Here is a 66,173-nt window from a genome sequence, read left to right as displayed (position 1 = left end):
AGAAGCAGCTACACCGCAACGTGGAGGCGTACGTGGACGACGTGGTCGTAAAGACCAGAAATCCCGATGACTTGATCGCGGATCCAGAAGAAACTTTCACAAGTTTGCGAGAGTTCCAGTGGAAGCTCAAACTGACAAAGTGCATCTTCAGTGTGCCCTCCGGGAAACTACTCGGGTTCATCATTAGTCACCGAGGCATTGAAGCTAACCCCGTGAAAATTTCCGCCATCACCAATATGCATGCCCCATCAGGCTTCAAGGATGTCCAAAAACTGTCTGGATGCATGGCGGCTCTCAACAGATTTATCTCAAGGCTTGGAAAATGGGGCCTACCTTTCTTCAAACTACTCAAGCGGCAAGAGAAGTTTTAGTGGACCGAGGAGGTAGATCAATCCCTACAACAATTAAAGGACTTCCTATCAAAGCCACCGATCCTCATGGCGCCAAACCCCAATGAAGACTTGCTGCTTTACATCGCCTCGACTACTAACATCGTCATCACAGTGATCGTGGTTGAAAGATCAGAACTAGACCATGTATACAAAGTACGGAGGCCTGCTTACTTTGTCAGCGAGGTATTGTCAGATTCCAAGGCCAGATACTCGCCAGTCCAGAAATTGCTATTCACAATACTTCTCACCTCGCAAAAGCTACGACACTACTTCTAGGAGCACATATCCGTCATCATAGATTTCCCTCTTGGAGAAATTCTCCACAATCAGGATGCAACAAAAAATATCTAAGTGGATGGTAGAACTCGGAGCATTGTCCCTGGAATTCAAGTCGAGGACTACAATCAAGTCCTAGGACCTAGTCAATTTCATAGCAGAATGGCAGGAGAATCAACTACCAACAACAGCAAAGCGTCTAGAGCATTGGGTCATGTATTTTGACGGATCACTCAAGCTCAAGGGCACTAGTGCAGGAGTACTCTTGATATATCCTAAAGGCGAACAACTCAAATACGTCCTACAAATCTTCTGGAAAGTATCGAACAATGAAGCTGAATATGAAGCACTTTTGCATGGGCTCCGCCTAGCAGTCTCGCTAGGAATCAAGTGATTGTTGGTCTACGGCGACTGGTGATCAATCAACTCAATGACGAGTGGGATTGGCACAAGGAGAACATGGATGCATATTTCCTAGAAGTATAGAAGCTAGAGAACAAGTTCTCTGGTCTAGAGTTCCACCATGTAGTTTGTGACAACAATGTTGCCGCAGACGCCCTATCCAAGCTTGGATCTACTCATGCTCAAGTTCCAATAGGGGTTTTCATCCATGAGCTACACAAAACATCCATATCGGATCTAGCACCCTAAACAACCACTGATCGAGGTCCTACTGCACCATATCGGGAGGTTATGATGATCGATGTAGACTGGAGAGCTCCCTTCGTTGACTGCGTCCAAGAGCACAAGTTACCTTCAGACAAAATAGAGGCCGAGCAAGTCTTACAACGCAACAAGAACTATGTTCTAGTTGGAGACAAGCTTTATAGAAGAGGTGCAACGTTAGGAGTAATCATGAAGTGCATCATACGGCAAGATAGCAAGGACATCTGGAGGAGATCCATAAAGGTGTCTACGGCAATCATGCGTCTTCATGCACGATTGTGGGCAAAGCTTTCCGAGCAAAGTTCTATTGGCCTACAGCTCTCGCTGACGCTGAGGAACTAGTCTGTCGATGCCAAGGATGCCAATCTTCACCAAGCAACAACATGTCCCTGCCTACAACCTGATCACCATATCACTTTCTTGGCCCTACGCATGCTGGGGGCTCGATATGATTAGCCCACTGCTCATGATGCCTGGAGGATTCAACTGAGTACTGGTGGAAATTGACAAGTTTACCAGGTGGATCGAGGTGAAGCCAGTAACATGCCCTAAGGTAGATAGAGTACTCAACTTCCCCGACAAAATTGTCCACTACTACGACTTCCCCAATTGCATTATTACAGACCTGGGCTCCAACTTCAACAATCATGAGTTCTGGGAATATTTTGAGAATAGCGGGATCGACATTCGGTATGTGTCTGTCACTCATCCGCAGGCCAATGGCCAGGTTGAGCGCGCTAATGGGATGGTACTGGAAGCTCTCAAGAAAAGGTTGCATGGTATCGGAAACACGAAATGAGGCAAGTGGCTCAAAGAACTATCCAATGTCCTCTGGGGGCTCCGTACCTAGCCATGCAAGCCTACAGGGCAATTGCCCTATTTTTTGGTCTATGGATCTGAAGCTGTCCTACCTACTGATGTCATGTGGAAATCCCCAACAGTCGAGCAGTACGAGGAAGGTGCAGCAGAAGAAACAATGTGTCTAGAATTAGACAGCCTTGAAGAAGCTCGCTGTGCAACACTCGTCCAGTCTGCAAGGTACCTTGGAGGAATCCACTGCTATCATGATCGAATGTTAAAGAACATTTGTTCAATATAGGCGATATGGTCCTCAAGCGTATCCAAGACACCAAGGGGTTGCACAAGCTAAACTCGCCAAGGGAAGGACCATTCATCATCTCCAAGGTCACAGGACCTTGGTCGTATAGGCTCCAAACATCTCTCTGGCGAAGACATCTACAACTCATGGAACATCGTGCAACTCTGTCAATTTTATCCCTAAATTTTGATTTACATATTCATGTGAATCGGCCATCAGTCCTAGTTGTAGAATTACAATTCAATAAAATAGCCATATTTTTTGTCGTAATTCGACTACTTATTTCTGCCTAATCGCGGCTTGTAGAAGCAAGTTTGCAGAGCTATTCAGCTCCCTGGGCAAAAATTACCCAATTGTGGCTTGAGTCTATGCAACTACAGCAAGCTATTCAGCTCTCTTGGCAAACTTGCCCAAGTGCGTCTTGTAATAACAAGTCTGCAAAATTTTAATGAGTTATTCAACTCACTGGACAAAATTGTCCAATCACGGCTTACAAAGCAAGTCTGCAGTAAACTTCATGAGTTAATTAACTCATTGGACAAATCTGCCCCTTAGCGGCTTGCAAAAAAAGAAGCCATCAGTACCTCAGGAGTTAATTAAACTACTTGAGTAACTATTTACTAGACAAGTTGGTCTAGTCGCAGCTTGTAATAACAAGTCTGCAGTTCCAGACTTTCCAGAGCATAACATCAATAGAACTTAGAGAAGTTGTAAAGATAGGCTCTACTCATTGAAATCCTAAAGAGACCTCTATTAAAGAAGTCTATCGCCCAGGCAACTTGAGTACTCATGCATCGCAAACAAAGGAACACACAACAAGAGTACTCACAACTAGCCCCTGATGAGGCTCATCAAAGAAGCCTTGTGTGCAGACACTCACATCTACTGTGCGAGCAAATATCAGGGAAGATTGTGAGATGCACTAAAAACAACAAGTTGAAAGCAACAAAGATTGCAACAAGACTTAGAAATATTTACATTTCAAAGCATTCATATTATGTTTACAATATAGAACTAGTGTTTGCTTTGGTATTGAACTACTCAAGGTCTAGATGCTTGGCTACTTCTTCTGCAATGGGGGTCCATCTCTTGCTAGTACTCCTAAAAAAGTTCGTCAGAGCAGTCCTCCGCTATACCCTCCAAAACAGGAGTTAGATCAGCTTGAGGATAGAAAGATTTGACAAAACTCAGTAGTTTCTTGGAGAGAGACTTCACCATCTTTTGAATGTAGCTAGCGAATTTCCCTAGCACGTCCTTGAGTACTTCAGATACCGGACGGGGCTCTGTACACTCGACTGGAGGCTCCACCATATCCGATATTGGTTGGTCCGCTTCAGATATATCCTTCAGAGCGAGTTTAGCAGCTACCAGCTCAGCTTCGCGCATTTTCCTCTCTTTCTCCAGGTGATGCTCTAGATTTTCATATTTCAGTACTAGCTTATCATACTGATCAGCTACGCGGTAATGCACGTTCTTCCAATCTGTGACTTGTCCTTGGATATCTTTCTTTGACTTTCCAAGCGCTACACCAATAATACACAAGAGGATCAATATTACAAACAGAATCAGTACTCAGAATCCAATGACGAGAGCAATTACCTTTGATTTTTTGGTTCAAGGATTTGTTGTGCCCCTTGAGACGTTCTTTCTCCTCCTCAAGTTGCTGGATGCGGTTACGGTACTTAGCGGCAGTGCCATCTTACTTTATAAGCAGTCGGGAGGAGTACTCCATCTCCTTGACAAGTTGTTTTTCAAAGTCCTCAGCACGGAGTACTATGTCCCCATAGCCTTCGAGCATCTGAGACTTGCGGTAAGAGCGTTTGATGAAATCCTGCGCCACAAAATAAGTACTCAAATCAAGACATGGGTACTAATTTCAAGTAATGTGTCAATGGAAGAAGCCGGATAAAGCATGCCTCTGCATAAGCACCGATACGACGGTGCATCTCCATCATTCCAGCGACCACATCCACGTCCAGCAGAGGGTCGTATCAGTTGGATATCTTCAAGAAAATTTTTTCCAGCTGATAGAGGATCCGCACGAGCTTCGAAATCAGTTGTGCTGAGTGGAACCACGACAAGATTGGTCAATGGACCTAGCTTGGAAGACGCGTTGGCAGCTATGACTTCCAAAACTGTCACTTCAATCTCGCCTCTGGATTAGGGGCTACGAGAGTGGCCACGATACCAGAGATAGTTGCCACCACTTCTTTGGGTGCTTGTCGCTCGGGGGCTAGCACTACAACGTTAGTCAAAGATGTTATGACATCTTGCATCAACAATGCTACAAAAGACACAGCACCTGGACCACTTGTCATCGCAGGCTGATTCTCCGGCTGTGGACTTGCTTGGGTTGGGGCAACATCCTGGACTGAGAGGCTACCGCTATCAGTCATGGGCCTTAAGCTAGGCCCTCCAAGATCCATATTAGAGGATTTCCTGCATAAGACAAAGCTTTAAATATGCAACAAGTCGATCATGAGCTACAATTAGTACTCAAAGGAGCAGCAAGACATACCTTGTAGATCTCGTCAACTTCAAAGAGGTCTCTCCTGTAAGGCGCATCAGTTTGATGGTGGGAGACGATCCCTTTGGCGTGACTTGAATGGTTGCAGCATGATCATTGCCAGCTTTAGCCACTACCTCTACTGTTTGAGATATTCTTGCACCGGCAGGGTCCACAAAAACAACAGGAGGCTTCGGGTCATCTTCAATATTGATCACCTCCTTGATGGCCGGCAACTTGTCTTCCACAGCCAGAGCAGCCACCTTTTTAGCATCCGTCACCGGCTCTAGTACCTGCAAACCACCAATGTCATCTTGAGTAGACACGGTGGTGATAATGGAATCTCCTACTGGGAGTACACGATCATCAGGATCTTATCCTTCCTCATAAGTAATTACCATGGGAGGCACATCTTCTATGGTGATAGACTTCTTCACGGCTCATTTCACAGCAACGTTCCATTTCTCCTTTGGTGGTGGAGGAATTGAAGCTTCAAGCTCATCATCAGCTGTGCACTTCCTCGATCCAGAGGACGACCCAGGCTTAGTAGATGGCTAGGCCTTGACTTCAAAGTCCTCCACAGTATTAGAACTAGTGCTACTAGAGGCCTCGAGTACTTCCTCTTCCTTTTCATCACTCTTGGCGCTCTCCATCGTATACATGCGAGGAGCAGTTCACAAACATCTTCTGATTCGGGAGGAGGCGGAGCAGAGAAGTACAAGCTGACATCTTCCTGCAAAGAAAGACAAGTTAACAAACCCAACAACTTCAAATAAGTACTCGCGGGCTACGGCCACGGGTACTTATAGGCTTTGGCGGGTTGGTGACGCTGAATTCCTGCACAATAGTGGGGATCTCTCCCACATTTTTGAACATCCTCTTTAGTCTCCCTATAATTTCATCTGTGCTGAGTTCATCAAGAGACAGTCTGGACAGATCATTGATACCAGTATACTCATAGCCCTAGTGGCATCGATGCTGCAAGGGCTAGATTTGTCACTTCATAAAACTGAAGGCTACTCCAACTCCAGTGAGCCCTTCTTGCTTCAGCTTGGCTATTCTATCAATGAGCTCGGGTAATTGGAGGCAATCCCTATGTGTTGGCTCATCAAGCCACCAGTTGTTCCAGGAGGGGTGATGTCCAGTCAGCTTGGGTAGTTTTGGATCATGGTTGCCAATGTAGCACCACTTTTCTTTCCACCCGACATTGGAATCTATCAACACATACGCCAGATATTGGCTGCCGAGTTTCTCCTACATCTGGATACCAGTTCCTTTGACTACTTGAGTGTGATCCCTCATCGGCTGCGGCTTTACACGGAATTTTTTTTGGAATAACTAGAAGTGGGGCCTGATTCCCAAAAAAGCTTCGCAGAGGTGAACAGAAATGGGAGTGTGGAGAATTCCGTTGGGGTACAGATGAACTAGCTCCAATTTATAGTAATCCAGAAGACCCCAGAAAAAGTCAGAACCAGGCAGCGCAAGACAGCGCTCAATGAAGTGAGCGACAATTACTGTTTCATTGGAGTGTTCCTTCAATGGCCACGGATTGCAGTAGGCAGATCTCCAACTAATGATGTCTTGATTTTGGAGCAGCTTTGCAGCCACAAGTTTCTTGATCTCCTCCTCTTTCAAGGATGACCGCTTCCAAGCGCAAGCAGGAGTTGGCGGTGCACTCTGATTTGTTTTCCCGTACTTGGGTGCTAGCAACTGGAGATCTTTTTCCTTGCCAGATCCTTTCTTCTTCTTCTCCCCCTCGGCAGGCTTGACAGCAGCAGCCTTCCCCCCCATCCTTGATATCACAAGATTCTTCTGTCACATACGCTCGGGGGCTGAGTGGTGGGGGGTGGTGGTGCTAGTGCTCGAAGATTGTCCAGCGACGGTGCTAGGGCTATAGTGTGGAGATTGGAAAGGCAACTGGCAAAGTTGAAATAGAAGGGATAACTTCCTCCGTTATTTATCTTCGCAGTATAGTAACAACAGCGCAAATAAAGGGATTTCAGGTTTAACGGATTTGCGAATTTCAGGCACGTGATTGGCAGTTACCTTTCTTTTCGGAAGAGATAAGATTTCCTTTCAGAGATGATCACATTGACCAAAGGTTGACCCTTATACCCACCAAACTAGTCGGCTAAAGGCTTGGGGGCTGTGTGCCATGTGTCCATCAACAAAAAAGTTTTTTCTTCGAGTTTTAAGGGGAAAATGATGCAAATTATAGATTGACCCTCAGCCTGATTCTTCGATTCAACCTAAGGCTCGGGGGCTAATCCATATAGAGTGCAACTTTCATCGCACTTCCACATAAAATTCAAGATTGAATGACAAGAGACTGAGTCAAATGAGGCTTGAGTACATTTTAGCCGCATGGCAATTTTTGGGTACCTTTGAAGATTTAGCTAGATGAAGTACTCGAAGAGCACCAAGGACTTGTCGGTGAAGTCTACAAAAGAACTTAAAACTGCTGCATTTGACTAAAAAGTACTCAAGGGCTTGTCATACACACATCTATGGGTCTACTAGAAGGTTTGGACAATCTTAAATATGGGGCTGGACACCGAGACGTATCGAACATGGAGACTATAGTGCAGGACGGTGTAGTCTACGTGGAAAGACATGAACTTGTTAAGGATTAGGAAAAGTACTCATAATAATACAAGTAGAACTCCTTTAGTCGAATCCGACTAGTATTCTTGTAAACCAACCGACCTGTAAACCCTACCCTCGGTAATATAAGGTGAGGCAGGGACTCCCTCCAAAGCAATTCAATCCACTCAACACACAGGATGTAGGGTATTATGCTATTTAGTTGCCGAACTTGTCTAAATTGTGTGTCTGCATTTACCTTCGAGTTCCTGATCTCGATGAGCCCCACTAACTGAAACACTACCTCGGGCACCTCTGTTGGTAGGTTGCCGGGTTTAAACACCGACACCAGCAGTGAGGACAATGTTGATTTTGGAAATACAAGGTGGGAGTTTGGAGGAGCACTGCGGTAGCCATGTTTTTATTATTTGGGGGGAGACGAGGGAATATAGAATTTGAAAATCCCACTTTTAAGTTCCTGGGCGTGAAATGAAAATTTGGTAAGTTGCACTTGTTGCAGGGTCACTGACAAGATTGTGCGCTCTTATTGGACCCATTTGCCAGCGAAGCTAGTTGCGTTTCATCTTGCATACAACATAGGCAGGAGATGAATATCTTGAAGAGGCCCATGCTTTAGTGAACTTGGGTGTGTTTCTAGTCGCTGACCACAAAGGGGAACAACTGCTTTCTCCAACTATAATGCCTACGCGTCTGTTTTTTTAACTCATGTGGATGTCAGGATTTTCCTTCCTTTTATCCTGACCAAAACGCACTCGTGTACCCACCGAGTATTTTGCATGCCTACCTGTGAACGAAAGCCTGCATATTCCACCCTATACTTGTGGCAGGATTCCTGATCAGTATAGGCCTGCGTATTCCGAGCATCCCACGTATTTTCATGGCTACTGTAATCCTGTGAGGCGTGAGCTGGGAGAAGGTGCACTGCGTTGTTAATCGCTCATGGTGCTTCAATAAATAGGTGTGCTCCCAAGGCCTTTGTTCATCGGCTCTTCATCTTACACGCATTGTTTAGAGGAAATTTGAACAGGACGGACCAAAATATTCGATCCTTTGTTGGAAAAATGGTTTGAATTTTGGCAAGGTGAGCAAGAATTTTCTTGGTTTTTAGAGAGAGCCAAATAGGATTACATTATTTGTTAATGTCCGTCTTATATTAATTTTCAATTTTCAAAAAAACCGATGCACTATTCCAACCACAATCACATTAAACGAAACATAAAATTCGATCCATCTTGGCCTCTCAAGCTATGTGAGTAGGAGAACAACATAGGAAACATAAATGATCTAATTAATCTCCTTAGGAAAAGCTTGGAACTCTTGGAAACAGCAAAATAAAATCATGCAATTCGATTGGCAAAGTGACAATACATCATCAGCACAATGATCAGAAATAGAGATTCTTGGTGAGATACAGACGTATGATCCGTTGTCGGAAAAGTAAATAGGATGGACTAAACTTTTCGTCACATATTGATTTTCAACCACTCAAAAAACCAATGAGGGAAGATAGTCATTTGTTTCTAAATACACAAGACAAGATAGCCGTTGTTGCTAGTACACAGTACAAGAGAGTCCGTTCATGAACATTCAACGGGAAACATTGACTTTTTTGCTGCAATGTGGTGCGGTGGGATAAGAATAAAAAAAATCACATGATAAGACATGGCATGACAGGCTATGGCAGATCATCATGACTATGGAAAACCAAAGCACCAAGGAAGATGAACAGATTCTTGATGATGTCCCATCATAGAGCAAACAGAGGAAAACAGGGGATTGATCTTCGGACTAGAAAATGGGGGATTTCCGTACTAGATTCATAGTGTAGGAAAATAGGGTATTGATCTTTCCATTCAAAAGAACAACTATGTACATGCAAAATAATACCCCAAATTGGAGTAATCTATGACAACCCCTCCGAGGAGTTTCGCTATGACTCAGGCGCGAGACCGACAATGGTGGGAGCAACAGGATCGGCATTGGAGGGACTAGTGTCGACATCGAAGTCCACCCGCCTCCTATTCTTGGCCATCTTCGAGTCCACCTCCTCCTCCTCCTTCTCTTCTTGGCAACCTGCTTCTTGGCCCTCTCCTCCTCCCTTCTCTTCTTGGCAGCCCGCTTCTTGGCCCTCTCCTCCACCACAACCTCTGCCAATGCCGCTTCCACTGCCCGCACTGCAGCCGCCTCTACCTGCTTCCTCTTCTTGGCCTCCCATTCCACGTGGAAGTCCGCCACCATCGCTTCCTCCTCCGTCGCCTTTGCCGCCGCTTGCTCGTCCTCCTTGTCCGAGTTCTCCTCAACGTAAGTCTCATCGTCGTTGTCCTCCTCCTCCTTCTTGTACTCGATCTCCTCATCGTAGGAGTACCTGGGAGACTCAGGTACATTGGAGGGCTTGTATGAGGGGTCAGACTCATCATACAGTGACCCACGATCCTTGATAGGGTCACCATCCTCATCGGAGGAGTAGTTGGAAGGAAGAGAAGAAGTAATCGGAGAAGAAGCCATGCTACTTTTCTAGAGGAAGAGAGTGGAGGCAAGGCAATGGAGGGGTTGGTTAGCACAGGAGGAGGATACTGGTATATTAGTGGCTCTCAGTTGCCAAGGGAAAGCTGAAGGGTCGCATTGGGAGTCGGGGGATAGAAAATGGCAAGAGGCGTGTCAATCTCTAATAATGTAACGGTCTTGTGCAAGTGAAGAACATTGAAATCTCAGTTAATTTTGGTAGAGAAATAAAGAACTAAACTTAATTTGCAAGTACTGAAACATGCAAAGATAAATGATCGACAACATTGCAAAGATAAACAATCTACATTATCTCTCTAGGATTTCATAGGGACTCCTAGTCGCCCTCGAAGATGTTGAAGCGACTGAGCTGGTGGAAGATGACAACCTCTTTCCACCACTGCCAGGTGTGACTATGAAGGCGGTCAACATCCTGGGAGGATGGAAGCATGACAAAGACAAGCTTGGAGGAGGTGTCATGCACCATCTTGAAGTTGTGATGGCCTAGCGAAGCGCCGATGCAGACGACGTGGTGAGCCAAGGAGCCTGGTGGTGCTGCTCGGTGACATAAGCCGCCACTACCCGGTCGGCAACACCGTTCCAAAAACCAAGGTGGAGCAGCATGGCCTGGGTGATGGTGTGCTTATTATCTGATTATTCGAAACCATGCGATAGGGTAATTTTTGAGTGTTCAAAACCATGCGATAGCAAAATTTTTGCTTGCTTATTATGTGCGGGATCCACCATTACACGTGGCAATGAAAATTATTTGCTCTCCCCACCTATCAAGGATTGCCATGCCAAGTCTTGGCAAACAAGGCTAGTGGGCAAGATTGGCAAGACAACCAAGCAGACCTAGAGTTTGATCCATGGTTTCATTTTTATCTGTTGATGTGGCACTCTTGGAAACAACAAAATGAAAATCATGCAATGAGATTGGTAAGATTGACAGTACATCATCGGCACAATGTTCAGAAACATAAGGCAACATAACCAAAGTGACACTTGCTATTCTTGGCAAGGTGTACAGACGTATGATCCGTTGTCAGAAATGTAAATAGGACAGACTAAAATTTTTGATCCTTTGTCGGAAAGGGTGAGGGAGAGGAAACAGAGTAGGAAAAATAGGGATTGAACTTTCATCCAAAAGGAAACAGACCAAAATGTTTGATCCTTTGTGGGAAAATGGTATGAATTTTGGTAAGATGAGTAAGGATTTCCTTGGTTTTGAGAGAGAGCCAAATATAATTGCATTATTTGTTAATATTCATCCCATACTGATTTTCAACCTCTGAAAAACCGATGCACTGTTCCAAATATAATCACATTAAATGAAACATAAAATAGAGCAGGAAAATAGGGGATTGATCTTCCATCCAAAGGAAATGTTCCATTGATCTTACAAACAAAAGATAACAGTATAGCAAAGATGGCTAGGGTTCCAATGAAATATAAAATTACTAATTAACAACATAGCAAACATAAACATAAGGCAACATAACCAAAGTGATACTTGCTATTCTTGGCGAGGTGTATATAGGATTATGGAGCCGATGATCCTGCAGGAGGAACGTTGATGCTCACCATCCAATACGGTTCGTCAATGATCATGGGCATCGCCGGCCCGTCGAGCAGGAACGAATCCAACAGGACCCCTTCGCTCATTGGGACAGTCGATGCGGCCAGCCCGACCTCTAGGGCACTCCACCCATTGCACGCCAGCTTCAGGTGGCAATGGCACTGGTGGGAGATGGGGGTCGTGATATTCTGGTGGTGGCATCAAGGCTTCTCCCACTGCTCCTCGTCTGACTAGCGATGACCCCTATAGGTGCTGTAGAGCGTGCGGGGCCCTATCGGGCTGGTCCTCCACTGCAATGCCTTTGTCACGTCGCCGTCATTGCATCTCCCCACTATCATGGTGGCCGGTGGGGATGGTGGGAGGGGGAGCGTCAAGGATGGCCATTGTGTCGCTTCAGTTCGGATGGGAGGGACGTGAGGAACGGCACCGCTGTCCATTGGGGGAGATGTTGGCGGAGGCAACGAACAGGCACGGGAGCTGCGTGACAGTAAAAAAGGAATAGTGAGGTTTAGAAGGCGATTAAATATGGAGTTCCTCACCTTCCATGGGAAGTTGCGCCGGCTTCCTTGGGAAGCTAGGCAACCAGCTCCTCTCGATCTGAATGCAATTGGTTATGATTCTTGGTGAAGCTAGACATAAATTCTGTTGTCAAAAAAGTAAATAGACCAGACTAAAATGTTATGTGGAGTTGGTTGAAAACATTTGAGTAGCGTAGTGGTGGATAGCAACTGCTACATAGCAAGGATTACCTTGCCAAGTCTTGGCAAGCAATGCTATTGGGCAAGCTTGGGCAAGACAACCAAGTAGACCTAGAGTTCCATCCATGGTTTTATTTTTATTTGTTGGTGTCACATTCTTGGAAAAAAATGAAATCATGTAATAAGAATGGCAAAAGTGAAAGTACATCATCGGCACAATGTTCAGAAACATAAGGCACATAACCAAAGTGACACTTACAGAATACATCATTGGGAAAATGTTCAGAAACATAAGGCAATTCTATGGTAGTTTCGCTCTAAGTACCATTAGCTACCAAAATATAAGAGTATCATCCCACCTTTGAACCATCTACTTAATTAGCCTTGCCACCAAGCATCAATCCTGTGACAACAACAAATAAAGCAAGCAGCACGTGCTCGAGTTTGACATTGTGCCTATAATACCCAATTGACTTTAGCTCGGTAGTAGCCTTCTAAAGTTGTTGCTGCACCGTCTTGAGTTCATTCCTAATCTCTCTAAGCTCATAGTTAGCTTTTCCCAATTCTTCCTCCCACTTGTTTGCATCCTCTTCAGCTTGCACCTTCTTCTTCATGAGCTTCACCAGAACACCAAAGGTCCTATCATCCCATTCTGGATCAACCCGGATCATGTAACCGCATTGTTTTTTTCTTCCTACAAATTAAATGCCCCTTTACAAATCGCTGTTGACAACAATAACATGAAACCACAAAACGAAAATATCTGTGAAGCAGGAAGCCATTACCTTTGGGCAGCAAGCAAACCAACGGCAAAGGTTGAGAAAGGTCCAAGAATACTTCACCGCAGCTCTCAACCTATGATCACACTTTTTTTCATCATGCCAATGGGTAGTGTCGCATGAAGATGTCTCCGAGCAGTAGCTACCAACAAAAGAAGATGATGGAATACTCGGATGCTTCATAAAAGTCATTGTAACTTGAAATCAATGTTTAGTTTTGTAGTTCATAAACTATAGCCTATCAATTTCTAACACCAATCGGAATGCAAACCTAAGGGTAGGATGAAATCAAAATCTATTGCCTTCAACCGAAATCCCCAATTCCAGAAATCCCCTTCCCTCTGACGAAAAGGGAAAGTAGCGACACGAATCCCCTTCCCTTCATTGCTAGCATGTGCCATTCCCGCCGCCCATTGCAGATCTGCGCACCAATGCCTCTAGGCTCAAGTCTTTGCCACAGCCAACAGGAGAGTGCCGGCGAGCCCCTTGCAATGTACGCCCTTGCAACTATGAAGTGGGCTATACTTATTAGAACTGTAATATAAAGAAGTTGCCTTGTTCAAAAACCATAAACTGCATTATGTTTTAGTGGTAGTGCTGACTCTTCAGAATCAAGAGGTTGTCGCAGGCTCGATCCCAGCTGTGGACACTATTACCTTTTTATTTTTCTTCCTTTTTTTTTATCTCGGACCGAATTGTGGTACCCTACCAAATTTTATTATCTCAGCCACCCATTGTATTATCATACAATGCATTTGTATATATACTACCAATATCTATATTTTAGTGTTCGTCAAGTATGCAGTGTATTTGAATTCTGAATGGTAAATATGCTAGAATCAAATTAAAAGTAGATTAAACCAAAGTGGAATAATCAGATTGTATGTCATAGCCATTCATCACTATTAAGTTTATAATCATCGTTCTCGCTTATCCTAATTTTCCAGATAGTACATCACAGCAGCAGTGATTGCTTGACCTTCTTGACCACATTGGTGTCCTGTTCCAGGTGTCCCTTCACCTTTTGCAGCTCAGCGACAGTCGCTTCAAGCTTCATGACTTTGTGCATTCTTCCTTCCATGACTTTGCTTCCTCTTCAGCTTTTGCCTTCCTCTTCATCAGCTTCATCAGAATACCTTTAGTCCTAGCATCCCATTCAGGATAAACCCACATAAACGCCATGCATTTCAGCCCTTCACGCTACAGACACCAATTACGTTCATACAATTCTTCATTTACAACACCAAGAGTACAAGCAAGGTTCATTAGAATTGAAACAAGTTATTGTTTACCTCGCTGCAGGATGCATACCGACACTCAGGGTTGTCAAATGTCCAATTATACCTCACAAGGAGAGCATACCCATGCTTGCACTTATTTATAAGATCCACAATGATAAGATCATTGTTAGGAGGCCCCGATCTGCCGCTACCAATGACTTCAAGAACCTCTAGAAGCTAGTAATATACAAGAACCTATCAATCCATAATATGATCCAGATTAAAAACTAATTGCATCACGAAAGTCATTGTAACTTGAAATCAATATTTAGTTTTGCACTTCATAAACTATAGTCTATCAACTTCTAACACCAATCGAAATGCAAATCTAAGGGTACAATGAAATTAGAATCTAGTATGTTCAAACCAGATCCCCAAATCCAGAAATCCCCCTCCCTAGGATGATAGGGGAAAGTAGCGGTTCAAACCAGGGGACTGACCTCATCGTGGCTCCTCATCCTCCCATCGCCACTAGGTTGCTCAATCATTCTCCCGTCAGTGCTAGGATGTGCTATTCCTGCCACGGGCTATTGCAGATATACGCACCAGAAGTCTTTGCAAACCTAGCGAAGCATGGTGCTGGCCATTCGATTGGTAAAGACTCACCTGAAACTTACATGTGGGATCCGGTCACGGTAAAGACTTCCTATTCGATCGATAACAGGTTCGACCCATGGAAGGAGCACATCTTCCGATTTATCAGCTTAAACTTACATGTGGAACCCTGGTTGGTTTATGACATTTTTGTGAAGCTTATATCATCACAAAAACACCATGTAATAGTGAGTGATGATTTCTTTTTGGTTACAGTGGCAAGTTTGATGACGTTCTGTAACTTTGTCACTAAATTTGCTCGGATGTGAAACTATGATGTTTTCAGCAATAAAGTCATAGATCAACACATTTCTTGTAGTACATGTCCAAATTCCTCACGGATAATTCTTAGGAAACATACCTCTAGTCCTGACCAACAAACTCCTCAAAAGTTCCTTGGGACTCATCTTTGAATATCGTCGGATCGCAAGGGCCATGCCGATCAAGATAGACAAAATCGAGGTTCACCTAGACTTCCAAATCTATCCCATCCTCGATTTTGATTATCTCATAGGCTACCCATTGGAAAAACTCCACCTAGAAGATTCATCCCAAGGAAGCCTCAAGGAGGAGCTTGGGAAAACGGCTTTCACCACTCCTATCTCTTGCCTGGAAGTTTCAAGGGAAAAGCCTGATCCCATGCATAACCCATTCGAGAAGGTGATCAAGCGACCTTCATCACCCTCGATCAAGCCTAATCCGTGTCCCTCTGGCCCTCGGAATGTTGTTCTTGGTAGTGGTCGGGAAACAACCCCAATGTTGCACGATGAATCTACTGAGAAAGAGAATCTTTGCGCCATGGACATTTTTGGTATATCAACTCTAGAGGATGAGACAAAGGATTATAAAAAACAAGCATGGATGCTTCTCGTTCAAAATCCCCCGAGATTCATGCTCACATTAGGAACCTTCAGAGTCTGCTTCGCTTAGTGCCGCGTGCTTGTACGAGGACCACAACCACTTTATAGTCCTCATTTCTAAGACGTTTAGAAGGATGGTTGTGGATGCTTTTGTTTATCGTAAGCATTGCAAATTTCGTGGATGCACTGTGGCACTAACCTTGCAGCTTAAACATCAATGGCACAATCAACGAATGGAGGAGAAGGTGGGAACTACATCGCCAATGGTAGCTGCAATGTGAAGATTTCCCATGGTTGAACTTGTGACCATAAACAAAGCACTGTTGGGAGATAGCTCGAATTACCATTAAAAAAATAATGCAAAACTTTCTTTTAAATAATAAAAGCAAGAACGTGTTTTTAGGATAGTGTGTACCTTCAGGTATTTTTGGTCGCTAACCATTTCAGGTTGATATTAAAAATAGCAAGGGTCATGCGATACCCAAAAATATGGGAGCTACATCAACTATACACTTAGTACTATTTGGTGATGGAACACACTCTGAAGGAGACTCTGACACTTCACACTTGACTCTTGATGTCCTGAGACACAAAAGTCCAAGTGGGGTGGTGGGGGGGGGGAGTTAGTGAGCATCTCGTTGCATGTTCTACTCATACCAAGATGTATCCTAGTTTAATGGTGCTAGTTCTGCCTTGCTAAGAAAAGAAAAAAGGAAAAAAAAGAGAGAGACAAAAAAGGAGAAGAGAGATGAAAAAAGAGAAAAGAAAAAAAATAAGAAAGATGAAAAAAAAGAGAGGAAGAAGGAGAGAGTGAGAGAGAACCGACAAGCTCCACATGAGAATGACTTCAAGCTGGGCCATTGCACCTTGACAGATACAACTTCGCCACTCGGCTCCACCCATCCTTGCTCTCGCGCATGCATGCAAGCCACCTTAGTCTTCATCTGGTCCCAGCTCAGCATAGCTTCGCTCTAGCAAGTCCTGCACGCATACAAGGAAGAGGAATGCTCCTCTTCTTTTCCAAGCCTTTGCTGCTCCACTCCGCTTGGCACTTGCTCGCATGCATGAGAGGAGACGTACTTTGCACCTCCAATCCTATAGCATTGCGCCAATGGATCATGCCACCAAGGCCCATGGTTCCTACACACTAGGCTCATGTGAGACCTAGCCTTGTTGCTGACCCAAGATGGCATGGTCAAGTGCTCTCCTTCACTAAAATGGAGGAGTCATCGACAACCATGAGAGACCATGACGCTGCTGCAGCAATTCCAAAGCATCCATCCTCACATGCTACTGGTAAGCTCACTCATGTACGTGCAAGGTAACCTAAAGTTCACCAATCATTCCCTCATTTTTATCTCCATATGAGTATAACTTGTATGCTCTAGGTTGGATATCTCTTAGCTAGCTAGATGCATCCATATGCTTTTTAAATTAAGCATGGTGTTTAGGTTAAATAGCCTTCTTTAATCAAATTAGACATGGTGTTGAGTTTGATTAATGAACCATCAGAGTTAATACTTTCATAGGCATTGGATGTATATCTTTTGTGGACTAACCCCTGCAGGAAAGACCTTAAATAGATGGGTAAGCCCTCAAGTTCAACTCATATAGGAGATAAACCAAGGTCCGGGACACACTTCAACAAAAATTGCACGACATGCAAAGGAGGCACATATCACCTTTCAAGGTGCACTGTGAGTATGCTGCCAAATGCCCCTTAGCTTTGTTCTTGTTCTTGCAATTTGATCTAATTCTTGTTTGACTTATACTGAAAAGACAAAAAAAAATTGGTGAACAATAAAGTTAAAAAAACCTTTTTGAAAAAAGTCTCTCGAAAAATGGATGAAATAAAGTGATGGCAAGCATTTTGGGATTCATGCTACTTGAATTTTGAATGTGCTTTTCCTTAAGCATGGATGTGAGCAACTAACCTTGGGGGCAACAATAAAATCCTTTCAAAACTCTTCAGCGACCTCAAGTATTTGTTGTCCACTAACATTTTGCAGGAAATAAAATGATAACCAAGGAGCAGTATACAATAACCCCAACACTTCCGCAAATGCTTCTTGCACTTTCGCAAATGCTCCTTGGTCCAACAGGAAGAAAGATGAACGAGGAACCAAGCAAAACAAATGCAAAGTTTTGTTCGTAAAAGCTTAACTCTTGCATTTTGTTCTAAGCTCTTCAATGATAGGATAAATTCCTACCAAAGCCATATGTTGATCTCCTTGAAAACCCTATACATATGCTGCTTGTCTTTGCATTGAGCTTTGTCAAAATTGTTTGTGACCCTTGTGAGATTCATTTCATGCTTTCATGATCAAGAGCACGTACACACCACTTCTATATGCTAAACTCCTACACTAGGAGTTGACAACATTTCATCCATCCATCCATCCATTCCACAAAATAAATGCTCCATTACATATGTTGATCTCTCTCTCCAGTTATCGTTACAAAAAGAGACATGGGCTATCGAAAAAAAATATAGAGGCACAAAGGTCCAAATATATATATATATATATATATATATATAGAGAGAGAGAGAGAGAGAGAGAGAGAAGAGTTGGACACATGAAGGTCCAAGTACATGAAAAAGAAATATAGCCATGTTCTCCAAATATTTCAAAAGGGAGAGAGATCATATAAAAAGAGTTCCCATACACCTTCCATCCACCATCCACATATTCACACACATACACATCTTGATCAGATTGTATGATTTGTTTCTCATTAGATCAGGTTTTTAAATTTGCAAAATATGTAATACAAGTATCCACATATTTACACACATCCATGGATTCCTTGGAGCATATCCACTCTCCTAAGGCTCCCTCTCCACTATAAATAGGACTCTCTCTCCTCCATTCAGCACACAACACACAAGAGAAGAGAAGAGGTCCACTCCAAGGCAAAGCCTTACCTCCTAGTGCTTAGAAAATAGGGAGAGAGGGTAGTTCGGGGAAGTGTCAGCCTGTCGGCACTCTTCCTCATGCTTATACCTTGACGGATGCTTCCTTAGCTAAGTAAGTGTTCATGATTCCATAAGGTGGTGAGTCTCTTGGTAAGGTAAATTCTATTCTTTATCTGCTTGCTGGTTCATTATTCGTCCTTGCGTGATGGATGCTCTAGTTAAGGACTTTAGTCTAAGATGGAGTCTGGCCAAAGCTAGAGTAGTAATTGATAGCATAGACGTGGTGTCTAGGCTAGAGGTTACCTTTGTTTTCTACCTTTCTTCATGGTCTGAGAGGTAGGCGGCAGGTGGTGACAGCCCTGTCTATCCCTAGTATCCCTCCACGTTCGAGTTCAACGTAGAGCTAATAGTCAGAGATACTTGGCAGACCAGGTGTAGACTGGTGCCCAAAGTAAGTAGTAGAGGTTGAGTTTATCTTATTCTAAGACCCTAAAACCATAGGAATCCTCTCTATCCTCGCGTACCTTACTCTTGTTGTCCTTGGACGAACCAGCTAGAAGACCTGTACACATCTATTCCCTAAGAAAATACGATACCCTAAATACTCTCTGGGTGAAGTGCTATAAAGGTGTATTTGTGCGCTTGTGAATTTATTCATAAATGTTAAGAAATACCAACACTTTCCTTGGCAGTGCACGTTAACAATCAACAAAATATAATTCCATGGCGGTCTTTAAAAGCAGCTAAGGAAATGCACGCTTTCCTTGGCTGTTTTGATGAGCTGACGAGAGGAAAGTGTGCATTTCCTTGGCTATGTTGTTAAGATGCCAAAGGAAGTGTGCATTTCCTTGGTTGTTTTGTGTGAACCGCCAAGGAAAGCATTCATTTGCTTGGCAGTTTTGCTGAGCTGCCAAGTAAATTTGCTTATGACCAGCTGGATAGAGGTTATCTCTCTTTTTAATCCATAACTAAAACTTGTAACTAGTATTTCTCACTCATAAGAACTCCAAATTTGATGGATCTTTTTTTCTATTTTTTTTCTAAAATCACGTTCTTTCATTTAATGACATTTATTTGTATGTTATAATTGCCATATGTTGCAACTTTTCATATGACTTGTTTTCTTCCATCCAAGTAGAAAATAGAAAAATATTCTTTGCATAATGTTTGGTATTTTAACTTCATATTTTCTAATATTAAGGTAAACATAAGGTTGTGTCCAATTTTGAGGTGAATACAAGTTCAAAAATGTTCTAAGGTATGCAAACTTCAATGCTTGACATATATTATATGAAACTATGTGAGAGATGTATCCATTTGTAAGCAATGTATTGTCCCACTTTATTAAAATCATTTGAATTGTGGCTGACATGATTTCTCTATGCAAAATGGACTTGTAATGAGCAAATGAATGTTGGATATATGATCTGTATATTGTTGTTGCTAAATGGAATTGAATTGTGGCTGTCCAAACATTATCTTGTTTATATTCTATTGGTTCTGTGCAACCATTTTCTTAGCTAATTAACTTGGCTGCGTAAGCTGCCAAGAAAACTAGAATTATCTTGGCGAACATATACTGTTTTCCTTGGCTGATGATGTCCTTGGTTGATGAAGGTTGCAAAGGAAATCTATTAACTTGAGTATTCTGGACTGTCAAGGAAACGAGCTTGTTTGGCAGTCAAAGGCAGCCAAGGAAACGAGCTTGCTCGGCTGTTGACCGCAGCCAAGAAAAGAAGTTTCCTTGGCAGTCGACGGCAGCCATGGAAAGAAGCTTACATGGCAGTTGAATTACTTGGCAGTCAAAGCAGCCAAGGAAAGTAGCTTACTTGGCAGCCGACGGCAGCAAGAGAAAAGAAGTTTACTTGGCAGGTCCTTAGCGCATTGAAAATTTTTAACATTGTCCTTACCTTGGCGGCCAAACCGCTAAAAAAATAATTCTTGGCAGTCAGCTATCAAGTATGTCAATTTTCCTTAGCTCTCTACACTTAGCGGCCTTTGCTTGGCAGTCAGCTATAAAGAACAATTACCTTGGCGATAATCCTATATTCCTTGGTGGTTTTAGACTGCCAAGGTAATTCGTTCTGGTAGTGTGGAGAGGATATATTCAATATGGCTGCAATTTGAATATTGAACTCAATCACATTTACATGTTGCGATAAAACTTTCTCCGTGCCACGTTGTGATCAAACTTGTTTATATATAAAAAATGTGAAATACATGCACCCATGCATTTCAATTTTTGGAATCCATATTGTATATATTTCAGAATTAATATTCACTTGTATGCATAGATTTTGAACATGCACATATACGAATTCCAAAGCTAGACCTGTTTGTAGTGCACATGTATGAGCGAAAACTCGGGAAAATCTATGAGCCTGGGGGAAAGCACAAGTCATCAAGTCAAACAAGGAACGCCATCAAACAGTAGGCCTGTGAAAGACATACTTTAATTGCAGTGAACCATCACATGAGCTCCAGTGTAGTCTGAGATAGCTAGCTGCGCTGCAGCGCCGGATGCAACAAGATGATGCATGGCTCATTGTAGCTTGGTAGGATAGACATGGATGACAGGTAAAATCACACAGCGCACTCGCACAATGCATGACTATCCTGCTCACCCAAACACATGGAGGTTGCAGTACGTAGTATAGTCCTCACGAGCAGTTCAGTAGAATTCTTTCATACATGTAGATGAAGCTGAAATATGTGTATCGGCAAACAGTTTTTGCAAAAATGTAATAATATATATAGCTAGGTGTGTACAATAATAATAGAAAATGGATAAGGTTTATCGTATTTGCAAAATAAACCATATCTCTTGAGGGACATATTTATTATAAACACTTTCAGCACAGAGACAAATATTTAAACACAATTAAACCTATGAACTTCATAGATTTATATGCAGATATTAACAAAACTTATATAATTTGTTTAAGTTTTAAACTTGTTAATGTCTATTGAAACATAGTAAAAATAATGTTAATTTTAACAATTTATATGCAGAAATTAACAAAACTTGGAATTTATTTGTATAGACATCATAATAGATGCATGCACGAGCAATACACAACCATTCACCCAGCCTACAAGCGTAAAGCAGGTAAGATGCTGAGCAGAATTCCTCACCAAAACCGAGGGTTTTGTCAATTCTCGTCGTGGCTCTGGTACAGCCAACGCAGGCGTGCATTCAGCTATAAAGTGGAGATGCCTGATCTAGCAGACGCACAATCTCTCTGACCATGCCAGCTTTTTTACATCCCCTGAAAAGATATCCACAAAGAAGATGCACTAGTGATCTTTTATATTTTCTTGATTAATTGTACACATGGAAAATGAAATGAAGTTTCTGGTATCTTGCTACTAGAAGTTAAAAAGAAATGCCCACTTGGACTAAAAGTACATTTTGTTTTATCTACAATAGCAATACTTTGTATTATTGACATACAACCTTTTGTCCCCTAGATTTTGTATGCACCTTTTTGTGCCGCCACTAAATCTATGCTTGGGTTCCTCTAGAAAAGCTTTATGTTTGGTTGGTGGATAGGTTTCATTGGCATGGCATCGACTGCTATATCTTCCACTTGGCAACCATTGGGCATAAACCTACATTATATTCATGAAACCTATGCCTCCAAAAATATTTGATGAATGGAAATGTGTACTAATGACGTACTAATAAACTTGATTGCTTGGGTGGAAGATGAAGTTTTGGTTTTGGTGGTCTAGAAAGAAACAATAGGCCAAGGAATAAAACTTTAATTTCTTGTGAAATATTATTACCGATATATGCTAGCACAATATGATTTCCACCTTAATTATTTTGTTAGATCCAAACCACAACTGCATGTAGCTCCATCTCAACAAGCTATACACAGGACCTTTTTTCCTTATCAGTGCAAGCAATTGCATGAAGTAATGACCACTCATCGCTACCAGCAGCCCGCTACAGCAACAAAATGGCGAAAGCACCTAGAAGAAGCCAGGTGAAGGAAATGGACGAATCCTCCCTCTTGCCCAGCCCGGCCAGTTGAGTATTTCGTTCCGACTAGTTGTTACTTAAATCATTGGGTCTCACTCCCCCAGCACAAAAAACAGGCATCCCATCTACCTCACCCAGCCCTTCGTGTCTCCCCCACCACCTTCCCCCCGGCCTTATAAAAACCAGGCTACTCCTCCCTCCCTCGCTCCTCATAGGCCACACTCATTCCCTGTCCTCTCCCTCGTACGTCTGCTGGCCCGTGCCATCTTTTCTCCCCGTCTGTTTCTTCTTGTTGTTGCCTATAGGTGTGTGTCATCTCGTGCCTGAGCTTGTGGCTGTCTTCGTTGGAAATGGCATTACTGGATGCCGTGGTGTATCCCCAACCCCAAGGCCAATTCGGCTACGGGCACAGGGACGCGTCCTACGGGCTCCCTTGGTCGACGTCAGACGCGACCGGCTTCGGCGAATGGGACCCCTTCCTGCTCGCCACCCTCGTGCAGAATGCCGAGGAGTGGGGGGAGGAGGTGGGCTCCAAGGCCTCGCCGGAGCACGACGCGGCGCCGTCGTCGGCCGCTGGGCCGTCGCCGGCCACGACTCCGAAGAGGAAGAGGAGGCGGGCCAAGGTCATCAAGAACGAGGAGGAGATCGAGAGCCAGCGGATGACCCACATTGCCGTCGAGCGGAACCGCCGCCGGCAGATGAACGAGTACCTCGCCGTGCTGCGCTCCCTCATGCCACCTTCCTATGCGCAAAGGGTATTGGTTTTGTTTCACAATATTGTACTACATTATTTCCTTTTGTTCATTCCAAAGATCTGCACTTATAATTTTTACGCATTATTTGCTAACATTCCAAATATATAACACATACATCATATTTAGCTTCTTCATTCATACTTTGATCTTGATTTTTCTCCCTTTTTTTCTAGGGCGATCAAGCATCTATTGTTGGGGGAGCAATCAACTACGTGAGGGAGCTTGAGCAACTGCTTCAATCCCTCGAGGTGCAAAGGAGCCTAAAAGAGCACAACAGCAACTCATCCAATCCCTTCGCTAGTTTCTTTAGCTTTCCACAGTACTTCGCTACATCTGCCACCCACTGCGACGCCGGCAACCACACAATCGAGGAGGATACGTCCGCCAGGAGAACCCCGTCGTCGTCGGTCACCGCCGACATTGAAGTGAGCATGGTGGAGGGGCATGCCAGTGTCAAGGTTCAGGCGCCGCGGCGGCCAAGGCAGCTGCTGAGGCTGGCGGCCGGCCTCCAGCAGCTCGGGCTCACGATCTTGCATCTCAACGTCAGCACGGCCGGCGCCGTGGTCATGTACTCCTTAAGTCTCAAGGTCAGTGACGGTTAATATTATATACAGAGTGCCTAATCATTCTACTAGCTACTTGTCAAATTCTTTATGCACTTTACAAAGGAATCAATTGGTGGCTGAGATTTAGGATTTGACTAACCTGTGGTTTGGATTTGATTTGATTGCAGGTGGAGGATGAATGCAAGCTCAGCTCTGTGGAGGAGATTGCAGCTGCAGTGCATGAGATTCTGGGGAGGGTACAGGAGGAGGCAGGCTTTAGTTGATACCAAAACTGTCTTATGAATTTGTACTGCTTGCCTCATTGTCTGCTCAATAGTCACTTGTGTCCTTGGATTCTTGCATGCGCAAGAGTTGTGTTCGATGGCCAAGAAAATATAAATATTTGAGCAGCAATTACTCTCTTTTATTTTTTCACGTGATGGGAGGTTAAATATACTCCCTCCGTTCCAAATTACTATTTGTTTTGACTTATCTAGATATAAAATTTTTGATATGGATCTAGATACATGTATATAAAAACTATGTACCTAGAAAAGTCAAAATAGATAGTTATTTGGAACGGAGGGAGTAGGGCCCAAAGAGTTTTAATATAGATTATATTGTTTCACATGCGATTTTGATCTAACATATTCTAAGACAGCATACGAGTAGTACTAGCCACAAGGCGCATCGACCGACTACTGCTTCTGCCTCACACTAGCCAAGTTTCACTTTCACCCCTAGCCAGGTTTTGAGCATGTTTGTTTCAGCTTGCAATTACATACTAGGTTGTAACTGCAAATTAATCTGAAGCCCAAACAAACACATATTGCACTAGATTACGACAGTCTGGCTCCCTAAGTAACAACAGTCTGGGGCTCTCCCAAAATAACATTCTAGCAGTCTTTAAGTTTTACCAGCTTTTAAAATTCACAATCTACAAAGTGTGTTTCATGATGTGTGCAGCTAAAACAAACAGAAACCCTCAAGCTTATCGTCCACCCTCCTAATCGCACCCATAACTATTACTCCCTTGAAAAATGTAGCGTGTCATTTTATTTGGTGCAATCTTCAATGCTTCAATACTCAATATCTTATATACATGGTTTTGAAAATGAACCTAGCAGTACTAAACTTGTACCCCATAATCTATAAAATTTTAGGTGATGGTCTGATGGACTAACAAAGGTCGAATCATCGGTTGCATACGTGCTTATATTTAAAAAAAGAAAACGAAGGGAGTATTTGTCTAAAGTAGACATGATAGACCATGTATTTCTTTTACACGTCACTGTGAATAAATTATTTGGAAATTTCATACGGAAACCGCATTAACCCTTATATCCCATCATCAAGACATTCACCTTGTCTTGTCCCCAGCACTTGTTAGGCTGTTACCACCAATAGCATACACTTGTCCACTAAGCAGGTGTTACCCAAATGATCCCATCTATTCACCTCTCATCCCTACATGTCATCCCTACATGTCACGCATGCAGCTTGCCTCGTACTTCAATAAGGGAGCTCCTCCAACCCCAGAAGGAGGGTTTAGGTCTCAGTTGGCCCTAGATTTGCCTTAGCCAACTTGCTCCAAGCTCCCCCTTGATCAGCTTTGGGCCAGTCAAACCTGGGAGAGACACTAGGCCACAAAAGATTTGTGCCCGCTAGCACAGAAAGCTTCTGTGCTGGCGTGCCACCCACCAGGAATATGTATTTTCCCATCCTATATATTATTTTTCATGATTTATTTATAATTTCTATTTCCCACCAGTTGTTAGCCGTCAAATTGAAATATGTATCTCCAACCACATAACAACAAACTTGAATAATAAATAATTCACATAATTCAACATTTGGAATAGAGCTATTCTTTGCCATGCTAATATTAAAACTACTACACCCATCTATGAAGATCTTTGCATTCATCCGCCGTCAACACGTCATCTTTATCAAAGAATGCTTCAACCTCATGATAAATCTCGCGTTGGATGAACCTCGCCATGTCCCTACAAATGTTGTCGATGTGATCATCTTCGAGCACCACATGGTGAGTCTCGATCCTAGGCATTTGCAGGTATACAGTAAATGAAGATTAGGATGTATTACCATTAGGAAGTTAGTACATGGCAGTGTATAAGAGACTTACATCTTCAGGGTTCGTCCGATACCTCCCATTGTTTCCGAGGAACTCGCACACGTAATATCTGCATAGCGCAGTACCGGGAGGTTGCTTGTGGCACTACAATCAAATAGAAAAATGATGAGCTGTTATTAATGACAAGTCTACATTATATGAAAAAAACCAAGTTTTTATGTTCTTACGAATCTATGATATATTATTTTCATAGCTTTCTTCCTTTTTTTTCATCGTGTTCCCCGTCTTTTAGTATGTAAAGCATGTACGCACTTTGAGGACATGAAGACAAGAGTTAGTAATACAACATAGGTGCATAGAATATTAACATGCATTTAATTACTACGAAGGAATGTCCTACTTCCGTATAATGCCTATGAATTCCTTGTACCTATCTGTGGTGGAACACCTCGGATTAACTCAACTAAAGCACGGTTAAGTCACTTAACATGCGATCCTCATGCCTTAATCAAGTTAACTCGACGAGCCGTCGGATCTCATCCGATTTAACCACTTAACAGGATCGAGTTAGCATAGCTCACACGAAGGTGAGTGGTTCCAGAGAATACAACAGATCCACCATTGGATTAACAATTCATTACACACTGGTTAAAATTAGAGTTTTACAAGGTTTGAAAGGAACAACGGAAGACCAAAAACATAGCAGAAGGTAGCGTCGGGGTCGGATGTCCCTGGTGAGGCCAGACAGGACATCAATGATCCCATTCCCCGCCGTCCGAGGAAGGATCCCACTCGACCGTCCACCCAGGAGGGAGCTGGGGCGGCCAAGCGCCAATAGCGAGCTCGGAAGTTTCAACTTCACCTGAAAAGAGATGCCACAAACAAGGCTGAGCTTCTAAGCTCAACAAGACTTAACCGATCGGTGGGAAAACTACTCCACCACTTCTAGACATGCAAGGCTCTTTGGCTGAGGGGTTTTGTTTCGCAAAAGCAACTATGTTAGGTCCTTATTTTCAATGTTTTAGCTCAGATTCTAAGTTCGTTAATCAGTCTACATTGGCAACTTACACTAAGCAAGCATAGATCCACATTATGTATATAAGCTCAACATCAAGACCATGTCATCATCAGACTCCTTCTTTACTCAGTGTAGCATAGCGATCAAGCAGTCTCAAACTGTGAGAGGCAGACAAATCGATTCGAGTTCTTTAACTATGCATGGTGAACCTAACCTCACGACATCCGCGCACCACCGAGGGTCGCTTCCTGTGTTGGCCTTCCCCGTCAATTCCCTAACCCATGTCGGGCCCACTTCCCTTGGTGCAAGGTTCCACAGACCCGGCCTCTGCCGTTCTGTGACCACACTTGCACCACATGCGGCCCCAGGGGAACTTCGTTCCAGAGACAGTGGATCGAACCGCTCATGTCTAGGTTCAATCAGGTACTAGGCTTCCCCATCCCATAATGGGTATGAGATTAGTACTTTCAAACACTTGATCACGAACACCACCACTGTCGGGCCTTAACAGATTCAATAAACAGACGGGGCGATCAGCCGACCACCAAAGGAGTTCACCAAAACCCTGCCCTGGCCATCGTCCTTATAGTTGTAAACAAAAAGAGAACAACCAACTCCTATGACTCGCGAGTGACAGGAAATCACTCGACTTGTACTGAGTTCTATTTAAGCATTGCAACTACTCGACCCAACAGACTAGTGTTCAAATCAAAGGGATTAAGTCATGCATCTAGGGTTGCAAACAACTCCTATACGTAAATGCACATTCATAAGAAGGAAGGCATGTGAAAGTTTAGAAAGTTGGGTTCATGCTCCGGAGCTTGCCTTCAAGTGGGGTGGAGGTGAACTGGTCCTCAGCGGGTTCTGCTTCGGCTTCTATGATCAGCAGCTCAGCTACTGCTCCGTCTTCAGGCGCCGGGTGTAGCTCGTAGGTGCTGTCGGCGAGATGTAACTCTACACGAATACAAATGCAGAAGTTAGCACTTAGACGGTTATTTCAACAACACTTGCAAGCTTAAGCTCAGACACTTGTAGCAAAGCTACAGGAAAGGTGGGGGGAGTTCAACTTTAGTTGGTGGAGGACAGGATAAAAGGGTCGAATGGGGATAAAATTATGATCTGACCCTTAAACTTAAGGAATAACTGTGCCGGGGTCCTCAAACTTAACACAGAGAAATCCCCGATATTTTACACAGATACCCTCGGGTCAAGGAAAGAGATACAGCCGAGCCCTCGGGCGAGGTGGATAAGGGTCGGCGAAACAGCCAGGGTCGGGCGAGATGGAAAAAGGGGTCGGGCGAACCGGGAAGGGATCGGCAGCTTACCTTCAGGTCTACTGGTGAAGTTTTGGGGTCGGGAAGGAACAGACTTGGGTGGAAAGATTAAAGCACTAAGGCTTGGGTGGCGGCGAGGTTTGACAGTGCTCCGACGGCGACGGAGCTTCTTGTGGACAACAAGAAGGCTCTGGCACAGCGCGAAGGAACAGGCGGCTGGTTGGTTAGGGGGAAGCGGGTTTGAGCGGAGAGGGGAACTTCTCAAGAGCTCAGTGGTAGTGCTCAAGTGCGAGCAGAGTATGGGGCAGCGAAACAGCGATGGCGAAGAAAACTCCGGTGGAACTCTGGTACTCCTTTTTATAGCTGCGTGGAAGAGAGAGAGTTTGAAGCAGCACGAAGACCGGGAAGAAAAGGATGGAGTGCGCTGCCCTGGCGGCGATTGAGCGGTGATGGGTGGCGGAACAGAGCTTCGGAGACGGGGTCTTTGGTCACTGGGCACTGGAAACAAGGCCGGCGCAGGCGCGGCTTTGCCGGGATTTAGATTTGGCGAAGGCGAGCGTGGTCTGGTCGTATCGCGTGGCAGATTGTGGGTGGCAACTTGACGGGCTTGTGACAGGAAGGCGGGCGCTGCAAGCGAGGTCGCAGTAGGCGAGGTGACAGGGCGAGCGGCGGCGCGAGCGAGCTCAAAACAACGGCTTGCCGGGGCACATTACTGGCGAGGCGGAAAAAGGAGCTGTCTTTGCCAGAGTTGTGGTTGGCGAGGGCGGTATCATCATGGAGCGAGCTCATGGGAGGCGCGACTGTTGAGAGGCGGAAAAAGCCGGAAGGCATCGGGGCTTGCAGCCGGGGATTCGGGCGAGATGATGGGTGCGGGTCGCGAGGCGGTCTGACATAGCGGCGGCAAAAACTCTGCCACGGCGGCGACGGGGCACCTTGGCGCGGCCGGCGAGGGCGCGAGCGAGACGAGGTGAGGCAGAAAGGGTTGCAGGGGGCTTCCGCTGCGATTGGGGAGGAGGGCGCGGTTATCCATCCTATCGCGGCCGGCGACTGGGCGAGGCGGCGGGTATCGAAGAAGTTGAGCCACGAGGCGGGGGAGCTCTGAAGCGGGCGCATGCTGCTCAGGCGCGTTGGTCTCGAGAGAACTGGGGAAAAAGATTGTGGTCCACCATTTAGTCTCGGGTTCTCCACAGCTCCAAGATTGGAAGGAACACTGCCTTTGGGACTTAGAAAGAACTGGTAGTTTTGGTTGGGTTTTTAAGGGTCGGGGCTGAGAACCGGACCTTAGACGCTCAAGCTCAGGAAAGCTGAGTCAGCTGGATTAGGGACTTGGTTTAAGATTAACTCGGCTGATTAACCAAGGTCGTTACACTATCTCTGCTAAATCTGGCTGAGTCGACAACCACTGCTTCTCCTAGCTTGGGTAAAATCTGGATGCAAATCCAGTGGTCTCTACATTATATTAAAATAATTTATATTATAGACGGCACTAAATAGCACCAAGTATATATATAGTAATTAAAACTAGCTACTTTACTGAAAATTGTAAGGAGCAATGATACGATCCTTATCAGCCTTTTTCCTCATTACTCTTGCAATGTATACAGACACTTTGTGCATTTCATCTCTGTGGGCTTTTGTTTTTATAGCATTTTTCTCCGCTTGTGTCTATGTTGCTTCCATTTGTGCTTTGATCATTTCCATCATTTTGAACTTGTGCTCTGGCTCGCTAATTCGTGCTGGGTTAAGGTACGCTTCCTTGAACCTATCATTCATCAATTGATCCTGCCTCCATTGTATCCTGCAGAATAGGTCGCTCAAGTACATGACATATAAAATATATACGTATGTGTTTAAAACTCGTGTATGCGGTACATGTGGACTTACAAGCACCATACGGTAATGAGATTCACATCAAGGTGTTGTCGACGGTAAAGTCTGTGTCGATCACAATCTGGTAATCGAGAATGCCAAGGAAAACCTTAGTTGGGACATGCGCGGTGATTGCTCGAATACCCTTGCTTCATTGCATTCATGATCCATCCATTCACCTTATTCAGTTCCCATGGACCCTCCAACAGATCCCACTGATACAAGAATACTTTTCCATGCTCATAATTCTCTGGGACTTTATCTAACACAAAGAAATCAAGGTTTTCATTCTTTTCCTTTTGCCAAGAGGTGCCGCAAGCTACAGATTTCAATATGTTTAAAAACTTGTTGACTTCTGTTGATGGAGCCTTTTGATCACATGTGCTGACCATACAAAGTACCGCTGGCCTCTAGGGAGGTGGAGATGCCGGTGAAGGCGATGTTGGATCAATAGCTTGTAAATCATCTACCTGTTCATCGCCTTGGAGTAGTGATGTCCAATCATCCTTATTGAGACCTTCTAGAACAGGTGATAGCATTGGCTGCTCACCCTCATTGGTAGCACCCTACACGTGTTATAGCGTCGGCTGCTCCATGTCAACATTTGAATCTAGAAGGGGTACATCTTGGCTCGGCCATGAGGTTTTTGGTGATGCATTATTCAGAACGATATCTCGGTGATGCCACAATATGTACTAGTTCATCGCATCACCGAGAACCTCAATCCCCTCATCAGTAGGGATGTCAATCTCACACGACTCATCCAACATTGTAACAACTTGCACCCAGGCGTATTCTGGCAGGCGTTCATTTGGGAACACATGACCCGTTACTGCCATGCTGGTTGTGACCTCTTGAAACTTATTTTTTTTCCTTCCATAAGATATCACCAACCTGCATGGTGTATCCACTTGTATGTCGTCAACAGGATACCTCACGTTTGCAATGGAGCCAGCACTACTCGGAGCAATGAATCCTATGTGGGCAAGCTGCATGGTTGGTTCTCCCAGTCGTTGACCATCGAATACTGTCGGGTCAGCCCTTGTTTGTAGTTGTTGGCTGGTGAAGAACTCAATCAACTCTTGCTTGGCGATTTCTCGAACAAAATATAAATTTGTTGAACAATCATGATATTTGGCATGTAACCACTTTAGCATTGAACCAACATGGACCAAAAATATTAACATAATTTTGAAATAGTGTAACAGTACGCCTTTCTCAAATTGATATCCAAGTCATGATCACCCTATAACTCATGAGGTGTTTCAACCTAGAGTGACAAGTGAACTAATAGTCAAAACATCAGTGTTATGTATGAATTATATTTTTTTTAGATTCACTAAATAACATTTATATTCGTGTGTAAAAGTTTGAAATAATTTTGAAATCATTTATCAAGTATTTAATTGTTGAATATTTCTTGAAATCTCAGTGCTGGCGGGCGCTAAAGCGACCCGCCAGCACAGCTCCTCTGCGCTGGCGGGCACACACGCCGCTTGCCAGCACTGAGCCTCTATGCAGGTGGGCCATGTTAGCACCCACCAGCGAAAAGGAGCTGTGCTGGTGGGCCACGTTAGCACCCGCCAGCACTATGGCATCCCCATATAAACCCCGGCCGAGCACCAAATTTTTTCTAACTCCCAACGGTTTTGCAACTCCACGCCGTCAGGCTGCCGAATTCCGCCGCGGCCCCCTCGTGCCGCCATCCTCATCCCCGAGCGTCGCCATCCTCTTCCCCGAGCGCTGCTGCAGCGCGTTGTCCATCCGCCCTCTTGTTCGCCCGGCATTGTCCTCCGCGTCGGGCCACCGTCCTCCGCGTCCGCTGTCGCACCTCTCGGCCACCGCCGTCACCAGCCCTGCTCCCCATACGCAACGCACGTCCCCAGCCTTCCCTCTTCATCCGCCGTCACGCCGCCGCCAGTCCACCTCCTCCCCGGCTGCTGTCGTGCCGCCTCCCCTCCCCGTCTGACTCGACCACGGCCACCAAGCGCCACCGTCCTCCTTCCTGGCCGGTTGATGTTTTTTCCATTTTTTTTCCATTTTGTTCAAGTAGATCTGGTTATGCATAGCAGTTGTTCCAGTAAGGAATTGATAGTAGTTCCAATTGATTATTTGATTAAAAATTCTATCCACATATATCTGGTTATTTATATGAATTTTACTTCCATTGCAATTGCTATAAGTTGACATAGCTACTTGTGGTGTAAGTCGTTTACATGTATATGTTGTTCAAATAAGCTTTGCATTATTGTTTCTAAATTACTTGCTTCCACTTTTATTTTTTCAAATAGACAGTGTAAATTTTGTTTAGATAGGGATTGTGTTAGAAATTAAAAGTTGTTACCTTTTCCCATTTTTATTCCATGCAATTGCAAAATGATAATAAATATGTTATGATTAGTTATAACAATGTTCATGATATCTAAACCAACAATTGTAAATTTCTTCCATTATTTTGGATAATCTTTTATTCTAAGAATTTTGTAAATTTTATGTGGATAGTTTGGGCTAACTATGGCAAGTGAAAGTTTTTTTCCCCACGGTGGTGGCAGCCATGGAGGTGGCCGCCGTGGTGGTGGCGGCCGTGGTGGTGGTAGGGGACATTTCGAGCTTGATGACACTCCCGCTAGTCATCCAGGACTTTACTTCCATGGCCCCATTGACTTGCCGTTTGGTGATCGAAGCAGAGGAACAATTCCCAACATCGTAATATTATTTACTTCTTTTAATTGATTTTGTTACTGCACATGAATAAATTCTAAATTTACTTACTTCAATGCAGCTTATCAAACCTATTGGATGGCTCAAAGGTGTTGCTGAAACTTTAGGCGGTACTTCTCCTGTGGTGCAAACCGAGGATGTAGGTGAACCTAATATGAAAAGAGTACATCTCTCTTTCCAAGTACATGTTTGACATCCAGATTTCACCTCATTGTCACCAGGACATGCCATCCTGATGGTTTCAATTGCCACATGGGGTAAAATAGCACCATCTAGGGTAACTATTGAGAGGATTGTCGTGGAGGCCTGCCTAGAGCAGCTTAAGGATCATCGGTACTTTCTGCAAGACTTTTCATATTTTTGAATTAAATGGCTCTAGGAGGGAGATAACAATGTGATTGTGACTGCTAGAGGCTTTCTCAGCTTCATGACATGGTATGGAACATTCTTTTATCATTCTTTTAACTTTAGTTATGTGACATCTTTTAACTTTCATCATGTTATAATCATCTTTTATGGATATAACTGGTACTACCATTGCGGAAGCGAGCCTTCGTGTGATTCTAGATCAAGTCTTGGAAAAGCTTGATTTGACTTACATGGGTGGAAATCCGATGTTCACCCTAGATTTGAAGTTCCATGCTCATCTCACTTTCTATAGGCCACATCAGTTAATGTCTCCAATGTTTTCCATTTATAGTAGTGTATGCGGTCGTCCATGTGAAGCGAAGGAGAGTGCACTCATCCGTGCTCTAACTTATTTTGGTGAAGTTTTTGGCTGGATGATTGGAGAACTTAACTATATTTCATATCTAAGGAAGCGAGTCGGAGTATGAAATATGTAACATGTATGGTTGTACCATTACCCTTTTTTATGCATTTGAACTTGTTCTCTCTAGGACCTGTAAGTATTGATGTAATAACTTGCACTATTATCAGAACTGGTTATATTGTATTAAGGCATGGATGTACCCTACCCTTTTCTTATGCTGGCAATCAGTTACAAGATAATAAAGTCTAATCCACATTAATAAAATCTTACAAGATAACTAATAAGTCTTACAACATAAGTAATAAGAAATGTTAATTTATCCTTTAACAATTTTTTCTTCACAGTTAGTACATAACCATGGCTTAATGGATTTATCAATGCTTGCTTCAACACGCTTGATTCTTTGTTCATGATCTTTGAAAAGGTCCAATTCCTCATACTGATTGCAATCGTCAATGTCCACTACACCTTCAACTCCAAGGATCTTTTGTTTTCCAGAGACGGCAATGTGCTTCTTTGCATTCATAGGGTCGGTTATGTAGAATACATGTGCGACATGCTCAGCGAGTACTCATGGGTCATCTTTGTAACCTACATTGGCTAGGTCTACAAGTGTCAACCCATAACTGTCATCTATAATGCCATTTGGGTGTTTGACCCATTGGCACCGAAAGACAGGGATTTGGATATTCTCTCCATAGTAAAGTTCCCATATTTCCTCTATAAAACTGTTGTAGTAAGTTATGTTTTGTCCAGATGTATCAATCACCTCTATGACAACACCACTATTTTGGTATGCCACGCTTTTGTTGTCTTTTGCGGTGGTATAAAATGTGTATCCATTAATTTCATATACTTGCCACGAGGTGATATTGCTTGATGGCCTAGATGCCAACCTGGTCAATGTTACTTCTTCTATCGAATTTCCTTAAAATAGCTGCTCATGGTCCTTCAACCATGATGAGAAATACCGCTTTTGCTCTTTGATGATCCAATCCTCCGAGCGACCATTGCATTGTCCACGGACCACATTTAGGTGTTGCTCGATGAACGAATCCACTATTGCAAGTGTTGTAGAATGCTTGAATGCACTTTCTCCAATTGCTGGTTGTCCTTGTCTATAAATCTTTTCATTCCAATGGTACCTCTCCCGGAGAATCTGCCCTCGTGTCGAGATTCCGGTAAACCAATAGCTCTCTTATCTTTTATGTAATCTATACAGCAATCAACACTCTCTTCCGTATGGTAGCTCTTGAACATGCTGCCCTCTGGAAAGGCCTTGTTTCTCATGTATCCATTGAGAGTCGACATGAACTTTCGTATGTCCACATTTGATGGAAGTACATAGGCCCTAGTTCAGTTATTTGCTGGACCATGTGGACCATGAGATGTTCCATGATATCAAAAAAGGACGAAGGGAAGCACATCTCGAGCTGGGTATGAGTTTCCAACACAAACAGTTGAAGTCTAGCCAACTCAACATAATCGATCACTTTCTGCGAAATCACGTTGAAGAAGTAACACTTCCATGTCATAACCATCTTTACAAATACTGGTTTAATAGCCCGGATTGCAATAGCAAGAAAAACTGTGATCACCACATGGCAATCATGAGAGTTATAGCCGGCAAGCGTCATGTCCTTCAACGAGACTAGTGACCAGATGTTTGATGAGAATCCGGTCAGCACTTTCAACTCGCGCAAGTACGTGCACATAGCCAATTTCTCATCTGGTGTTAAGTTGTAGTTAGCCAGGGGAAGGTAACGCTTACCATAAGGTAGTTCTTGCAGGTGGAGCTCTAGCCTGATTTGAAGGTCAACCAAATCCTTACGTGATTTTAGTCCGTCCTTTGCCTTGCTTGATAAGCCTAAGAATCCGATGGTGCTATCGAACACATTCTTCTGAAGATGCATCCAATCAATAGCATGGCGCACCACCATCTCTCACCAGTAAGGCAAATACTTAAAGAAGATAGACATCTTCTTAAACTGCATGTGTGCACGTCTGTAGTTTTAGCATGCTTCCTTCCCCTAATTCGAATTATCTGCACCACCTAATGACTTCTTACCGAGTTTGAACTTGACCTTCTTACACATTTCAAATACTATTTTACTAGGAGCCGATTTTGGAGCAAAATCATTCTCATTGGTGCTATCGAAAAACTCCTTCATCCTGCAATATTTGTGCATCTTCAATAAGAAGCGCCTGTACCGCATGAACACTGTCTTCATAGATCCCTTAAGGTACACATATGATGTTCCATCTAGGCAAACTACACATGTTGTCTTACCTTTTACCTCACCTGCCAGAGTAAATAGGGCAGGATAATCATTGATGGAGACAAAGATAATGGCCCTTAGTGTGAAGTGCTCATGTCTGTACTCATCCCACATTCAAATCCCATCTTCGCAAAGCTTCTGCATATCTTCCATCAATGGCTCAAGGAAAACATCTATGTCGATGCCAGGTTGCTTCGGACCTCGTATGAGAATGGTAAGCAAAAGGAACTTTCTCTTGTGACATAGCCATGGGGAAAGGTTGTATATGGTCATAAAAACTGGCCATGTGCTGTGTGTGCTGCTTCTTTCACCAAACGGATTCATGTCGTCTGTACTCAACGCGAATCGTACATTTCTTTTTTCATCTGAAAACTCTAGATGATTGGCATCGAAGGTCCTCCACTGGCGAACATCGGAAGGATGTCAAAGCTTTCCATCATCCTTTATTGGGCGATCAACATGCTAAGTCATCATTTCAGCGGTCTTTGGGTTTGAGAATAAACGCTTCAAATGGTCCACCACTGGCAAGCACCACATCACCAAGGCAGGGACTCTTCGCTGAGTCGTCGTGTCAGTACCTATACAGGACTCGTTCTCCACTTGATCACCAGCACTTTTCTTTGCAACCTTCTTCCTCTTATTCCCGATGGAGGAACTGGCATAGTCCTCATAGAAATCGGTATTACTTTTGTAACGGCTAGCATCGCAATTTGGATACTTTTCCAATGCTATGTACTCACCGCAATACAACATGCAGTGGTTGCTACACGTGTGTATTCTTTGCACACACATCTTCAATGGATTGATGATCTTCTTTTCTTCGTATGTGTTTCTTGGCACAAAGTTAGCCTTCGGAAGCAAATTGCCCAGTAGAGTAAGGAGATCATTGAAACTATTGTCTGACCAGCCAAATTTAGCCATCAGGATCAGAAGATGAAGGATGAAATGCAACATTGTCCACTCCTTCCCACATCCCACATACATACGGTCCTTTGCTGCCTTCTTGAGTGTCTCGAAATTCTCTAACCCTTTAGCACTACCTAGCAACACTTCCGATTCGATGTGGCGCAACATCTCCTCCATATCAACATCACGTTCCTCATCCACCTGTGGTTCCACACGCGCATCTGTTTGATCATTATTTCGATCTCCATCGTCATAATCATCATCCATCATAACATGATCATTTTCGTTTACATCATCACCACCCACTTCATCACTACCAGTATCGATGTCTGTGTTGTTGGAAGTATATTCTGCCTCACCATGGTGGGACCAAATTGTGTATCCATCCACAAAACTATCGCTTTATCAAATACCTCTTGATGACATCAGTATCCTCCCATACAATATTGTTGACATAGTCAAAACACAGACAACATATTTGCTTTATCTTGCAAATGCGAGCATGCTTCTTTGTAGCGTCCACAAACTTCGATACCTCTGACATGAAAGTATGCGAATGTCTCTGTATGCCATACATCCATGCTCTATGATCCATCTTTAACCACCTATGATAAGAATTCTATGTTATATTAACAAATTTAATGAGCTATGGGTTGCAATTCTATAAACTAAATTGAATTATGGATGTAGTAACTAATAAATATGAAGAAATATAATAAAAAATAATTATATATTACCCTAAATGAAACTCAATTAAACCTTGGTTGTAATAATTAATAAGAAGAAGAAAAACATCAAACTGAATTATATAATAATTCAATCAACTTCATTAATTAAAAATATGAATTTAATAATTAACAAGTAGGAAAAATATAATAAAAACCAATTCTATATTACCCTAAATGAGACTCAATTGAACCATGGATGTAATAATTAATAAAAAGAAGGAAAAATCAAACTCAATTATATATTATGATAATCAACTTCATTAATTAAAACTATGGACATAATAATTCATAAGTAGGAAAAATATAATCAAACTCAATTCTATATTACATTAAAATGATAAATGTAATGGTTATAATATGACCATAGAATTTTATTTACAAAAATAATCCATTTCTAGTTATTTTCTCTCTCTTCCCTCCTCTCTCTCCTAGTTCTATATCTAGATCTAGATGACAACCTAATGAAGCTAGAAATGATGCACAAACTCACCTTATATAGCCACCTCCTCCAAAGAAATCAAGAGCAAAACGTTCCCCCTTAGATTTGGTGTTTGTGCACCTTTTGCCGAGCTCCTCTCGGACAAGCTCCAAATGGAAGGTTGCTTGGGAAAGAAGATGCCCGCGGCCTTAAATAAGTGAGCTTTATGCTGGTGCGTGACATAAGCCAACTGCCAGGATAGTTGGGGTGCATTTGTGCTGGTGGGTGCTTAGGTCGCTCCCAGTACAGTGGCCTCTGTGCTAGCGGACGACATAAGCCCTCCAACAGCACAGATGAGGTGCATCTATGCTGGCAGGTGCTTGTGTCGCCCGCCAGCACAGTAGCCTTCCCCGCTGGCTCAAGGAATCTTTGTGCTGGTGGGTACCAATCACGCCCGCCAGCACACTAATTTGCCTGTGCTAGGACAATCAAATCTGGCGTAGTGAGAGGGCAGTCTCCTGGTTACCATCTTGTAACCAGGACAAATCAAATCTGGCGTAGTGAGAGGGCAGTCTCCTAGTTACCATCTTGTAACCAGGTTCACAATTTCAGCAAAACTTCACCAAAATTCTAGCTGTTTCGGTGGGGACCGACAAATTATTGCACTGGACAAACTTTGTTGGGCAAATTTGCAATATCAGCCCAAGCACACCTTGGCAGTTATAAATGATCCAAAACGGCACCACCCTTACCCTCATATACCCGAACGAAACGCTAATCAGCCCCAAAATTCTCCACCACAATATTTCTCCGTGGCGGTGGCAGCGGCTCCCCTCTTGGCCGCTCGTACGTGCATCGCTTGCCACGACACTATTGTCCCTAGCCGTGTCCCTCCAGGCTCTAGCAGGTCTCCCACCTCTATTTCCTTCTCCTAAACCTCCAACCCCTCAGTTCTTCTTCTTATTCACATCTATTTGTGCTGCGTGCGATGCGTGCATGAGATGGAGTGCAGTCTTTGGTGGAGAGGATAGAGGAGTAGTGGGAGTGCAACCCCATTGTGATGAAATAGGAGTCCTTCCATCTCACCTACACTATGTGGGATCCATGCAGTGCTCAACACCTTGGTGCAGTAGCTCCTTCTCGTGCTCGATGTGAATACCGACGGCCACTTCATCCAAGCAAGCTCCTAGACTTGTAATTTTGGGACTGTATGGACATAATTTGAATATTACAATTTGGAGGTACTATATCTTGTAATATGTTCTATTATTTCTTTGTTTTACATGCAATTGTGATGTACGATGGCTTAGAGATAGTTTGTTGTGAAATCATTCCAATTTTTTGAAAAAAATGAATTCAGTTTGAATTTGACTTGATATTTCCTAAATTCCCGATTTTCCATGTTTATCGATAAGGGCAAAAGACCAGAATGGTAAACTCTGACACCCGATCATAGACAACACATCTACACACAGGCTTAAACTTGAGGGCAAATGATCTCCTCTCCCGATGCTCCTCATGTAAGCATTCACCCTAGGGCGGTGGCTAGTGGTGTCTGCCCCCATGTCAACTATGTCCGAGCTTCATTGGTGTATCATCTATCGATAGATGTGATTTGGTATGATTGAACAGAGTTGATTAATGTGGATAAACATGGGAAACTTATTAATTGTAGAAGGTAGGGTTTCTTGTCGATCGGTATAGATGATGAGGTTTGTTTTTATAGGATGTGATCAAGGAAAATGTAAAGAGTAATATTTAGGGCCAAGACAATTGTTAGGGATTTTGTATTTGGGAAAAGTTTCATTTTACTCCCCTCACCTATCCACTTTGTCCGCTTAACCCCCTAAATAAAATTTTAGCACTTTACTCCCTTGAACTATTTTATTTGGTCCAATCTACCCCCCTAATTAGATTTCTCTTTTTTTGTTTCTTCATGTATGAATTGAATTTTGAGTTCAAATTTCGTCATTAGATAAAAACATGATACATTATGTTTAAAAATTATAATAAGAATTTTTCATAGTTAATTTCATAGGTTAGGAATATTTAACTTGAAATTATCTTAGATATACAAAATTGTATGAAAAGTAATCATGAAAAATTTCTAATGTATTTTTCTAATGTAGAGCATCATATTACAAGTCAATTGACAAAATCTGAAATTAAAACTCAATTATTACCTGAAGAAAAAACAGAGAGAAATCTAATTAGGGGTAGATTGGACCAAATGAGATAGTTTAGGGGAGTAAAGTGAGCCTAAATTTTGCTTAGGGGGTTAAGTGGACAAAGTAACTAGGTGAGGAGAGTAAAATGGACTTTTTCCTTTTATTTGTATACGGAGGTAGGCATTTGGAAAATATTTCAAAGAAAAATGATGAATAGTCAAATGAAGAATATATGCTGTTATAAGCTAGATACAAATATTATTTTCTATATGATTTATTTGGAGAAGAAGTGGGCATGAAATGCTTACACATGGTTCTAAGAATTTATGATATTTTTGCGATCAAATATTTTTTTGGTTTTTTTGTAAGAGAAGGCTTGAAAGGTTTGGGATCTTTTTGGATAATGGAGAAAGGTTGAAATAGATTTATGTGTCAAGTAGCTAGGTTCAACTAACAATTTAGTGCTAATTCAATTGGCTGATGGGTTTGGCTATGGGGCACTGGGACTGCTAGTATGCGGTGAACTCGATCCACATGAGATCATGGACCTGGCTTCGAGTCTATGGTCTATATATTGACTATGTCCAGAGGAGGGGTGCTAGGGTTTTGTCGGCATAGGGATGTATATCGTGGGGCTTCATTGGCTTCCTCGGCAGAAAGACCTTCCCAACACTAGAGCTCGATGGGAATTAGGTGCTGATGGAGCTAATGGAACAACAAGCATGTTGGTCGGGTCTCATTGCCAGAAGTGGGCCATAGTAGTGGCAACAAGCGGCCAGTGCTTCGGAAGGGAATGGAACAAAACATTATCTCAATTACGAGATACATCAGTCTGGTTTTTGTGCATGCACTGGTGGAAAACGCGACATTAGTCATGGTTGGTAGGGCTCAAAGATATCAAAAATCCATCCGGGATTAAATTTTCGAGAAGAAAGGGGGGTTCTTTAGTCCCAGGTCATTCACCTAGGACTAAAGACCCCCTTTAGTCCCAGTTGGTAAAACCAACCAAGACTAAAGGGGCGGCCACGCCAAGCGCAGCACGGCCCCCTATAGTCCCGGTTGGTTTTGGGGTACGTGCATGTGCGCCTGCATGGTGCATGCACGTACCCCTTAAGACTTTTTTTCTTAAATTCTTTTTCATATTAATATTGTATGCAAGTCATATTTATATTGTAAGCAAGTCGTATATATATTTTATGGCAGCAATTCTTAGTATATTATACAAATCAAACTAATATTTATACAATTACTAATATACAATAATTTGTCCACTTCATACCTAGGATTATCCCATCGTGGTGTTGCTCCACTTCATTTCATGGCTATTGAACGTCCGTCATAATAATATTCTCCCATGGGATCTATCACCTCATCCACCAGGAATCCTATGAGACTTTCACATATTGCAAAAATCCCCTCCTTCTCCAAGAGTCTTTCTTGAATCTTCTACATCTGTAATTTGGAAATATGTGAATGTTGCACAAACAATTAAATATAAGGAACTAGAAAATAATTAATTATTAATAGTTTTATTTTACGTACATCTTGATCATGCGATGACGGCACCTTGCCATGCACAAATTTGGTCATGTGCTCACATACGTAGTACCCACATAGATTATTGCCTTGTTCTTGTCTCAAGCACTTTAGTGGAAAAAAAAACAAGTTATGAAATATTTGCGTTATAGAATGTACAAAATCTGCAAACTTCGTACGTACCGGGAAGTTTATTTTGAATTGTTTCCATGCCATGCGAATTAAAATAATTCATGATACAGTGTTAGGTGATAATTTAGGAAATCAACTTTTGCATAGAGATAAAGGTCCACAATTATTACGAGTTTAGCATATCTTGAATTTCTTGGTACTCTTTCGGTGGTTTCCTCAACGAATTGAACACAATGACGTGGCTTCTATCAATCACAATTATTAGGAGGATCCAGTGGAAACTGCATACATAAATGTTCATATTAGAGCTAACTAACATTAATTAGGTAAGGAAAAAGAAAACGAAAATAGGCGGTACTCACATTTACTTAAAGTTGTATGGCAGTAATATGTATTCCTTATAATTTTGTTTGTCCAAGAAATTGGATACTGCCTCCCATATTTTCTTTAACTGATCCCGTATCTGAGCTTAATTAACGAACGGTGGATCCATGAAGCCAACATTGAAGTACGATTCTCTGCGGCACCTCTGAATTAGCATCCTACATAAAATGGAAGATGAAGTTAGTAGGGCGATGCACACACAAAAAATAATAATCTGAGCCAAAATTTACATATTGATAAACAGACACTTACAAAACCCAGGTGTTGATGAGAGAGACGTCAAGGGCATCCTGATGGTACACTTCATATATATCCTTGAATTCCATCCACAGGACTTTCTCACCTTCGCCAAAAAAATCAATCAGTTTAACCCGAAGACCCAACATGAGCCTCTCATCGGCAGATTGCTTCATGTACCATTCATGAAATTCGTACATCTTCGTGGATAACTTCCGTACCAATTCAGGCCTTACTAGAGGCTTCCTACCTCAAAGGGCCATTTAGGTACAATTGGCTCTGGAGCTGGCGATTCAACTTGCCCTAGAACTTCAACGAGAGACATCACCTTCACGGGACTTCTCTTCTTAGGAGGCTGCCCCTCGACATCACCAGGATCATCTTGCCTAATCTTATACCACAACGCTTCGCACACAGGACAAGCATCCAATTTCTTGTATTTATCACCACGATAGAGGATACAATCATTAGGGCATGCATGTATCTTCTGAACCTCCAATCCTAGAGGGCAAACAATCTATTTAGCTTCATATGTTGTGGACAGCAATTCATTATTCTTGAGAAGAATGTTCTTTATAATTTTCAATATCCCCTGAAATGCCTTATCAGACACACCATCTTTAGCCTTCTATTGTAGAAATTCTAGTGTGCACTCAGTTTTTTATACCCCTGCTTGCAATCTGGGTATAACATTTTTTTGTGATCATCTATCATGCGCTGCAACTTTTCTGATTCCTTCTCAGTTTTGCAATCTCTATGTGCATCCCGTAGCACCTGACCAAGATCATCAATGGGACCATCTTCTGCAAACTCATCTTCATCAATCTCGCCCATTGCAGTATCTGCAAAAGCTTGGCCTGTAGCCCAGTCCGAAATGTTGTTATCATCCTCCTCTTCTTCACCGTCTTCCATTATAAACCCTTTTTTTGCCGTGCTTGGTCCAAACTAAATAGTTAGGCATGAAATTGTATCTAAACAAGTGGCTATGAATAGTCCCCCAGGAAGAGTAGTCCTTATTACTGCATTGGAAGCATGGACAACATATGAACCCGTTCTCTGGCTTGTTCACTTTGGCCACTTCGAGAAAATAATACAAGCCATCAACAAACTCCTTGGTCCATCTGTCCATATTATACATCCATTGCCGGTCCATCTGCATCGCATTACATGAGAAATGGACATAGGTCTTTATATTAGATAAAGAACTTGATCAATATTAGGTAAGAAAAAAATAGAGTTAGTGTGATTATATTATTTAGACCTTGCAAAAAATATTAGATAAATAAATTATTACATAATAAATGGACATAGATCTTCATATTAGATAAAGAACTTGATCAATATTCATAATTTACACCAATCGACCTTCATAAAGATAAAAACAATTCACATGAAAATTACACCATTCAACATTCATAACAATCACTAGAGATACGTATAAAGATTACACGCATAACAAAACAATAAAGATACATATACACTAAAGATTACAGATGCTCCATAGTGGACCTCACGTAGTCAATTATCATAAAATAATGGTACAACATAGCAGAGTGTTCGCCCTCCGAGCCATCTCTGCACTTAACTCAATCTTCTCCGAAGTCTATTGAGAGTCACCTCCACATATCTAGTACCAAAAAATAATAGTACAATAGAAGATCTTCGAATCCACATGCTGGGGTTGAATCATGTTTGGGTTGAATATCATAAAGGAATCTTGAAATAATTTTCCAAATGTCTTTTGGAGAAAGTGCCACATTCTCATAATAGAAGTGCGGTGGCACACGCACAATAGCTCGTCCAGGCAAAAGATCTATTCACTGAGCATGGCCTATGGTGGCAAGCCAAAACCAACCAAAAGCCGCTAGGTCAAGGTCAGTGGATAGATCTTTTCCTGAAGAGGATATTGGGCCAGCATACTTCTATTACGGGAATTAGGCTCCAAAAGGCATTTGGAATACTATTTCAAGATTCTTTTATAATATTCAGCCCGAGTTTGTGGAATCAAAGCTCTTCTATTCTACCATTATTTTCTGGTACTGGAGGAGCAGAAGTGACTGTCCATAGATTTCGAAGAAGATTGAGTTATGTGTAGAGAACAGCATAAGAACATTTATGCCAAGTGCAGACACTGTTAACTAGGATTGGAGGAACGGAGGTGGTACATCCATTGCCAGTCCATCTGCATCGTATTATGTGGAAAATGAACATAGAGTTTCATATAGGATTATTGTTTATAATATTTAGTTCTTGCATTAAACATGAGATAAATAAATTATTGGTCAAAAAATACAATTATTGTTAAATTACAGTGACATGAAAAATTGTAGCAATGACCAAATTCTATTTTCTTACACCTACAATTTATTTACCTTAATTTTATTGCAAGGACTAAATATTAAAAACACATTTACTCTATTTTTTTCTCATACCTAATATTGATTAAGTTCTTTTAACTAATACGAATCATATATAACAAGCAAGCTATCCATCAAATTCTACCTCAAAAACACGTATAAATAAAAATCCTCTCCATTATCCCTCATTCTAATAAAACTCATTTTTCTCCCACTCTAAAGAATAAAACAAAGCATAATAATAATAAATGAAGGGAGGATGAAGTAGCTAACCTTCACAACATTTTAGATGAGTGAAATCCTACGAAAATGAGGAAAAAAATTTAGGTAGCACCTCCCCTAAGGTTGCTTGCTCGCCATGGAGAGCAGGACAAAGTGTCTGTGGTAGAGTGGAGTGGCTCGGGCTGGGGGAGGAAGAAGAGCTCTCGGTCCGATAATTTTATAGGGGAGGAGATTTTGTCCTGGTTGGAAATTCCAACTGGGACAAAAGACCAATTTCCAATCGAGACAAAAGGGTCCGGCCGTTGGTGCACTATTTCTAGCCATTATAACCGGGACTAAAGCAACCCCCCCCCCCCCCCGCGGTGTCCTCCGGTGGCACATTTTTTACCTGGGACTAAAGCCACTTTACTCACGAGTGCAATGTTAACCAGGACTAAAGGGGTTGAATAGAAGGTCAGTTCTCTACCAGTAATGTGTGGGGGTGTGAAGGACTTATTTTGCAGCGATGACAGAGGAAATCGATGACAAATAGTGGAGTAGGAGTGAGCCTAGGAGAACAAGAGAGAAAGGGAGGGAAGGGTTCCTTGCCCCGTGTTAGCAGCGGTAGCCATGAAGATGGGCTCCATCAATCCATGCCCCTGGTCTCCTCCACTGCCTAGCCTGCCACCATGGACTTCTATAAGTCTGGCAATGGAGAAGCTGTACAGGAGCCCAAACTCTCAAACCCACAACCTTAAACCTTATCCCCAAACTTGAGCCATAAATTTCGCAAGAGACTAAGGTGCCACACTTAGGCCCTGTTTGGATCTACCCCAACTAAAGTTTAGCTAGCTAAGGCCCTGTTTGTTTCCACCCTCCTAAAATTTTAGCTCCTAAAAAGTGACTAAAATGTGACTAAAGAGCCAAACACTCCTCCTAAAAAGTGACTAAAAAGTTTTAGAAAGCTCAAAACTTTTAGTCCCCTCACCTCCTCCTAAAACCAGTGCTGGACTCCTGCTACCCCTCCTTTATTGTCTCTGCCCCCGCACCCTCCTCTCGACCGCACCCTCCCCGACCCCGCCGCCGCTCCCTCCCTCCTCCATGTCAGCGCCCGCGGCCTCTCACCGGCGGCCGTGCCATCCCCCGCTGGATCCGCCGCCCCCGCTCCCTTGCGCAGCTGCACGGCGCGACCGTGGTGCTCCCGCTCCTCCTCGGCGCCGGCTGCTCCCCCAATCCGGCCACCGCTCAATCCGCCATCGACACCGGCTTCGATGACCAAGAACCGCCGGCCGGGCGCTCCCCCGCTGGATCCAGGAAAGGGAGGATCGGGAGGGGGGCGGCGGTGCCGACGAAGAAGAGGAGGGGAGGAGTGCAGCGGCCGGGATTGGAGGGGAGGGGGCGGTGGCCGGGGGAAGGAGAGAGGGGAGGGGTGCCGACGGGAGGAGGAGAGGGGGCGACGCAAGTGGGAGGAGGGCGCCGGCCGCCGCCGGCGACCGGGAGGGGAGGGGCGGGTGCGTGTGTGCAGGGAAGAAGAGGAGGGGAGGGGCGAGCAGAGAAGGAGCAGGGCATTGGGGGGAGGGTAGTATGGTCATTTTATTACAACATTTATTGCTTTTAGTCAGTTTTAGGAGATGGAACCAAACATGCTTTAGACCATGGACTAAAAACTAACTAAAATTTTTTAGGAGCTAAAAGTTTGGGAGGTGGGAAATAAACAGGGCCTAATGGCTAAAACTTTTTACTCCCTCCGTTTTTAGATCATTTTGACTTTTTTGTGTTCATACATTACTATGCATCTAGATATACATACATAGGAAAAATTATGTATCTAGAAAAATCCAAATGACCTGCAGTGTGGAACGAGAGGTTACTAAAGAGTAGGTAGGTAATCTTTAGCCGGGGTATTTAGATCCACCGGCTAATCGTTGGTTGTTGAGAATAACTGACTATGGTACATTTCTTTAATTGCTCATATTCTTAGTGCTGGGATAGTACTGGGTTATTTCTTTTAACAGTTATGGACAATTTGGTCTTTGAGCTCAATTAGTTGGGATTAGCTAGGTTCAATCACGTAGCTAGATAGTTGGTTTACCATTAGGTAGGAGTGCATTAGCTGCTCAATTTGGTCTGTTTGGATCCGCCCCAATTAAATTTAGCTGGCCGGCTCCAGGAAAGGCCGGCCCGGCCCACCGGCACGCATCACCATCAGTTTCGAACGAACTGTCCCAGACTCCCATGTACACAACGCACAAGGCAACATGTCATTAGGATAAGCGAAAGAAACATGATAAATCTTGCCATTCTATAGTCGCATACACCAAAAGCAGAAACCGAACGTTGTTGCTTGCAAGCTTTGAGGTTTAGGCACCGGCCGCCATGCTCCCATGCCCGCTTCCATCCATATCATCATCGCCTTCGCGACTGCGCCATGTTTTCCTCATTGCTTCACGCCTGAGTAGCGTTCGATCGGCAGTAGCCACATGACGCCACACGCTTCGGCCTCCGCAAGCGTATATCCGATCCGGAAGTCGACACCCTTTTTGCCCTGCCGTGCACCGATCATTCACCACCCCAGCTAGCTCAAATCCAGTGCCTTGCAAGCCAGCGGATCCTCATGCCGTGACAACGGGTCTCTTTATCTATATACACGCGCTCCCTGCTCGTTGCCTCCATCTCCAGCAGCAGCAGCGCGACCGTCATCGTCATCGGGTTTCTTCTAGCAATCAGTGCAAACAAGAAGAAGAACCAGGCCATGGCGTCTCTGGTCAGGTCGTTCGCGTCGCTCTACTGCCAGAAGCTCCGTTCCACCACCCGTCTCGGGCCGGTGACGGCAGCGCCACCACGGTTCCACGCGACCAACAGGCAGATGTTCTCGGCCTCCAGCGGCGCGGCTGAGGCGAGACCTCCGCCGGCGCTGCCGCGCCAGTTTCAGGAGCAACAGCGGACACCTTTCTTCACCTGGTGACTGAGATTGACTGACTGCTCTGTCTGTTGCGCAGTCACTGATCACATTCTTATCGTCTACTGGTGTGAACAGTGTATGTAAATCATCTTTCTGCAGCTGCTAATACAATCCTGCATTTCTTTCCTATTGTGTTGTATTGCATATCAGGGCAAGATTGGCGATTGGCTCTGTCCTTGCTGCCGCGGCACCCTTCGTGCACTCCAGATGGGTGTCGTTCCTGCGGATTCAGAGTATGCAACCATCACCGACTCTGAACAAACAAACTTCAGCTGATACTCTGCAACAGTTGTACTGTACCACTATCTCGTTTGACAACTCTTGATCTATGAAATCGATGTAAGGTGAGGTCGAGATGGTGAAAGACACGGTGGAGGTGGTGGCAGAAGTCGTCGAGGAGGCGGCCACCGTTGCGGAGAAGGTGTCGTCGGAGGTGGCCGAGCAGCTGCCCGAGGGCGGGAGGCTGAGGACCGCGGCTGTGATCGTGGAGCACGCGTCCAAGGAAGTCGCCCAGGAGGCTCACCTTGCACAGGACATCATCCACAAGGTACATAGCAGTACCCTGTACACTAGCAATTGATCCTGATGGATTAAATGGTCTTCTGCCTTCATCATTCCTTGCGATTTGGTGCTCCCCCGTTTGCTTGTAATCTCAAGCAACACCCCCAGCCTTTTTTTAGCTTTTGTGGGTATAGGTCGAGCTCGGTCGATTACTTTTACCTTGAAGCAACTTCCAACGCTGTCTTTGTGTTGCTTGTTGCCTCGGCACATACTTGTACAAGTCACTATCCACAACACATTTGATGTCTGTCACAAACATGCTGACAGAAATTGACCAGAGTCAAATGCTGACAGTTACAAAACTTCTGCCAGACACATACCTGACAAAAACCACTTGTTCCTGCAGGTGGATGAAATTGAGGAGGACGTGAAGGCCATCATTGAGCCGATTATGGATCACAGCAAGCATGTTCATGCGAAGGCATGCCACACGAGTAACAGCTCTCAAAACCAAATGGGGGAACCTAAAGTATAGGAAAATAATCAAAGATCCCAATGTCTATGTGGCTATTTCATTCTCAAATGTAAGAAATTCTTAATATTTCTAAGGCAGTGTAGTCCCATGTCATTCGTTCTGATTTGAGTAAGAAGAAACTGATAATGAACCAATATAATCTCATCATATAAGCATAGAATCAGCTGCCGTCTAAAAATTGGATTACATATCCTCATCTCTGTCTCAGGCTCGGAAACAACAAACTAAATATAATAAATAAAGAATTCACCAAAAAACGAAGAAACAGAGTACATGTATCAACAGCAGAGGAGAGCCGAGCACAGCAGAGCGCCTGGCCTCCACCGCCACAGGCCACATCGTCGTCTAGAACACTACGGCAGCGACCACAGCGCCAGCGACGGCGACGAAGCTGGCGGCAGCAGCAGACGCGGCGGCGCTCTTCTCCGTTGCGGGTGCCGCTGCCGGGGTCATGGCGGAGGCTCCGGCCGGGGGCAGCGCGTCGCCAAGGCCCCCGCCCAGCGGGCTCATGGCCGGGACGGAGGCCGAGGGAGCGGAGGCCGGGCTCCCCATGGGCGGCGCGGGCGGGGAGGCCATCGGGGCCCGTTTGGGCGGCGGCGGCAGCGGAGCCATCTTGGGCGCCGCCGCCGGGGCCTGCGCCGTGGCGGCGACGGCGAAGAGGGCGACGAGGAGCGCGACGAGGGTGGCGGCGACGCGGGCGGCCATTCTTGGTTACGCAGCAAAGCTCCTTTTGCTGGAGCTTCAACGATATAAAATCAGGCGAGGGTGGCGGTGCGATGTGGTGGGCTGCTGATGTGATTATGGATGGAATGAGATGAGATCGGCGAGGGTGGCGGAGGCATTTATAGGCGAGGCGGCAGTGGGTTTGAATTGTTTTGGGCTCGTTTAGCCGTTGGGCTCGGATTCCCCCTGCCTGGTGCGACGGCGGCATGCGTCGCTGCCGCGTGGGGCCGCGGGGACCAGGGCCGTAGGAGAGCGTGCGCAACGGCTAGTCGAGGACGCGGGGACGCGCGGCCGGATCCGGGACGGACGGCGGAGATGGCCGGCCCCTCTTTTCTTCTCTCTCTCGCCGTGGCTGTGGCCAGCTAGCCGTTGCGTGTGTCCCGTTGGTCGCTTTGATTAGCTTGCTTTATCGTTTGCTGGCACGTGTGTAAAGTCGTTGGCGGACAGCGGCTTTGCTTGGGCTGCTTTCATGCGCAGAGGGACGGGGTGGCAAAGCGGAAACGAAATGATGGCCGCCACGACCACGCCTCCACGCCGCCGCCGCCGCACAAAGCGCACCTGCCTGGCCGGCTGCGTGTGCATCCCAGAGCACGGTGCTCATGAGGACATGAGCGATCGTTTTCGGGTAAGTACATGAGGACATGAGAATGGCCTCCTATCTATCTTCCGAAAGATAGGTAAATCTGGAACCTTCCAACTTCAAGCCTATCAAGACACATCTTAACTTTATATTTTTTTTCCTCATCTTCTTCCGACCCACCCCGCCTCCGCCCCCTCCTCCACCATCTGCCCGCACTCCACCGCGCTGCCCGCCCGCACTCCACTGCCGCCCTTCCTAATCTGAACCTTCTTATTGCGCCCGCCGCCGACCATTGCCAACCGAAGATCCTACCCAGGCCGCGGCGCTCCCATGCCGCCTTGCCTCCATCATCTGTCGAACCGCCGCCACTGCCGATCCAACCTCATCCCGAAGCGGAGGAGAAGAAGTGGAGGGAAGAAGAAGCTCAGGAACCATTGGATCCTATTCTCGCATGAACTTAAAGCGGAAGTTCATTTAGAAAAAATCTTTCGGAAGATGGATAGGTTTTCCGGTTGCTAGAGTCCAATATATATATCATTGTGTTGCAATGGTAAAGATCAATTGTATTTTTCAATATCATGGAATTTTTTTATTTCTAGCACTAAATTTTTATTGCACTTATTGGATTAGATTTCTACATATTTGCTAGAAAACCAAAATAATTTTGCTTAATTATTTCTTTCGATCAAATACTCATTAAGTTTCTACCTTTGTTATTTAAGCAAGAGAATTGCTAGATAGAAAAAATAGATAGGTAACATTGTTGTACCATACAAAGCAACCACATTTCACATATAGTCCAGCTTAACAAACACCGTTATCGTTCGGCTTAACAAACACCGTTATCATCTGAACATAGCGTACATGCATTAGTAGAGGTGGATCCGTTTCTAATTAAGTGCAAGTAGCATAGCGTAGAATCAGCCTGCACTAACATTGATCAATTGCGATAATTTTTATCTTCTCGTGTAATTTTTCTACTCCACAACGTATTAGATTCATCATAAATGCCATGTTCTTTTCAAGCGACAGAGTTTCTAAAGTTTGGAAATTAAATAGATAGCTAGAAAATTTTTAAAAATACCTGTATAGATACATGTTCTTTGCAAACTAAGAATAGTTTTTTTTACCATGGTACCAAAAGGAAAATGGCTATAATCATTGCCACGTATGGCAGGTGATGGTGGATGGCCGATGGGGTTTTCTTAATTACTTGTATAATAAGCTAAAATCTATTTTTATTCACAAATGAACTGTAGCCGAAGTGGTGATAGTGCTTCTTTCGGAGGTAGGGGTCAATGGATCAGATCCCTCCCATGCATGTTTTTTTGGATTACTACTTTCCTTTTTTTTTCCAGCAGAGGTGTTCCTGCATGTACTTGCCTTTTTTTTTTCCAGCAGAGGTTTTCCTCGGTTGATGGGCAGGCCGGCCAATTTTCTTCCGTTTCTTTTTTGTTCGCGGGCTGGACGGCCTGGACTCCGATTTTTCTCGCAGACCGTCCGGACTCCGGATTTTTCACGTTGGGAAGCTCGGATTCCACCGTTTGTTCCCCGGATTTTCATCGCGATGGATTAGTGACTGACGTACGAAAAAACTGGTAGAGACCTTACTTATTTTAATATTAGGTAGAGAATAGAGTGTGTATATATATATAGCGACTTCGAAAAATTTCGGAATTCAAATTTCGAGTTACTATTCACAGCACTATTTAAATTCGCGGCACTATTTAAATTCAGCTCACTATTCAAATTCGGGAATATGAATAGTGCCCGAGCACTCACCGGGAGTGGGTGGAGCACCTATGGGTGGCGGCACTATTCAGCCACTATTATATATATATGGCTCCGCTATTTGGTACCCAGGGTACAGAATAGCTTATTTGGTACCCGAGCCCCCCGAGCGCGACCCGCCCGCGGCCGCGCCAGTTTTTTCCGCGTGCGCGAACGTGGCCTCAGGGTCCAGGCTCGGTAGACCGAGCGCCCCTCCCATTTTGGTGGACCGAGGGAGAGCGTCCGTCAGTTTCTCCGCGCCCTGGATCTCGTCCGTTTCGAAAAGCCTCCGCCTCCCCAGCCACCCTCCGCCGCCGCGTGCCAACCCCGTTGAGATCCAGCGCCAGCTCGCCGTCGCCGCCACCGCCGCCGACGAGATGCAGGGTGACCAGCAGCAGCCGGGTCTGTCCCCGTTTGCCATGGCGTATGGCAGCCAGACGGTCTGGGAGAGAGCGGAGCGTGACGCCGCCGCGTTCCGGTTCAACGACGCCATGGCCGCGGACACCGCCTTTCTGATGCCGATCGTCCTCAGGGAGTGCGCCGAGGTCTTCCGTGGGCTAACCTCCCTCGTCGATGTCGCCGGCGGCCTTGGCGGGGCCGCTGCGACCATAGCAGCGGCGTTCCCGGATTTGAAGTGCACCGTGCTGGATCTTCCACAGGTCGTCGCCTGCAAGTGGTGAAGAAACGGAGGGTCCTGATGGGAGTGGAGGAGGCTGCAATCCTGCTCATGGCCTTGTCCTCCTCCTCATCGAGGTCCACTCTGCTACATGGCTAGGATCTCAACACCACCCAAAAGGCACAGCTTCCTGCTCAGTGTGTACATACAAAACCTGATACAGGCAGGACACAGAACACAACACAGGCCACCCAATGGTTTTCCATGCTAACCATGAAACTTTATCGGATTATGGGAAGGCCTCTTTCAGGATGAAGCTGACGTTGAAAGGGCTGGATTCGTTTTTTTTATTCATCCACCTCTTGTGCAGTAGTAGATCTCTGATCTCGTTGTGTAGTGTCATCGTGTTCGAATCCGAAAGCGAAGCTGACTTGGGAAAGACAGGTTTGCCCTGCAAGAGGTAAGATGGTGGTCCTTGTCTGTGTTGTTCATAGGCTCCCTAATTGTGATTAGCAAAGACATTGTATGAGCTTTATTTTATCCACCTTGATCAATTACTATGTATGTTCTTTGTTACCCCTTGATTGAGGATGGGTGATCAAAAGCAGGCATCGCCCCTCTCCATGTGTAATAAAAGGTCGAGTGAATAAAAGTGATCTTTTTATTTCATTTCAGTTGAGTTTTCTGTGCTTGTACGTGGCACTTAGACTTCTGATAATAATAAAAAAAACAAAACGGTTTTGCTTCTTAGACGAGCACCCAAACTACAAAATGTATTTGCTATATTCAACCGGCTGCAGAAGCAATACAAATCATACAGCACATGGAAGACATATAGACAATCAGATGGAAGATAATCAGGTACAAGCAAAACAACCCCGTGATATTCGTAATTGATTAGACGAGCTCAGCATATATATACAGCAATTCGGCAAATGAAAAGCAATTCACAGTGTCACTTTATTTGAACCCTACTGCAACTGATGTTTGGTTCAGACTACTGCTCTGCACTATCTATGGTAGTCTGCCTCCATACATTAATAGATTGGTAATGACTACTAATCATCACAAGAGTCTCTCAGAAACCAAACATGTGGATAACCTTTTGGGATGTCGAAACAGCCCCAAACATTTACGTGCAAAGTTTGCTACAACATTTGAAGAGGATGCGTTGACCCTTATAACTGAAAAAGCTCATTCCATCTGTCCAGCCAGCTCAGCTTCCTCGTCACCATCAAACTCTTGCTCTACTCCTTTCACCTGCCAAAGCAATATGACAAATTAGCACAATAGAAATCTTAAGGCCTGCCACTGAGAATCAATGGATAATCTCCCCCTTTATGAAAAACAAATTATATGGAACAATTGCAATAGGAACTCATTTCCTGAATATCAGCACATGACAAGCAATCTAGTTATCAAATAGAAAACATCTTTCACATGAGCCACAAGCATTAACGACCGTCAGCAAGAACGTATAAATCACATCACGTTACCTCAGGTACATAGTGCATAAGCATGTTTTCTATCCCAGACTTCAATGTGACGGATGAACTTGGACACCCGCTGCAGGCACCTTGCATTTTAAGCTTAACTATCCCTGTTTCTCTGAAAGGATAGTATCCTAGTGAGACGAAGGAATCCAAATATTCAATATCAGCAGACAGCATGCTGGGGAGGGAGAGAAAGACTAACGGATCAAACCCTCGGTATTCAATGTCACCACCATCATCTTGAACAGCTGGCCGAATGCGAGTCTCCAACAATTCTTTTATCATGGCAACTATTTCTGAATCATCCTAGGAGGAAAGAGTATAGGATCTTCAGTATCACAACCAAATGCTAGCCAGTATACCATAGGCAGTTGTCGAAGTGTTCCCAAGTCAAGATAACAAAATGGTACAATCAGAGGGTTGTGGGTTTCAAACATTTTTTTACCTAGGTGGCAGTAAAGCACTATTATAGATTACTAGGATTAGGTTCTGAGGCATGTTGCGTAAAGAGCACACAGTCAGATGTTTTAGTATCTCTATTTATCTCGTCATTACAGGTCACAGCTTCAAATGAGTTGATGTTGATGATCAGAATAATTTTATTTCTAAGCTATTCTGTACCCTGGTATTCTGTGAATAAGCTTCAAATGAGTCAGAACCTTACAGTATTGATGAGAGGCATTAGCATAAATAAGATTGTGTGTTTGTCAGCATTTCCTATCTGCACTTCATTGCTAGTTAGAGAATCTGGAGTCCAAAACTCCAAAGAAAAAACAAAGCATATCTCCTAGTAGTTCATAAACATGATTATTAGTCTTTTTTCGACAATGAAGACAAACCAAACCAAACAACAAATTAAAAAATGGCAATATTTCAGTATTTGCCTCCTGCCAACATTTCCGATGACAATATGAGCTCTAATCTTAATTAGCCTAAATTAGAAAATCTAATCATATCACAAAAGCATATCTACATATCCAGATGGGTAAATTTAACAGAAGGAATCATTGATGACTTCATGTCTTAACTTAACTCGAGCTGTAATCATAGTGCCATGTCATTAGACACTCATACCAAGTTGATAATGAATTTGTATCATGGTTCTATCGCACTCAAACAGCATTTAGTCCACGTCTCAAGACAATCTCACCATTCTGATGGAAGGCTTGAATAACAGCATCTAGCACATGCAACATAAGCATGCCGGTTAAGTTAGTAGGAGTAATTGTTACATGAATTGCAATTCTCAAAGACCTGAAGCAGAAGGTTAAGTGAATCATGCCCATCTGAAACAGGAATTCGTGAATCATGCCATAATGTGAGTTTGGAAACACTAGAATTTCAAGTTGCAGCAGGCCAATTTCCTCTTATAATTCACTCAGCCCCCCTCGTTTCACCCAAACTCACCAGGCTATGGAATTCCAGAAGAAAGAAACAAACCTCTTTATTACCTGAATATTTCCGTTGCTGCCGGTTTGGACTCCGAGTACTCAATCGAACCAACTGCCACTGTAAGGTCCTAGTAATCCTGCTTAATGTGGTAGATTTTTTAGTCTACTCCGGCTCACAAGTTTTTAGTCTGGTAGGGCAGTCAAAACAAAATGAATTAACACCAATATATCAGCTACCATTTGATATACATAAGCACTATGCGTCTAGGTTAACAGATAACACATTTTTCCATTTGCAATAAACAAAGGATAACACAAATAAAAGAACAAAAAACATACCCAGAGATCTGATGTTCAACCGAAGCGCCAGAATGCAAGCTCACTGAATGAATCCCAAGAGGCTTCAGGGGTTTGCATATCGATCGCACCTGCCCAAACGACACCAAATTAACTAAGTCATTCACATTTGATTCATTTAAAGGCTATACAGATAAATACACAGTAAGCATCAAAATGGCAGTACCAACCTGCGCGGCCTTCTCCTGGGACGGGACGAGGTACAGCAGGAAGGGGCAGGAGACGACCATCCCAAGCCTCTCCTTCCTGGCGATGATGTCGCAGGCAGTGGAGACGAGCCACGCTGTCTGCTCCATCGTGGCGCACGCGCCGCTGGTGTCGAGCACGTCGGACGGCGCCGGGGAGGAGCAGGACCTCCAGAGCTCCACGCCCCAGTCGCCGCCGCCGTGGATGCTGCTGCCGCCGCCGTCCTCGGGCGCCACCTCATCCCGGATGGCATTGAGGCAAACCACCAGGAACTTGGACGGGCGGTCGAAGTCGAGGGGCGGCGCGGGGTCGACGCGAGGGGCGCGAGGCGTCGATGCGGAGGAGGAGAGGGGCAGCGCGGGGTCGACGCGGAGGAGAGAGGCGGTGCGGGGTCGATGCGAGGGGCGGTGTGGCGTCGAGGCGGAGGAGGAGAGGGGCGGCGCGGCAGCTGCGGGCGAGCGGCGGCGGCGGCGGCGGAAACGGATGGGGAGAGATTGAGGCGGCTGCGGATGGGGAGCAGCGGCGACTGGATGCCGGACGCGGAGTCGGCGGTGGAGGCGGCGACGGTGGTTGGCGAGCGACGGCGGCGGTTGGCGAGCGACGGCGGCAGCGAATGGCGAGCGGCAGCGTCCGCTAGCATGAGAAGTGGATGGACGGGAACTGAACACCACCCACGACGGAAGACCCACTTTCGGGAAAAAAGATGGAAAAAAAACCGGGGGAACCGTTTGATAAAAAAACCGGCGGGAGGGGCGGGAGAAAAGGAGGAGCCGGATCCCCGGGTGAGCTCGGGTACAGAATAACCTATTCCGTACCCAGGGTATTACATAGTATATATATATATATATATATATATATATATATATATATATACGCCCACTAGCAGGAGTACTTGGGCCTACTTCCGACCTTTTGCCACCTGGTCCATACTGCATAGCGCACATGATCATTGTTAAGGTCCAGCTGTAGTCACTGACTACAGCAAAAAAATTGTGCTATTTTTGCTGCAATAATTAATTTGGGTGTGAGTTGCATGGTACTGCCTCAACACCCGGTCCTAAAGCGGTGTATATCTGTCTTGTACGCGAAAATAATATGAAGCAGCCTTCCTTCACCACCTGAAATTCGTGGCCCATGCACGACAGATTCTTTTCTTTTTTAAAAAAAAGGAATGCAAGAAATTCTCAGAGCATAGTTTATAAAACATGGGAGATACGGTGAGGAAGCATCCATTACTTAGCTTGCTCTTTCATCCTGATGCATGACTGCAATATTTTTCTCATTGACAAGAGTACACGAGGTGAATAAGAGATTATCCAACACCGGCTGAGATGATTTGGACATATCCAACAAAGACCTCCGTAGGCACCGGTGCGTAGTGGAATCCTAAGGCGTGATAGTAATGTGAAGAGAGGCAGAGGAACACCAAAATTGACATGGAAGAGGCAATAAAAGGAGATTTGAAGGGATGGAATATACCCAAAGATTTAACCCTGAATAGGAGTGCTTGGAAAATAACTATTTATGTGCCCGAACCTTGATTTGTGGCTCTTGTTGGGTTTCAACTCTAGCCTACCCCAACTTGTTTGGGACTGAAAGGCTATGTTGTTGTTGTTGTTGTTGACAAGAGTACACGAGGCTTCTTTGGCCCCGTTTGTTTCCGCTTATAAGTGGCTTATCGGTGGAAATAAGTGAGAATCCCGCTAAACGCTTTGCTTATTTCTACCGATTCTTTCTTACGTGGTAAGCCACTATAGAGATTTGAACTACGAGAAGTGGAAAGTGAGAAGTGAGAAAATCTTTCACTTAGATTATAATTCAAGCATAGCTAGCAGAAGCGTATCCAAACATGATCTTTGAGGGGTCCTTATGAGATGAATCAATGGGATGGGTCGTACACATTGGTGACTCAATTAGACCTAGTGCGGCGGTGGCTTTCGTCAATGCCCCTACATGAAAATAGAACTTTGCAAGCCTACAATTGTTAGCTTTGTCATGGAGTGTAGCCACAGTATAGAGAGCCCAATACAAGCTGCAATCAACCATGTAAAAAGGCCGAGCCCATGGACCCGCAGCTAGCAGCCATGTTAATTTTTCTTCCACGGAGACAACTAGGCACGCCTGGCCTCGCCAGACGCCCAGTTGCTCGAGGTCAAAGATCTTGCATTTGAGGTAGTGGATGTACTCTTGGGTTAGCTCAGGAAGTGGAGGATCGACCCACTTCGCATAGCAGTAGTTTCCTTCATCGAGATAAGACTGAATATGATGTTAGTTTATAGCACGAAAAGCTTAGCAAGAGTAAGGAAGTAATAACATGACCCACCAAGCCATACGGGCATTGAAAGAAATGTTAGCTTCCATCACAGTAGCCATCAAACAACTGCACGACGCAAGCCACGCCATGGTGACACATTGGCCATGCATCATGACGGTCGTCGTAAGGCCTAAGGCAGTTTGGAGGGGCGTAGTTAGCCCTATCATACAGAGGGAAGTTATCAAGAGGTTCCTCATACTCCGTTGGGCCAAAAGAACCTAGCCAAGTGATTGGTGGGAATAGGAGCATCCCCTCCTCTTCCCCTCCTCCCACGACCTCTCCCGCTTACATATGCCATTGTTCTTCCTCCTACTCAGTGGTGTGGAAGGATACGGGAGAGGGAGGTCCGTATAAGGAGTGTTGAGATGGAGATGCACAGTGCCCCCATTTGTTCAGTACCCCATCATTTTCAATCATCCTAAAAAAGCTTAGATATAGGATTTGTAGGTGCAGGGACGTAGGGAGTGTGGAGTCCCATCTGCCTGAGAAGGCTCATGTTTAGGGTCCTTGCAGTCTATTGTGTAGGCTTTTCAGTGATGATTCAGGTCATTAGTGGATTAGCACTATTTGAGTATTGTACTGGCAGCAGAGCAGTATAATGGCAATAGGGTGGAATTTGAGTACTTAAAGCATCGAGACAAAATATTATCACAGTACAAACAACAGTACAATGGCATGTGAGACACCCAACATGAAAACCTAAAGAACACCTTGTTTAGGATAAAATGCCTTAGATAATGTAAATTGGTGGATCAAAACTAATGTTCTACTAGGTGAACCGGGGAAGTTTCCCCATCCTCGCTGTTTTGGAGGAACATTCTCCATCTTGCTTCTTCATGTTCTTCTGTCGCTCTTCTTCCTAGAAGAGTTGCGCCTGACGAGCTTCGAATTCTTCCTCCTACTATTTCAGTACTGCCTCTCAAGCACCTAACTACTCGCGCCACCTCTGTAGTTCTGTTGACATCATTTTTTTGACATACGTCAAAGATGGCGTCAAAAGAAAGCAGAGATGCTGATGCATGGTGGAAAGACAATGGCTAGTGGAATCGGCCGATGGGGTTGCAGAGGGCTCAGCCGACAAACTTATAAGAGATCGGCCGATGACGGTGAAAGCTTTGCCGATAGAGGAAGGCGGAAGCTTAGCCGATGGAATCACAAGGGTGCAACCAATGGAAGATTATAGAGGCATAGCCGATGGAGTCAGCCGATGCGAACAGAAGGATTCCAGCCAATTGGAAATGTCGAAGGTTCGGACGATGAAGAGCAGGTTTTGGCTGATAGAGGCCAAGTTCGTTTCCGACTCCTGTACGAGTTGTTTTTGTTTTATTTTGTTTAGAGAGTTTGTTTCTTTAGAGATAGATCTTATGTTTTGTCGTAATTGACTAGGACTAAAAGTCTTGATGTTTAGGGTATAAATAGGGGCCCTGCGAGGTTTGGGAAATATGCACATCATAATCAATACAAATCTACTATTTTCGCAATTTACTTTCAAGTTGGTGACTTCGCCATTGTTTTATTTTTTTCACGAGTTCTTCCAAGCCAGCTAGACTATAAGTTACGTATTTCCCGAATACTTTCTAGGCTTTAACTTTGGGCGCATTGCTGTCGTTTCGTCTAGATTTATTCACAAGTTATCGATATTTGCTAGATCTGCAAGCTTTATTTGTTAAATCTTGTTGTTTTTATCACAGTTATCCAGCTTGGAACCTGTTCCGATCGGCTTTTACTTTATTTTCTTGTATCAATCTACTGTCACATAGCCAATTAGATCTATTTTGAGTGTTGTTCACGTAGTATTGTTTAGGTTGTGCTTTACGCTTCCTTTGCATTTACTACATCCACATCGGCTAATCTAGCTGATTGTCTTTCGCTCTTGTCAGCAGTCTTGTCGATACATCCTATGGAGCGATTCGGAACACCAGCCGATTTGCTCTTATATTTGACATTTTACTTGTTCTTGTTAATCAGCAGGTCAGATTAATTGGCACGCCACGGATCGATAGGGCTACAACCCGAATAGGAGCAAAGCAGATTCTCCTGTATTTCGTGTGTTAGTGTGTGAAGGTCGTCTCTTGATTTTTGTGTCAACACACTTTTGGCACGCCCGGTGGGACCATACGAAGCCTCAACATGTCTACGCCAAAGACTGCCAAAGTTTCGGATGACAACATCATCAAGGTTACGGAGAATGAGCTCCAGGACGATTAGAAGAGCAAGGTGGCAAGGGCTGTAGAAGAATTCAGATTGATATGCCTGAAATCCTTTAGCCGTACTAGGAAAGGGCAACCTGTCAAGAAGCACGCCCTCCCAACTCCTCGCCAGATCACCATTGCTGAAGACACAGGGAAAATGCAAGAGATGATCGACCAGGCTCTCAATCACGCGCTGATTAACCAAGCTGCAGTAATGACCAACACCATACACAACATCGTCCTCAGCAATCTCTATGGAGGAAGCTCTTAGGGGTTTAATGGTCCAGCATTGTAACAACTCTACCTTAATTAAGTATAGTTAAACTTAAACAAGTCATTAGTCACTAAGTAGAGGAGGTGAAATGTCTAAACTAACCCTAAAAATAGGAAACTTGAGTTTTTATATAAAAACTTAAAATTTTGTCCAAATAGGATTCGAAAATTTTTTAATTTCAAACAACTTTTATTATTAACACTTTGGCTGATTTGGAGTGGGAGAAGGTCAAAAACAAGAATCAAATCAGGAGTACATCAAAGACCTGCAAATGACGCAAGTCCTCGTGTTGGCGCTAAAAATCGGCCGATGATCTTCAGCGTCGGACACACGACCCTGGAGAATTTTCTTAGCTCCTATTTGGGTAATCACCCTAGTACGGTTCACGCGGCGTGCCAGTCAATCTGACCTGTTGATTGACAAGGAAAGAAACGTATTAAATTCCAAGGGTTTCGATCGGCTAAAGTTCCGATCTATCTTGAAAAGCATATCAGCGAATCGGTAGATTTGCTATGAAGACGACCGGCTACAAAACAACCGATAGTCACGCAGCAATTGTGAAGAAACTACCGGAGTAGGCTAAACAACGCTACAAATGCAACACTTGAAATAGATCTAATCGGTTGTGTAATAATAAATAAGAATAACAGTAATAAAGCTGATAATTCAAATCTCAAGCTGGATAACTGGTGATAAAAACTAAAACAATAGGTAAAACCTATAATTCTAGTCAATATCGATAACTTGTGAATAAATCTAAATGAAACAATAGTGATGCACCCGAAGTTAAAGCTTAGATATTACTCGATAAGCGGAACTTACAGAATCGGCCGGAGATCGTGTCGATGTAGCCCTGCCAACCCGTACGAACTCGTGAAAGAAAAAGATGTATTGGCGAAGTTGCCAACTTGAAGGAAAAGTACGATGAAAAAGTAGATTGTTTGTATTGATTGATGTGTTCCTTACAAATCTCTAGAGATGGCTATTTATAGCCTGTTACAACTGATTTCCTAACCGACTAGGATCTATCTCTAATTTCAAATGAAAACAAATATTTACAAACACAACTTGTATCGGAGTTGGTTATCATATTCCCATGGGCCAATCTTTCTCTATCTGCCTTTCTAGCCCAACTTAAGCCCATATTGGCCCAGCTGCTCCAACCTTCCAATCAGCTGACTTCTGTCAACTCCATTCGCCAATCGGCCGATACACTGTAGCACCAATCGGCCGATTCCCAACTATGGCTTTTAATCCGCCGCATCGGCCAATCTTTTCCTTCCCTGATGCCAATTCAAAATACGTGTCAAAATCTGGCATCAACACATGCCCCGCAGTTTCGGAGTAAAACATAACTTTTACTTCAAAATTCTTTTTTTAACCTCTTCTCCAAAACAAATGTGGCAAAAATCTCCTTCTGTTTCATGGTCTTCTACCTAATGATTGCAATCTTTTCAAACTGGGCGCCCGAGACAACCACTCCTCCGAAATTCGTGTAGACGGCACGGCAAAAATCCCGCCTTTACCCCTTCTCTTGGACCATCTTTAAATACTGGCATTCTCCGCCGCTTTTTGTCCACGAGCTCAGTAACTTCTTCCCTGGCGAATCACTTTCCATCTTCTCCCAACGCCCTTTTGGCTTCCAGTCGCATTCTCCGACGATCTTTCATTCGTCTGCATCCCGCTTGACTTCCCCTCAATGGCGGCGCCATCGGTAACTCCACCAGCAACGGAGGCTCCGCCGGTAGCTCCATCAGCGACGACAGTTCCATCGGCAATCCCATCAGCAACGATGAGCTTCATTCCAGAGGTAAACATCCAAAACCTTTCCTCTTTACTTTTTACCGCCTATGCATCTTTTAGATCTATTCTTAGTTCTTCCTTTTTATCTTTCTTAGGCGGTCAGACAGCAAATCACCATCCGCCTTTCTGACGCACCTGGCCTTATCTGCCTAGGCCCTATGGGGAACCCAGACCCAACTGATCTGATCAATTTAGAAACCCATAGGATCCCCTTTAAGCAATCACTTATGGATTTGAGCCAGTGGTCAGGCACTTTTAGATCTTGGCCGAACGAAACTCCCGGCTGGAAAGAATGGTATCAAAGAATGGCCAACTCCAAGAGAGTTCAATAGGATGAATTGAAAATCGGCCAATGTATAAATCTATCTTTGTCCTAGATGGAGAAAAATGAACCCCTGGTGATAGCAGCCTCTTATTTTTGGTCTGATGTGCTCAATGCGTTTCTCTTTGGTCATGGACCCATGACCCCAACTCTGGCCGACGTTCTGATGCTGACTGGTCTCGATATCTCCACCCCCGATACACCCTTCAATTATCTGATCAAGCTGACCCATCGGCTGGAAATGAAAGGAATCGGTGGGTGGAAGGGGTATATCAATAAAAACATGAGGACCGGGACAATTTTAGAGAGAGAATATTCAGCGTTCTTGATGATGTGGCTAGAGAAGCACCTCTTCTGCGGCAGAGCAGTCAGCCCTTCTTCCAACACACAAGCTCTGGCCGAAGCCCTAGCAAGAGGATCCACCATTCCTCTCGGGAAGCATCTGCGAGGATCGGCCTACCACATGATGCACCAGATTGATGTCAAATTGTCAAAGGGAGAGCCGATTGGTAATCTTGGTGGCCCCTGGTGGTTCATCACCCTCTGGCTCAACTTGTACATGAGCAAGATCTTCCAGCAGCAGATAGAGACCAAGACATTCCCAAACATCGAATCAGAGGAAAATCCTACAGTGCGACGATGGTGCACCTCGTTTGGTGAAGCAGCATCGGCCTTTCCTGGCTGCCAGCTCACTGTGACGACCGGTCCCTAATCTTCCTAGTCAATCGTATCCTAGCCTTGATCATAGTCATCGGTCTTGTTTTGCCGCGCCTGAGTGCTCAGCCTTCCGCCCGGTCCCGACCCCTGAGACCCGACCCCTCCCCGCTTCGCTCCAATCCCGACCCCGGCAAACCCAGCCCACCGTCAGATCCTTCTAAGTCCTTCCCCAAACGCCATTCTATCCGACCAGTGGACCCTTGAGATCTTTTTCCCCAGATCTTCCGCGACAGGCGCACTCGAGTTGTATGCCCGCTTCAGAGTCTCCCCGCCGCGTGGCTCATCTTCTCCGACGCCCGCCGCTCAGTTTTGTCTCTGGCTCGCGACCGAATGGATTCTCGCGCCCCCTTCCCCAATGGCGGCGGAAGCCTCTCTGCAACCTTTCTGCAGCGCCTCGCCTCCCGCGCCCATTATCACACCACCAGATCCCGGCCGCAGAGCCTGATGTCGCCCGTCTTTTCCGTCACTTCGATCTCAGTCGCGCCGCCTGGTCTCCGCTACACGACGATTCCTTCATCGCCAACCCCGACCACGGCAGCGACAGCTCCTTTTCCCCCGCCCTGCCATAAGCCGCCCGACAATTTGTTGCTCCGCGCTCGCCCACAAGCCCGCAGTTGCATGTCTTTTCACCTGTGCGCCCTCGATTCTAGCACCGTTAAGCCGGTCGCTTCTATCAATCTTCCGCACGGCGACGCCCGCCTCCGCCAAATCTCAACCACCGGCATACCGCTCCTGCGCCGCCCTGACGCCAGAACCCAATGACCGCTGGCGTCATCCCCGAGTCCTGCACCACCGCCCTCGTCGCTCAATCGCCGCCCCGGCAGAGTACTCCATTGTTTCTCCCCAACCTTCGCGCCGCTCCCCTTCTCTCTCCCGCGCCGCTTCCCTTCCCCGTTCCAGCAGCTATAAAAAGGACTACACAAGCCCGCCGGAGTTCCCTCCGCCATTGTTGCCTTCAGCCATTCTCTTGCTCCCTGCTCAAGCTCCTAGCGCCACACGCCAAGCTCTTGAGGAACTCTCCCCTCAGCTCTCCTCCGTTTTCCCCAAGCCACCCAGCCGCTTTCTCCTCTGTGCTGCGTAAAAGCTCACTTGTGATCCACAAGAAGCACCGCCGCCGCCGGAGTACTGCCGGTCTTAGCCGTTGTTCAAAGCCTTAGTCCCTCCGCCCAAGTCTGCTTCTTCCCGACCCCAAGTTTTCCTTGTAGGAAGAAGGTAAGCTGCCAACCCCAGTCCGCTTCGCCCGACCCCTCTTATCCGCCCGACCCCGGTTCCGTCTCGCCCGACCCTATCTGTTCTGCCGACCCCTATCCGCCTCGCCCGAGGGCTCGGCTGTGATCTTTTTCTTCAACCCGAGGGTGTATGTGTAAAACTTGGGAACCCTTCAGCGATTGAGTCTGAGGATCCCTAGCATACCGAATCCTCTAGTTTAAGGATCAGATCATAAGTTCCTTTACAACCCTTACCTCTTGATCTCCACCAGCTCCCTTGAACCTCCCCACCCTCCTGCTCTTTGTCGCGAGTTTCTGGGCTCAGGCGAGCAAGTGTTGCTATTGAAATAACCGTCTATGCTAACTCTTGCATTGCATTCGTGTAGAGCTGCGCCTCGCCGACGGCTTCTACGAGCTGCACCCGGCGCCAGAAGACGACGGTGTAGCTGAGCTCCTGCCCTCTGAAGCCGAAGCCGCCCCCGAAGTCGAGCAGTTCTCTTCCTCCTTGCTCGAAGGCAAGCCCCGGTTGCATGAAATCCCTGTGTGCTTTACCAAACTTGCGCATGCCTTCAGTAACATGCTTGTGCATTTACGTATAGGAGTTGTTTGAAACCCTAGATGCATGACTTAGTTATCCCTATGATCTGAGCACTAGTTGTTGGACCGAGTAGTTGCCTTGCTTAACTAGAAGACGGTAAAAGCCGAGTGATTCCCTGTCACTCGCGAGTTGTAGGAGTTGGATGTCTACCCTTCTGTTACAACTATAAGGACGATGGACGGGGTAGGGTTTTGGGTAACTCTTTGGTGGACGGATGGTTGCCCCGTCTGTCTATGAAAACTTGCTAAGGCCCGACAGTGGTGGTGTTCGTGATCAAGTGTTTGAAAGTACTAGCCTCATACTTAGTATGGGATGAGGAAGCCTAGTACCGGATTGAACCTAGACGTGAGCGGTCGCCCCATTGTTCTTGGAACGGAGTTTTCCCCTGCGGATGTCGCACATGGTGGCATGCGTGGTCACAGAACGGCAGAGGCCGGGTCTGTGGAACCTTGCACCAAAGGAAATGGGCCCGACACGGGTTAGGGGATTGATGGGG

The 66,173-nt window shown here is 44.6% G+C and overlaps 3 protein-coding genes across 3 annotated transcripts; 2 read left to right on the top strand and 1 right to left on the bottom strand.

Annotated features, from left to right (window-relative positions):
* The first annotated feature begins 22,938 nt into the window (after positions 1 to 22,938).
* LOC117837150 (transcription factor bHLH94) lies at positions 22,939 to 24,471 on the top strand. The gene is made up of 3 exons (XM_034716735.2): positions 22,939 to 23,495; positions 23,669 to 24,082; positions 24,229 to 24,471. Exons 1-3 carry the CDS (start codon positions 23,091 to 23,093, stop codon positions 24,322 to 24,324), a joined length of 915 nt encoding a protein of 304 aa, XP_034572626.1. The 5' UTR covers positions 22,939 to 23,090; the 3' UTR covers positions 24,325 to 24,471.
* Positions 24,472 to 47,460: 22,989 nt separating this feature from the next.
* LOC117835941 (uncharacterized) lies at positions 47,461 to 49,226 on the top strand. The gene is made up of 4 exons (XM_034715273.2): positions 47,461 to 48,096; positions 48,248 to 48,330; positions 48,442 to 48,644; positions 49,005 to 49,226. Exons 1-4 carry the CDS (start codon positions 47,888 to 47,890, stop codon positions 49,131 to 49,133), a joined length of 624 nt encoding a protein of 207 aa, XP_034571164.1. The 5' UTR covers positions 47,461 to 47,887; the 3' UTR covers positions 49,134 to 49,226.
* A 33-nt stretch (positions 49,227 to 49,259) lies between these two features.
* LOC117835942 (uncharacterized) lies at positions 49,260 to 49,964 on the bottom strand. The gene has a single exon (XM_034715274.2). It carries the CDS (start codon positions 49,836 to 49,838, stop codon positions 49,479 to 49,481), a length of 360 nt encoding a protein of 119 aa, XP_034571165.1. The 5' UTR covers positions 49,839 to 49,964; the 3' UTR covers positions 49,260 to 49,478.
* Positions 49,965 to 66,173: the final 16,209 nt, after the last annotated feature.

Source organism: Setaria viridis, chromosome 9 (assembly GCF_005286985.2).
Source record: "Setaria viridis chromosome 9, Setaria_viridis_v4.0, whole genome shotgun sequence".
Lineage (NCBI taxonomy): Eukaryota > Viridiplantae > Streptophyta > Magnoliopsida > Poales > Poaceae > Setaria > Setaria viridis.
Note: the sequence above shows the minus strand (reverse complement) of the source record. Positions and strands in the feature narration are given on the sequence as shown.

Coding starts and splice junctions, on each gene's coding strand:
- LOC117835941 (XM_034715273.2), top strand. CDS start 47,888: ATGGCGTCTCTGGTCAGGTCGTTCGCGTCGCTCTACTGCCAGAAGCTC. Junction 48,097..48,247: donor CGGACACCTTTCTTCACCTG/GTGACTGAGATT, acceptor ATTGCATATCAG/GGCAAGATTGGCGATTGGCT. Junction 48,645..49,004: donor CACAGGACATCATCCACAAG/GTACATAGCAGT, acceptor TTGTTCCTGCAG/GTGGATGAAATTGAGGAGGA.
- LOC117835942 (XM_034715274.2), bottom strand. CDS start 49,838: ATGGCCGCCCGCGTCGCCGCCACCCTCGTCGCGCTCCTCGTCGCCCTC.
- LOC117837150 (XM_034716735.2), top strand. CDS start 23,091: ATGGCATTACTGGATGCCGTGGTGTATCCCCAACCCCAAGGCCAATTC. Junction 23,496..23,668: donor CACCTTCCTATGCGCAAAGG/GTATTGGTTTTG, acceptor CTTTTTTTCTAG/GGCGATCAAGCATCTATTGT. Junction 24,083..24,228: donor TGTACTCCTTAAGTCTCAAG/GTCAGTGACGGT, acceptor ATTTGATTGCAG/GTGGAGGATGAATGCAAGCT.